Here is a 72089-nt window from a genome sequence, read left to right on the forward strand (position 1 = left end):
TCAGCGGTAGTGTTATTTTTCATAGTAGCATAATTACAAATTAGATGTAAATACTCAGAGCTATGGTTGTTTACAAAAGGATTTTCGACAAAATTTTCATCAATTTTATGGCAAAGGAAGCCTCCGGAAATAAATAAGAGATCGAAAAGCTTGCTGTTTTAAACCTTTTAGAAGAATGATATGCACTATTGAAGTGGTACATGGGCACTTGTGTCCATGTACCACTTCAATATTGCATATTTTACTATGTAATATCTAGACTATAATATAAATACTATTTCATATTTTGCAGTTCTGTCGATTTCGCAGACCTCGTTTTTCTAACATACAGACATTGTCTCTATCGACCTTTGTTCTTGATGTAGTAGGCAATTTTAAAAACTAGCCTGAGATGTTCTAGGGTGCTGCTACTGTGTTTTGCAGGTTGCCAAATGCTGCGATTTGGGGCACGATGGGGTTGGTAGCTACCTGTTATGTTACGGATTGGAAAGTCGTAATGGACAAGGTACCATTCTACAATGCCAGGTTCAAAGAAGAAGAACAGAGCAGCGATTAATGACATCTATTCTTTCAACAACTTATTTTCTGTTCTAGCACACCGTAAGTTTGGTCTTCATACCTTATGCAATTGCGTTAGTAGGTACAATCACTTCTAGTTACTGGGTACAAGCACTTCTAGTTAGTGGGTACAAGCACTTCTAGTTAGTGGGTACAAGCACTTCTAGTTACTGGGTACAAGCACTTCTAGTTAGTGGGTACAAGCACTTCTAGTTAGTGGGTACAAGCACTTCTAGTTAGTGGGTACAAGCACTTCTAGTTACTGGGTACAATCACTTCTAGTTAGTGGGTACAAGCACTTCTAGTTAGTGGGTACAAGCACTTCTAGTTAGTGGGTACAAGCACTTCTAGTTAGTGGGTACAAGCGCTTCTAGGTAGTGGGTACAAGCACTTCTAGTTAGTGGGTACAAGCACTTATAGTTACTAGGTACAAGCACATCTAGTTAGTGGGTACAAGCACTTCTAGTTAGTGGGTACAAGCACTTCTAGTTAGTGGGTACAAGCACTTCTAGTTAGTGGGTACAAGCACTTCTAGTTACTGGGTACAATCACTTCTAGTTAGTGGGTACAAGCACTTCTAGTTAGTGGGTACAAGCACTTCTAGTTAGTGGGTACAAGCACTTCTAGTTAGTGGGTACAAGCGCTTCTAGGTAGTGGGTACAAGCACTTCTAGTTAGTGGGTACAAGCACTTATAGTTACTAGGTACAAGCACATCTAGTTAGTGGGTACAAGCACTTCTAGTTAGTGGGTACAAGCACTTCTAGTTAGTGGGTACAAGCACTTCTAGTTAGTGGGTACAAGCACTTCTAGTTACTGGGTACAATCACTTCTAGTTAGTGGGTACAAGCACTTCTAGTTAGTGGGTACAAGCACTTCTAGTTAGTGGGTACAAGCACTTCTAGTTAGTGGGTACAAGCGCTTCTAGGTAGTGGGTACAAGCACTTCTAGTTAGTGGGTACAAGCACTTATAGTTACTAGGTACAAGCACATCTAGTTAGTGGGTACAAGCACTTCTAGTTACTGGGCACAAGCACTTCCAGTTACTGGGTACAATCACTTCTAGTTAGTGGGTACAAGCGCTTCTAGTTAGTGGGTACAAGCACTTATAGTTACCAGGTACAAGCACATCTAGTTAGTGGGTACGAGCACTTCTAGTTAGTGGGTACGAGCACTTCTAGTTACTGGGCACAAGCACTTCTAGTTAATGGGGACCAGCACTTCTAGTTACTGGGTACAAGCACTTCTAGTTAGTGGGTACAAGCACTTAAAGTTACTAGGTACAAGCACATCTAGTTAGTGGGTACAAACACTTCTAGTTACTGGACACAAGCACTGCCAGTTACTGGGTACAAACACTTCTAGTTACTGGGTACAAGCACTTCTAGTTAGTGGGTACAAGCACTTCTAGTTAGTGGGTACAAGCACTTCTAGTTAGTGGGTACAAGCACTTATAGTTACCAGGTACAAGCACATCTAGTTAGTGGGTACAAGCACTTCTAGTAACTGGGCACAAGCACTTCTAGTTAATGGGGACAAGCACTTCTAGTTACTGGGTACAAGCACTTCTAGTTAGTGGGTACAAGCACTTCTAGTTAGTGGGTACAAGCACTTCTAGTTAGTGGATACAAGCACTTATAGTTACTAGGTACAAGCACATCTAGTTAGTAGGTACAAGCACTTCTAGTTACTGGGTACAAACACTTCTAGTTAGTGGGTACAAGCATTTCTAGCTACTGGGTACAAGCACTTCTAGTTACTGGGTACAAGCGCTTCTAGTTAGTGGGTACAAGCACTTATAGTTACTAGGTACAAGCCCATCTAGTTAGTGGGTACAAGCACTTCTAGTTAGTGGGTACAAGCACTTCTAGTTAGTCGGTACAAGCACATCTAGTTAGTGGGTACAAGCCCTTCTAGTTAGTGGGTACAAGCACTTCTAGTTTTTTACAAATGAGGCCTTATGTTATGTCTTCCTTTCCATGCTATACCCACTCCTTTTCCCAGCACCAGTATTTTTCTCATCACCCGTCTCTTCCTTGTGCGTCTTTCTCTTTCTCATAACCTTTTTCTGTCATCACCATTTAATGATCCTTGTCCTCAATCTCATATCTCACCCTCTGTCCCTCGTCCTTCTCTTTTCTCTATCCTTTTTATATCCTCTTGGGCCTGTGATCCCCCCAAGGATCCATATTTTTTATATACTTTGTTACATTCACATAAATTTGTTGTAAATATTTCCATATTTTTTCCATATTTTCTGCTAGTTTGTCTGATGAGTCACAGTCATATATACATTGTTCTTGCAGGTTTTCTGTTTTGTTCTGGAGACACAAACTAGCCACTGCTAAGAATATAAAATATCCAAGACTGAGATCCAAGACTGTATCAATTAAAAGGTTTCAGCACTGAACGTGTGATGTTGTACAGTGCTAGATAAAATATATTCTCATAGTCTTTTGTGTAAGATAATTAGTAAATTTTGTGAAAATACAGCGCATATGCTTGGCATACATATATATTTATTTTTTGTGCAAGACATGTAGGTGCGTGTTATGTTTTTGTAGTGTGACCACATAATCAAGCGTTAGTAGTGGTTAGTTAGTAGAACCAGTTAGTAGTGGCTCCTTGTTTAAAGGCTTTGGTCTTATTAACTAGAGAGTTCCTTGTTATTATTACTATCAACTATAGACTCCTTGTTATTATTACTATCAACTATAGAGTCCTTGTTATTATTACTATTAACTATAGAGTCCGTGTTATTATTACTATTAACTATAGACTCCTTGTTATTATTACTATCAACTATAGAGTCCATGTTATTATCACTATCAACTATAGACTCATTATTATTACTATTAACTATAGACTCCTTGTTATTATTACTATCAACTATGTAGTCCTTGTTATTATTACTATCAACTATAGAGTCCTTGTTATTATTACTATCAACTATAGAATCCTTGTTATTATTACTATCAACTATAGAGTCCTTGTTATTATTACTATTAACTATAGACTCCTCGTTATCATTACTATCAACTATAGAGTCCTTGTTATTATTACTATTAACTATAGAGTCCTTGTTATTATTACTATCAACTATAGACTCCTTGTTATTATTACTATCAACTATAGAGTCCTTGTTATTATTACTATCAACTATAGAGTCCTTGTTATTATTACTATTAACTATAGAGTCCGTGTTATTATTACTATTAACTATAGACTCCTTGTTATTATTACTATCAACTATAGAGTCCATGTTATTATTACTATCAACTATAGACTCATTATTATTACTATTAACTATAGACTCCTTGTTATTATTACTATCAACTATGTAGTCCTTGTTATTATTACTATCAACTATAGAGTCCTTGTTATTATTACTATCAACTATAGAATCCTTGTTATTATTACTATCAACTATAGAGTCCTTGTTATTATTACTATTAACTATAGACTCCTCGTTATTATTACTATCAACTATAGAGTCCTTGTTATTATTACTATTAACTATAGAGTCCTTGTTATTATTACTATCAACTATAGACTCCTTGTTATTATTACTATCAACTATAGAGTCCTTGTTATTATTACTATCAACTATAGAGTCCTTGTTTTTATTACTATTAACTATAGACTCCTTGTTATTATTACTATCAACTATTGACTCCTTGTTATTATTACTATCAACTATAGAGTCCTTGTTATTATTACTATCAACTATAGACTCCTTGTTATTATTACTATTAACTATAGACTCCTTGTTATTATTACTATCAACTATAGACTCCTTGTTATTATTACTATCAACTATAGAGTCCTTGTTATTATTACTATCAACTATAGACTCATTATTATTATTACTATCAACTATTGACTCCTTGTTATTATTACTATCAACTATTGACTCCTTGTTATTATTACTATCAACTATAGAGTCCTTGTTATTATTACTATCAACTATAGACTCCTTGTTATTATTACTATCAACTATTGACTCCTTGTTATTATTACTATCAACTATAGACTCCTTGTTATTATTACTATCAACTATTGACTCCTTGTTGTTATTATTACTAATAACTATAGACTCCTTGTTATTATTACTATCAACTATAGAGTCCTTGTTATTATTACTATGATCTATAGAATCCTTGTTATTATTACTATCAACTATAGAGTCCTTGTTATTATTACTATTAACTATAGAGTCCGTGTTATTATTACTATTAACTATAGACTCCTTGTTATTATTACTATCAACTATAGAGTCCATGTTATTATTACTATCAACTATAGACTCATTATTATTACTATTAACTATAGACTCCTTATTATTATTACTATCAACTATGTAGTCCTTGTTATTATTACTATCAACTATAGAGTCCTTGTTATTATTACTATCAACTATAGAATCCTTGTTATTATTACTATCAACTATAGAGTCCTTGTTATTATTACTATTAACTATAGACTCCTCGTTATTATTACTATCAACTATAGACTCCTTGTTATTATTACTATGATCTATAGAATCCTTGTTATTATTACTATCAACTATAGAGTCCTTGTTATTATTACTATCAACTATAGACTCCTTGTTATTATTACTATTAACTATAGACTCCTTGTTATTATTACTATCAACTATAGACTCCTTGTTATTATTACTATCAACTATTGACTCCTTGTTATTATTACTATCAACTATTGACTCCTTGTTATTATTACTATCAACTATAGAGTCCTTGTTATTATTACTATCAACTATAGACTCCTTGTTATTATTACTATTAACTATAGACTCCTTGTTATTATTACTATCAACTATAGAGTCCTTGTTATTATTACTATCAACTATAGAGTCCTTGTTATGATTACTATCAACTATAGACTCCTTGTTGTTATTATTACTAATAACTATAGGCTCCTTGTTATTATTACTATTAACTATATAGTCCTTGTTATTATTACTATCAACTAAACTGTCCTTCTTATTATCTTGAGAGAGAGAAGAAGTAGCCTGAGGCTGTCAAAGCAGGTAATCTCTCACATGTCAAAGATTAATCTGAGCTGACACGAAAGGTGAAAAGGTCATCAAGTAATAGATTGCAACACGCTAAATTTTGTAAGCTACTCTAAAGCAGGGCTTTTCGATTCAGTTATTCTCTGTAATGCCAAGTCTAGAAAGAAGAAAAGAGCTTTCACCCCAAAATCCCCACCATACTACAAATAGTTTTATTTGTCTACAAAATTTTTGCAAGTCAACGTATATTGACGCTAAAGAGAAAAACGAAATATGGTCCAATTTACAACATAGATCAACTTTATTAAATGTGACAAAAATGAGTTATTGGGAATCTAAAATTGCATCGGAATTATCTCGCTGCATGTCTCCTCATGTATGTTAAATATTTTAATGGCTGCATTTGCTGGTCAGCTTTTTGCACTTCACATTCTCTCTCATTGCTCGGTATGCACGTTCAGTGCAAACAAAACCGCTACAGTACATACTGAATACTCCTTGTAAACACTCCAGCAATGAGGGCATCACTGGCCTCTTAATGTAGTTGAGACGCAGTTTATTATAGGATTAAAATCCATGTTCGCTGAACTCAAATGCACCCCACTGACAGAGACTCATGCCTCTTGGGGGAGGGGGTCGCGAGTGTCCCACTTCTGTCAAGGCACTTCCCTAAAAGAAAGCATCCATTATACTACATTCTTCTTGGATAATGTTCTTCATTGGATTACAGAAACTGTTCTCCACTTGCACAAAGCTCATAACATACATGCATTATTGGATGGCATCAGCTTTGCTTTGAGCATTCTTTTGATAATTCTCAATTTGTCCATTCAATCAAAGGCAAATCTTGTTATTGACTACCCGTTGTTTTCCACATAATTTCACAAATAACTCCTTCAACTAATTGTTTTCTGAAGGAAGGCAAATGTTTGTTTCAGCTATGCCTGTGGCAGTAACTCAAACAGACTTTAATACCATTGTCTTACAAGCTTGTTCTTCTGACCAAAAAAGAATCTATTGAAATATTTTATATATGATATTATATGTGGTATTATATATGCCCATATATAATATATGACTTTTATATATAGTATTCCAAAAACCAACCAGACCTTTCAAAACTATGGCTTGCTCTCTTTACAGCAAAACTACACATTACAAAACTGCATGGTTGTTTTACAGGGTACTCTTTGCGCTGCAATTTATAATCCACTAGCTTGTATAAAGCTGCCCATATTAATACAACTGGAACGAGCCCTGTCTATGCAATAAATACAGAAAACTTACTGATATCGAAGATGCCAACATTACAGGTCGCTTTCGGTTAGTCGTCGATGACTAAACCGGCTCCCCAATCTGCCTTTACCTTTGATTCAGAGGGTGGCTAGCAACCCTACAGAACTAACAACAAAACCTGACAAAGGACGGAGGAGCTTCACTGCGAGTTGATGGCTATAGCTAGCTAAAATTAGTGTCTCCATAAAAACACCCAACAGAAGCAACAGCCAGCCTCTGATAAAACCTGCCAAGAACAGTCATGGTTATAGAAAGTGAGAAGGTCCATGATTTCCTAGGTCCTGACAGGCCAATGTACTTGGAGAGAGACATCAATAGTTGCATGCATATACTTCTGGAGGCAAGACAAATGAGCCTAAGTGAAAGTAGGCTTGATTCACATGCAAAGTAACAATCATTAATACGATGGAATACAAAGGAGCTATGCCCTCAACTGATAACCCTTTCGTTATGTTGTAGACACTGTTTACATTTAACGAAAGCGCAGCATAGCTACCCAATAAAGTTCAAGGCAAATTCTATTGACACGATACCTGAGCCCGTGCAATATGAGAGGGCTTGTAACGGGTGAGTGATTAGGAGATTTATTAAATTCAACCATCTTAATGCAACCGCACTTGCCACTCAATATGCTTGTAACAGCCTCGGAGCTTACACAAGTTGTTTGCCGACCCAGATCCATTCTTAGGTAAGTCAGAGACTCTCAACTAGTTTCCTGGTTGAATGGTTAATCTTGGATTCAGCTTTCACTTCACTGCACAGATGCAGTTTTGAGTAGAGGTATGTAATGTACGGGTGACACATATGATAATATATGCATATTCTGCATCTTTGTATGGTAATGGTTCATGCTATAAATGACCTAGAAAGCTGCGGCACATTTGTAGTGTTTGTCTTTTTTAGCATGTTTTATTGCCTTAGCATTTTCCGTCTTTGCATTTTTTTTCGGCATGCAGCGAGAAATGCCATTTCACATACAAATATTTTACTCATTTCTCTGTAATGACTTTATCATTGTAAGGAAATGCATGCTCATTTTGCTAACAGATGATTGAATTATTTTTAAATCATATTTAAGTTTTACCAAAATAACAGTTTTCAGTGTACTTTTATTCCATCTTTCAACTGTTTAAAAAAGTTTGGTCGGTTTCAAACTTTGTTCTGAAAGTTAGTCAAATATTTACTACTAGCAGGTAGTACAAAGTTTTTCTAGAGGCTTCCATTTTATCCTCATAAGAGTGGTCTAATGTCATGACTTGGGCACTCTATATACGCTACAAGTTAGATTATAGCAGAGAAGATAGAAAAAACAAGTTTGTATTTCTCTTTTTGAATTTTTGAAAGCATGAATGAGCTGATTTCCAATTATGCATGGGCTACAATTAATATATATATATATATATATATATATTTATATAGATATATATATATTTATTATATATAAAATATATATCAATAAGTGAATGTTTTTTCCTCAATATGACTGTTTAACAAATGTTGAATAAGGTGACACTGGATTACGCAATGAAAATATAAGATTTCTGTTTGCATTCTAGAGGGTATACCAGAGGTGATGATAGACCGGGATTTAGGATTTCGGACTTTGTAAATAAACAATTCTAAGAATATAACCCTGAGGCAATGACATATCGAGATTAAACATGTATGCAGTTTTAAAGTTCCAATCTTGAAGACATAACCCAATGGTCATAATAGACTGAGATTTAACATTTACGCAGTTTTGCCATGAAGGTAGATGTCAACATTAAGGTCCGCAACGCTAGTAGCAGACAGAGCTTATGAAACTAGCAATACACACTTTAAATACAAACTGAAACCATAACAGTTCAATGTGAAAGCCAGGCATATTACATAAGGCTGTTTGAATCACATGATCTCTATTTTGCAGTATCCAATTTCCTACAGCTAACGCATCAAACTCATAAACACTAGGTGACAAGCAGAAGCTACTGCATATGCTACACGTAGTCAGTGCTAAATTGAAGTGATTGCTTACAGCCAAATGAACCAAAACACATCAAACTATGCATGCCTGATTGATTGTTGACATCCAGTGAATGAATTTGCATGTAAAACGTTCCAAATATCTTTTTAGAACAAAAAGCAGACCTATCAAACACTAAGTATTTCAAATCATGAATTTTACTGACATTTTTAAACGATAACAAATTAAAGCACACTTTTCAAGTAGAAAGAATGCAGATTTTACAATGATCCACTCTGGGTACAAAAATTGCCAAGTTCTACTTACAAGAATCAGTTTTCAAATCTAGTTACACTATCTACGAGTTTTAGTAAAGTCGTATGCACGCGCTCATTTGGTTTCTGAAAATAAAAAAACCATCATAATTACTTAATGAACTTGATAACTTGAAGTCAAGTGATAATTTGCATGTAATCTATATCGCATTGAACGAATGTCTCGCATATCGTGGCATTCTATACAAGCTTTGACCATCAACCGCGTATTCTTTATACATGTAAACAGGTTGAATGTCCAGTATTGCATGGGTAATAAAATAATTGCCTAGCAAATATAAGTAGCTTAACTTAAATTAAATTAAGTTAATTAATTAATTAAGATTAACTTAACTTAAATAGAAGTTAAACAATACAAGCGTTTTGTACCATCCTAACAGTCGTTATGCGTAATGGTAAACAGTGCTAGTTATTAACCCCAACCAAGTGCTTTGAGTGTGAGTACCTTAACCAATGTAATGACTATTTGCCCAATGAATCCATTCCGTGTAGCTAAATGTAGGGTTCGCCGCTATTTGATCTGGAGGTCCCAGGATCAAATCCCTGGTTTTAGTAGCTATAACTGGACACAGGGTTCAACAACAGTATAAAAAAATTGAGATTTATATAGTATATAGATGTAGTGTTTGCTGAATTTACAAAATGGTTCACTGTCCGCTCTTAACTTTTAAAATAAACAAACTGTATAGCTGTTAGGACTAGTTTCCTGAGCAAAAAACTTGTCAGTTTTATGTTCATTGTAATGGTAAAAGTAACAGAGATAATGTTTTGTCTCCTTATGGTCCTATATACATCCATTTTTTATCTTGAAGCATTATATTAAAATTCTAGAGCGAAAGTATTCCCCTTTCTCGACTACGGATGAAGAAATATTTGAAAAAATATGAATAACTCTTAGAACTATAGAAAATCTAAAAAGTTTATCTTTAGCTAAAAACAGAAAAGGCTGGATACAGCCTATTATGAGCACTTTGCATCTCATATAGAACACCACTACTAGCAAAGAACAGAACCACAATATTTCTGCTTAGGTGAATCACTGACCTTGGCAAGCATAAGGATTGGCTTTAATAGATCTGATAAATGGCTATTGCAAACTATATCATTTATAAGCTAACGGCTATACTAGGGTCAAGATATGCTGATCAGACCAACATATATTTGTAATTCACAAGTTTTGCATCACCTCATAAACTGGTGGGATGTCAAGTAGCTGTATCTTTCTCATAAATGTTAGGTACAAAGAACTGTGTAGTATTTTCAAGTATTCTTATTGAAGCTGAGATGACATAATGTCTAAACTTGTATATTGAATGATATCTATTTCATTATCACACTTTCTATTATTGTTATTACTGTTGATAATGGTATCATCATCTGCATCGCTATAGTTAGTATTACTGTCATCATACGCAGAACTAATATTATCGTTATTAGTAGCTTAGCATGACTGCCCTGTGAACCTCATGTTGTGGTTAATTTTTAAACAAGTCACCTGTAGTGACAGGAAGGGCATTTGACTTGAAGTTATGTTTTGCCTTACAGACAAGTGAGACGTATGACGTGGGATGAATAGTAAAATGGGAAATGTCCATCTTCTGACATACAGTTGAGTCTAGGAACAATGTTTGACTTAATACATCAGTATCGCCTCACTGCTTGCCAAAGGTAAGACATTAATTAAAGAGTAGAGATAAGAGGGTTCAAAACTGGTGGGTTAACAGAAGAAGCCAAGGGAGTGGGTAGATGAAAGAGAGAAAGGCTGGTGGGTTGGCTCAACGAGCAAAATGAGGTGGGAGGTAAACAGGCAGGAGATTGGTTGGTTAGGAAAAAGATAATATGATGTCTGCAAGGTTTGATAGTAAATAAGGTAGCAATATGACAACGGGCTTAGAGAAATGCTATTAGTTTTAAGTCATCACCTTTTTCATATATTCTACGAAGATTTTAATAATTTAATTTTTCTACTTTACTAGTGATACTTAACATTAAGCCTTAGGAGGACGCTACAAGACATAATGTCATTTTTCAATAACCAATACTCATCTGCAGGTTTGAAAAAATGCAGTGATTGAATAAAGAGCGATTAACCCATGCTGTATCGATTGACTGTCAACCTCAGAATCTGTTCATATTTCCATGCATATGCTTGACTCATCAGCTTCAACCATCCCAATTCTGCTCACTCACTCTGCAGGTTTTGCTATGGAGTGGGACATGTTCTCAATGACCTGTGCGCCATCCTATGGTGCACTTACCTTCTTATCTATTACACAGAGGTGCTTGGTCTAAGCTGTGTTATGGCTGGGTGGTTGTTTCTTCTTGGACAGGTAAAAATTGTTTATTTTTTCCTTATATAAAAACTATGGAGCGGTTCATAGAGTATGTAAATATCAAACAATAGATGGTACAGCATATCACACAAACTATACTTCAGGTTGAAGCGCATTTTATATTGTAGATCAAACACATGGCATTTTGTCAACACCGTATTACATTGTCCAATGTATCTGTCCTTTAATATGCCATAAAAGGCACATGAAGTATATTTCACATCATGTCTGGTGTCATAACCCTCAGCTTGCAAATGTTTTTAATTTCCCTGCAGACTGTTGTGGCCATTGCTACGCCCATTATAAGCCTTGAAGCATTTCGAATGGCCTCCTGGTGTGGCTATCAAAAAAGGAAAGTCTCTCATATATGTGGTAAGGAAATGTTCAATTTAATACCCTTCATCTTATACAAATTTGGGTTTATTACTGAATATTTTGTAGTTCTATGTTACTATTTATCGCATTGATTTAAGATTATTAGTAATACATGTTAGTTGCATTCTGAAGTTACTAAATCTATTATCATTATCATCGTTCTGTGACCCATTTCGTTCTACGCCACTAAATTGGATTTAATCATACTATACTCTCATTTGATGCTCATTCTTTTAGTCCTGGGGTAAGAAATAATCTAAAAAAAACTTCTGCCGATGTAGCCAATTGGCTGTGGCCAATGACAGAACATTTATTGACATTCATTTTCCATAAATGACTGTCTAGTAAAACTGGTGCAGACTTTTATAATTGCAACATACCTGTTAGTAAATTAGTTTTAGAAGCCCCATAAGACATTGGGGCGCTATTCCAAAAGTTTTCAGACAAGGAAGCCTTAATGACTTATTTTTATAAAAGTTTTGCTTAATTAGGCTGCCATTAAATTTAAGGTGTTCTCTTTTGAAACTCATGCTCAAATGAGTTTGATAAAGTTTAAGAAAAGAGTTTTTTAATGTAACATCAAATTTTTGGGCTGAAATAGTTTTTTCATCCATTTTGCAAAGCAAGAAAAGCAAAACTAAGAATCGCATCTCGAGTATCTGGTTGATGATTTTTCAATGGTAGTAAATGTAATCAAATGTTATAAACTGTCAATCTCATTGACTTTGTTTTTTTCATGATTATTATTATTATTATTATAAGTAGATAAATATTTTAGGTCGTTTAAAATTTGTTACATTTATTTTGTATCTCAAAATTGGTCAGAACAATGCAATTGTTTTCAAACTGTTTCTAAAAGATTATTAATGTATTTTAAATGTATTCTAAAGTGATTATAAATGGTAAGAAGCGTATTTATGTTAAAACCATCTATTTTGCTAACTGGCTATTTTAAAATACATTTTTTGACCTTATTATTATCATTATTGTTATTATTTGATTTTCAGGGTCATAAATCAGACTACTGTTATGTATATGTTAGGATGTCATCAAATAAATTTAAAGCTTTGTAAGTCAATGTTTCATAGGTTATTCACTTAATCCAAATGATGCCACTGGTATTGAGATTATCAATGTTTCAAAATGTGTAAACTACCCTCCAGCAGCATTGCGGTTAAAAGAGGCCTCTTCTGGCAAAAAGGTTAAAGGAAGTAAAAGGATGATTGTTATTTTTAGCAATCAGAAGAATGATCAACTTTCAAAAACTAAATTTGGATTTGCCTCCCTTGGTTTAATAACTGCCTATATATTTGGTCGCGTAAGCTTAATAAGTGAAAATCTAGTAAATTTCAATAAATTTCTAGCCTTGCTAAACCAGCAAATTTTTCAATGTTTAGTTGACACTGAATATAATGAAAAGCCACCTGCTAGATGCTGAGCTAATTTGAAGTGCTGCTGTAGTGACTTTAACATTGCCACTGTTAGGAGGAGAGGTACTATGAACTAAAGTAATTTTAGCATTGGATGACAAAGGAATTTAGACTTGGTAGAAATGGTGGTACCCGCACTTCAATCATTCTATGCCTTCGCTTATATTTAATAGTCATTGACCATGATGTATAAAGACCCTGTTAGTGGTCAGACACAATAGCTGCTACAAATATTTCACACATGTATGTGGAAAGTTTGTGATAAACTCTAATTGATGAAAATTATTTTTAGATGTATTTCCAGAAAAAATTGCCTTAAAATTAAAGCATTAACAAATTTATAACTCTTAAATGAAAGTAATTTTTCTCTCTGTCTTAGCTACACTGAATGCATAGATTCCAACAGCTGTCAGATTTGATTTTAAATTATGTCATCTTATAAACCTATGTTAATGGTCATGTGACCAATTATATGTCTTACTTTGTCTGAGTGAATTAGGATAATGCTTTTCTGGTATTATGCTAGCGGGTTCCCATTGCTATACAGTTATAACCTGTTACAACCTGTTACTACCTGTCCGTGCTTTCATTTCTTCATTGAAAGTTTTATATTTCTCTTAGGCGTCTGCTGTGTGGTCATTGGATTTGCTTTGCTCTTTAACCCTGAGATGTTTCTGCCTCCTGGATATTATTCTCTCAGCGATGACTATAAACTTTCCCTTGCCATATACTATGCTCCTTCAATCGTTATATACCAGCTGGGTTGGGCACTCTGTCAGGTTTCCTACGTCGCTTTTATTCCTTCTCTAACTGACGACATGGGTGAGAAGGAGCAGCTCAATTTCATCAGGTATGCTGCTGAGATTTCAGTGGCTCGTTCAATTATATTGAGTGTTGCTGAGATTTCATTGACTCATTCATTCACATGCATCGAGTATGCAGCTAAGATTTCATGCACTCATTCAGTTTCATTATGTATTCTGAGATTTGATTGGTTCAATCGTTTTCATTGAGGATGTATGCTGAGATTTGATTGGCTCATTCAATTTCATGAAGTATGTTGCATAGCTTTTATTTGTCAATTCACTTAGCTGCTGAAAGGTGGTTGCATTTAAGAATACATAACAGTGAACATCTGCTGCATTGGTACATTGTAGCATTTTGATAAATTTGACCAAAAAGAAACTATTGCAAGCAATCTCAATAGATTCATGCAACATATTAAATTAATTTTATGATTGAACACAAGGTCGCCTGTGATTGGCTCACTATTCATGCTGACCAAAGCCTATCATACACAATACAGAGATTATATACAGTCTGATTGTGTCCGCGACAGTTATCCTGAGGCAATGGGCAGAGGGTGCTCCAATAACGTATACATATATCCACACACTCCGTAAGCCAACTTGGCTTGTGAAGTCTGTAAATATAATACAAACACTCATAGAAATGCTGTGTCAGTCTGTGCATGGAAGCCTCTATTGTTTATGTTAAAGGCGGTATGTGCAGCTAAATTGCATGAAAGAAGCAAGTGTTTGTTTCTTTACTTGCCTGAAAGAGAATATCCCCAATCTACATACATAAATTTCAAAGTTTGTGCGCGATTCGGTTCGTCCAGTTATAGCTATTAAAATCTTGGGATGAAGAATGTGTATTGCAGAAGATTTGATCTCGGAACCTCTCGTTTCCTGGACAATAGGCTAAACCATTGAGCTATGCAAGATTGAGGAATTCGTTGGTTGATGCATGTCATTATGTAGGTGAAAATCTGCATACTACTCTCCGTTAAAATGATGTTACAGCGCAACAACATTTTATGTTTGCTCTCACAGTTTTTATTAATAAGTTTAGGAATACTAGCTTACCCTAATTATTCATTGGCAATGTGCCAGAGTAATGGCAAGTAGCAGGCTGCCACATTACTTGTCACTGTTTATAAGCTGATTTTTAATACCTGTGTAACGCCGGGAATTTTGCTAGTGATCTAACATAATTCGCATTTTGTGTTGTTCATAAAGGTGAGAATGAATGTGCTAAGATAACCATATCACTTTTTGGTTCATAGCACTGTATCAAAACCCAGCTTTAAAAATAATTCAATGAGATTTTTCCAAAAAATTACCAAAACCATTGTTGAAATATACAAACCCTTTTCTAACTTATGGTTAGCAACTAATACTTATTGGGTTTAGAGCTGTGTCCATCTGTCTGTCGGTAGCCATGATTGAAAAATGGAGAAAAAAAATTGTGCCATATAAATTTGAACCCACAACTTTCGGCATGGTAAACCAACACTTCAACAACTGTGCACCAATCCATCATTGAAATAAAGATTCAAAGAAAAGTTTTTGACATTTTGAGATAATTGTGCACATACTTACAATTGATGGTTTATCAGCAAAATGGATGAACCCTCATGGCACACTAGACTGTGAGATTAGTAGCAATTATGAATAGTCAAAATTGTAATAATAATTGAACATGTCTCACTCCTTCACTATTGAACTGCATTGATTAGGAAACACAGCTGCGTGTTTCATCATGTTTTACAGGACTTTTGTAATGTGCTACATGCTTCACTGATGACCATAATTATACCTTGATTGAATATATTGCAATAAGTGCAGTATGTATAAATAAATATAATATAATAAACATATATATAAATAAATATAAAATATAAATAAGTTTATTTTTATAATAGTTTATTTTTTCTTTTATTTATTTATAGTAAATTTAGTTGATTTTCATAAATAAATTTTTATTTTATTTGCAAATATATTTATATAAATATATAATTATATAAATATATATTTATTTAAATATATATATATTTGCAGTTATATTGGTGGTATATTTTTATATTTATATTTAAGTATATAACTATATTTATATTTATATAAACATAGATATATACAATATTATAAATATATCACAATAAATTGTGCATGAACATGTTTTTAATCACTTACAACACACAAAATGAATATTTTCCTTTCTTTGATAGACTAAAAGAGAGTGTTTTTGTCAATATTTTTCTACTCTTGTGTTAACGCAGGGTCTGGTGTGAAAATGTAATTGCGGTAAGTGTAACTTCTAATACTGGGGTCGTTTCTTATGCTATATCAGTTCAGGCACCGTACTTTTTTCTAAATTGCTCATTTGTAACCAGCAGCTATCAGTCTATAAATACAACCAATGAACTAATGCACCATACTTTACTGCACTACACTTTGAGTTCTACTTCAATGAACTTGGAGCTAAAATTTCACTAAAGAAGTTTTTTTGTAACAGTAAAAACTTTCAGTAAACTGCTCAGAACTTATTCTCATCTGTCAGCTTTTTCTTTTTCTGACTGATTTCTTTCTGGCACATTTTTTCTTTAGTTATTCTAACTGACAATTATTTTATGGTTATTGACGATATTGCATTAATTATAACTTTGCACTTTGCACTTTCTCTTTTACCTCGGAAAACTGTTTAATCTAAGCTCATCTAAATAAAAATTGGTTTATGTCCTACACATTTGGAAATACCCATAATGCATTTGTTGGTGAAATGTGCTGCTGCTATGTTCTGTTGCCATTTTCTGTTGTAACATACTGTTACCATGTACTGTTACCATGTACTGTTGTATCTTTAAAGGTTCTCATCAGCCTACTTATGTATGCTCTTTTTCCTTTAAATCCTTCAAATATAAATTCAACAATTCAAATTTAAATAAAATTTCAATTTAGTTCTAATAACACGCTACACTTTTTTCTCACTTTTTATTCTTTTCATTGCTGTGCTAAAAAACCATGTCTCCTATCTTCGTATGGTCTACTGTGCCTGAGGCTGTTGTATTGTAGCCTATGCTAGTCTGCTGTATCTCCAACTGTTTTACCGCATCCTAAGCTGTAGTTATCTGTATTTGAGGCCAGTATGCTTTATGTAAGGCTAGTATACTGTGCCAGAGGCAAGCATCATAAATCTGTAGTTTGTGTGATGTACCTACAAGAAGTGTTGCAAATCTAAAATCAGCGTGCAGTATCTGATACAAATGTGTTTTATTTGAATGTATTTATTAGATGTGAAGTTAGTAGGTAACACGCTATCTTAAAGTTCTAGCTGTATGCGGTATCATGCTTGTCGTCTGTGTGTCTGAACAGATTACCCCACCTAGGGTATACTATGCTTTGTAAATAGCCCAGGAAGACTACAACTTTCTGCAGATCTATGCAGACTCTATCTCTTCTTGCTAATTTACCAACATGTATGTGACAGGTCGTATCATTTTCAATACAAATGCACCATTTTATATACATGTAGTGCACAATGGCCTACCAAAGTGAAACTTGTCAATGTGGCTTAGACTTTTGTGAAGCCAAGTCATTTTCAAAATTTATGAAAGTTTAATGTTTGTAGCCTGTGGTTGCTATGACTTTCCTAAACTTCAACAAGTAATATTGTTTAAAATCCAATCTATCATTTTTGAAGACAAACTTTTCAGTTTGATGTGTTGGCCATATTTACCAACACCACCTTCAATAAAAGCTGTATCTCAGGTTAAATTTCTTTGATTTCAATTTCAACAACAATTTTGTAAAACTGGAAAATTTTCCTATAACAAAAGGCTAAAAGAATTTTGTGACCCGCTTGAAAATTATACGACCTGTCACAAACACGTTTGTTTGGGACATTTACAGACATTCGTTTATGGTTGGAGCGCATATGGTTGTCTATGCCATCCTCTGGCTTCTTCTAGCAGTGAGGTCCACCGGAACTCTTCAATTTCCATTTGAAGATTATAGGGTATTCCAAGTAGGTGTCACTAATTATCACAGAAATATATGTCATATCCAATGAGTTGTTGGCAATTTGCCTTACTATCATGCAATTCTCATAGAGTGGTGTAGTTCATTGAACGGTAAGGTTTGTAGATTGATACTTCTTATAAAGCTGTACCGCTTATAGGGTAATTTGGCCCATAGTGTGATGTGACTCTAATCTAGTAGTACCGTCAATAGAGTTGTACTGTTCTTAGAGCGGTACTAGTCATCAAGTAATACTGCTCATAAAGAGCGACTACTTGTACAGTGGCACTTCCCCTTTATAACTACTACTTGCCCCACGTTACTACTCCGAGAGTGCCACTGCTTGTATAGTACTACTAGGTGAATGCCCGGCATTGCACAGGTAACAAAAACATTTTTTGTACAAAAATTCAATCTTTTAATCAACATATACATTTACTATTCTAACTTCTGAGTGAAGTGTTTGTTTATTTCTGTGTGTGCCATAAGTTTGATTAGGTTTATTCTATATATTTTTGGTAATTCTGGGCAGGTATTTTGCTTCTAGCGCAATAGCAGTCCAGTGGGTCATTAAAGATTAACAGACATAATAAGCATGTACATAATTATTCCACAGTATGGTAAGGTAGCTGCATGGCATAGTAGTTAATGTGCCTGTTGGAAAAACTGGTGTTTCTGAATTCAGTTGTGGTGAGAAGCAGTTTTTCCATTCTTATAACTTTATCACTATGACTGGACATATGGCAAACCAACCAACACTTAGATTTATATATATATATATATATATATATATATAGTATATATATGCTATACTATGTATAGTATATATATACTATATATATACATATAGTATACATATAGCATATAGTATATATATACTATATGCTATATATATACTATATGTATATATATAGTATATATATACTATACATAGTATAGCATATATATACTATACTATATATATATATATATATATATATATATATATATATATATAGAACTATATTTCCCAACTAGGAGGCTTCTATCAATATATAATCCATGTTAGGAGGCTCTGAAAAATTAGGAGGCGTCCAGGGAGCCTCCTAATTCTAGCAGTGTTTATAGTGCTTAACAACCTTATAGAAGTCTTTTAAACATGATTCCCATAATTGCCTTATATATCTATATTCATATATATGGAAAAGAGGAGACAACTCCAACAAAAATGTGTAATTTTCTATCAATAAATTATAAACTCTAGGAGGCTCTTATATATGGAACTAGGAGGCATATATCAATTTTAAAATATTTTTACTTTTAATTGTTTTGGTATCGTTTCAGTTAATAGCACAATCTATTTAAACACATATTGCAACAAGCTTATGACTAAGCATCAGCCAATACAAGGAATTAGCAGCTATGTTGGATACAGTCAGTTTTGCTAATATTCATGATAGCTTTATTAGATTTGAGAAACAAAGTTGTATATTAACAAACTACAATACATTACAATTTATTTGCTGACCCTCCTTATGGTTTTCCAGACTGCCATTTAAGCACTCCCTTTTTTGCAAGAATTCTCATTGATCTGCTCTTCTTTGTGAAAATTCACAATAATTGCACATTATGGTTTCAACTGATGTTTAAGCATGGCTGTAGTAAAAGTTTAAATAATTCTATAATCAGTACAATTCATATTTTCGCTGTAGTTGCATCCAGCCACAAAATAAACCTTTTTTTGAAACTTTGCATCCGAACGCAATACCTGAGAGATCATTTTTAGTAGAAGAATTGATTTTTCAAATTTATTGAAGTAAAGTGGCAAAAGTATAACTACAGCATATAACAGCTAGAGAGATGTGGCTGTTATAATGTTGCTGTGGCTGTTAGGACTATTGGTTCTTCACCCATGTAGTCAACTAGAGCTTAGTAGCAGCAGAATAACTACATGTAAGGGAGCACGTCACATTTGGTAAGTTGTTCATGTTATTTTAGTCAATTTACAGTTTATTTACTTGAAACATACAGTTGTAGAAAAGCAGTATAAATTGTATTTAATATTGAAATAGGACTGGTGTGAAAAAAGTATGTTTCAATTATAATAATTTTAAGGAATGTAGCATAGAACACGTTTGATATATTTTTTTTACACTCGTTTATGTCATCCAACTGCCGATATTGTTCTGCATGGAAAAGTCAAAAAAGGTCAGCATTATAATACCATAAAGGAGAATATCAAAACTTTATGTAAAATCCTAATTTTGGACTTTATTATTGTTACACGAATGTTCAGTTTTGTAACATCAACACAGACAAGCCAGCTGACAATTAATAGTTATTTTAGTGAATCAGTTTATTCTCCAACTTTAATCTATTTTGAGCTGTTATTATAATAATTTTTGATGGTTTTTTATAATGATAAGTAAAGTTATTAATGTGGTTCTACCAACAGTCAAAACTGTTATTAGAATATCATGATCATTATGTTATTGTATTATTGTTATCATGAATAGTGAGAGTTTGCATATTTCAGTTATGATTTTGTAAGTGATAGTAGTACATGCATAGGCATAAGCAAGTAAGTGGGGTATATGCAGCCTTTGAATTTTAAAACTTTTAGTATTTAGTTTGAATCTTGTGTAGTAATTATGTAGTAATTAAGAGCTTAGCTGTTTTATAGAGCTTCAGTAGTAGGAGGCAGACATTCAAGTTTGCCAAAAAAACCTAACCAGTGAACTAAGATGTGTATTTTGCATTCATTTTGGTCTGTATATCTGTTTATGCTATTTGAATTATCTTTTCATTTTTTGTAGAAATTTGGTAAGCATTATTACCAGTATATTCATCAGATGGCAGAGAGTAATAGAAAGTTGAATGTTCTTTTCTAGAAAAGGTATGTTGCTAATTACACGTTGGTTTGCATAACAAATATGTCAAAATATTCAAGGTTTCATCTACCGAATTTTATAATATTTTTGAACATATACATAATTATAGATCACAAACTATAAAACATTATATCAGTAAGGTTGTATTTTGAAATGTAGTAATGTTTTACGTTTTGGCAAAGTTACTATGATAAGCAAAACTTTAAATTCACCAACAGAAAATATACTGTACAAAGTTTTACTGTAACTAGCAAATGTATACCTGACGTAAGAATGTAACAGCATGCCCAAAAGTAGTTTTTCTTTGTATAGTTGCAAATAATCAATGACGCTTTAGTTATAGATAACTGCTGGATGAGAAGCATTGATGGCCCACACCAAAGACTGATTTGCAGACATCAAATTAAAGGTATGCGATATTGCAATAAGTTGCTGTAAAATAGCACATTATACATGCGAGCCAAAAATTAGTGTGATAATTTGATATAGCCATAGCTTCAGTAAGAAAAGTTGTCAATTTTTATAGGCAATGTATTATTTCAAACGCTTACATAAACCATTATGCCACTTTTGTGTTCTATTCATCTATTATTGGCAGATTACACAATATAAATAGCACAAACTAATCAAAGGAATGTAGCATAGCAAAGAGATTTAGTATTGCTCTTCTTAGTCTTTATGAGTCATGGTAGCAATTGCTTAGCAATTGCATAATTATATAAAATGAATAGTTGTCTATGGTTACCCATTACCACTTTTAGTTACTCAGCCAACACTGAGAGTAATTATCAGATTTGAGATACCATGTTTAGATGCATGAGATTGACACAAATTTTGTTTGTTTTACTCTTTCCCTACCGTATGCGAATTTATGCCAAATCTATGAGCGACTGCCGTATGCACATTTATGCGAATTTTCCAACAATTGCGTGGTCACCTAATTTTATTATTCGTTGAAAACATAACCAATGATTTTAAAACTCTTATGGTATTGTCAGTGTGTTTCGAAGATTTCTCTAAAAGAATAGCCTAAGATAACCAAGCAGTTTGAAAAAATTTTTTAGGAATTTCCAAAATAAAAATGGACATTTTGTGTAAGTTTTGTTAAGTATCGCGCAAGTCAGAAAACAGATAATTACTTATGTTGATGACATTTAACCAATTCAAATTCAGGTTTTTGTGATTACACAGATAATTAAAGTAGCAGCAGTGACTCTGATGATGGTGAAAGTAATAGTTTTGTAAGGGTATGGGACATTGTAGAGCATCTTTTTAGCTTCGTAGCGATCGTAGTTTCACATAGCTTTAGCAATGCACAAAGTGAAGGTACATTGATTTTTGCATAGCACTATATGTTAACATTTTAGCAAAATAAAATATATTACAAATAGGTTCTAGATAAACTTTGAAGTTGGAAAAAATTGTATACATGTCATGAAGCTAAATTGGCAATTTTCGGTGAAATGGCTGGCGGTAGGCCGGTAGCTTAATTTGTACATGGGTGGCAGTAAAAGGGTAAAGCTGTAGAAGAATTAGAGATACAAATGTATGTATTTCCTTTTGGATGATTTAGTGAACTTTGATGATTCAAGACAATGAGTTTGGCGAATTATATATATAAGATGCTGCTGAAGTTGCACAATGACTTGCATTTAATAGTTTGTTAGAAATTCAACTCATGGCTTTTCATTATTACCTCAAAATGTTAAAAACACGCGATATGAAGGGTCAGAACACAACTAAAACTCATAGTTGCTCAAACCTGAAAAACAGTAGGTATATATACAAATTGCAATACAAAAACAAAACTGCAAAACTATTGGTAAAAATATAAATAGCAATATATATTATTATTTTTGGCCTTCGGTATCGGGCAGCATGTCTGCAGTTTGTTTGCTGATGTTAACAAAAGTTTTACTAATAAGCTACATAATTTGCTCAGTTATTGGTGTCAACTTTAAAATTTAGAACAAATGTAGTGTTAGCACTTTTAGAATATACTACAAACAACGCAGAGGAATTTTTTGTGGCATATGACTTGAATTGAAAAGTTCTCTGAAAATGCAATTTGTATTTGCCCATTTTGATACTTTAAAATGTCAAAGGTAGCTCATAATGAAGTCTACATTAATATAATTTCAAGATGCTCAAAGCGCTACGGATGTTATGTTGACAAACATTAAAAGGTCACTCTGTACTATGGCTAGTAAGCATTTACATGTATTTAGATTTTGCATTGATGCTTTCAATTAGGTAGTATAGGAAATCTATTTACATTAGCTAAATTACCAGCATGTGCAACACCCAGCTTTGTTTCCTATCCATCACAAACATTTTGCCAATGCTTATAATAACTCATTGCTCTTTTCAAATCCGATTTCTGAACCAAAGGTAGTTTTAGCAGTATAAGAACACATAATTCTTTTCCTATGGGTCTACTCACTGTTTTGTAGCAGCAAAGGCCATTGTTTTTAAAAGGTCTGTAAAAATTGTATTACTTATTTTGACTTCCATTACTGCTTGTAACAAGTATAATTTCAGTAAAACTTGCATCAATAAAGTTATTATTACTTGTTTCGTAAAGTATTTGGAGCAAAATAATATTTTATGTGCACAACAAACATTTTTGCTGCAAGCTTACTAAAACAAAATAAAACGTTTATTTTTATGTTACATTTTAATTAAACATAATGTTCTATTCATTTATTGCTGTCAGTACTATGCAGTTATTGCTGTCAATGTTCTTTGTGCATTATTGGCACACTTTTATGTTAAACTTCCAATGCATTAAACACTTTTGAAATAAAGTGTCCAAATAAGGATGCATAACATGAAATCTTTCACTGGCTAGTTTTGGCCTATCTCTAGCACTCTTTAGCCAAAGGTGTTTAGCTTTACTAAAAAATTTGGTTGTGAAATTGTACATAAATTCATTGCCTGCATACATGTCAATAATGATGCCTATGCTCTTATTATGTGTGTTCTACTATTGCCTGCTTAGCTAATTCACTTTCTACTTCTCAATAGCCTCAGCCTCCCAATGAAATCTAATGTTGTTATTCCTACATGTATTCTTTGTAACTTTATAATGAAGGAGGTTGTGGTTGGGCAGCTCATTTGCTTTTCACTCTATTAGAAGTATTGCAGCACAAGTATAACTGCAGTAATAAAATCTGCACAGAATTGCATAATATGGTCTCATTCTCTAAGGTCTTCTCACTAGCAGAAATGACCTATGTACTTATGCAATTATGGTTTGTGCTTAAAGTGACTCATTCTCCTAATGTGGCATGGCTTGCTATCTTCTTGCATGCTAGTCAATTGATTGAATAGATTGTAAGAAACAAGTCAACCTCTCATTCTTACACAACCTAAAGACTCATCACATAAGTTCAACCTTCTAGCGAGATTGCAGCCGCTAAACTTTTTTTCTTTTTTTACGCGTTTAGCCATTTAGGGTTTTGCAGCAGCAGAAGAACAGACTAAGCATGTCACAATTGGTATATTTGTTTGTCACAATTGTTTTATATTGCTTTTGCCAATTTTTCATTGAATTAATTGCACCATATTATGGTGAAAAGGCATCATGAAAAGTATTTTACTTCGCCTCAATACCAATGCAAAAGGTTAGACCGGTAGTGGCCATTTTTGATCATTAGGCCGAGCCACTTTAAATACTATTTCTAAGCCACTTACTCATGTCATCAAATTGCGACGGCAAAGAACAATGCATAGGTTTTCGCAGCTATTTTTGATTTGGATTTTACTGCCTTAATTGCAGGATCGTAATATGGTCAAGTTAAAAAGGTCAAGAAACACCAACTTTATAATGCTAGAAGAATGAAATTATTACTAATTTTCATAAAATGATAACTTTGTAATTATACACAAGGGTAGCTTTGTGAGATTAACCGACACACATTAAAATAATTATGGTAACATATAGCATGGTAGCCAGCAATTGATGAATATCTGTGACTCTGTCGATGCTCCTAACTTTTGTAACTTTTTAAAAAGCATTAAAATAATTTTGGATGCATTTTATTCTGATTAGTAGTGTTAGCTGATTGATAGCACCAAACAGGCAGAATTATTAGTACACTATATGCCCTGAGCAAGCAAAACGCCGTATCTTGATATTTGTAAATTGTTCAGCACAAGCACAAACGCGTTTTGGTCGAGCCTGGCATCAGTATTAGCAGTATTTTAGTTGTTTATTTATTTATTATGGTGAGATATCCAACAATCTTTAGCGAACAAGTTTTTTCGTGGAACTCTAAAATCAAAGGAGTTATTTCACTTAGGGCATTTTGTTTGCTTAAATTGACAATTTACTAAGCTGGCACTAGGCAATCAAAATGCCCTATCACAGCAGATAGGGCCTTTTGATTGCTTAATTGGACTGGTTTCTCATTGTTAGTTTGCCACAAGATCATTTGCCATGACTGGATTATCAAAGGATTACAAGTTTAAATTCTGATGTTAATCCGCAATTAGTCAACAAAATGATATATGTTGCAATTCCTATTACTCATCCAGTCAACACATGGATTAAAGCCCTGTAATAGCCATATTCAGCTCAAAAGTTAAGAGATGATCAAAGATCTAGGTATCCTTCAAACCAGATGTCATGAAATGAAAGGAGTAAGTAAAATAGTAGTTTTAATAAGATCAAACGCTTTTAATGAACATAAATTAAAACAAACAACTGAGTGCAATAATGTCAGTATTTTAAAAAAGCAAAACCTTCTCATGGATATGTATTTAGAACAAATTTTTCATCAAATCTCTGAGTCGGATTTTTAAATCGAGACTTTTGTCACTTAGATATCGTCCTGTCATAATAAATGTATTATGATAAAAAATATAGCAATAAGATTGAGCACTTAGAAGTGCACTAGCTTGTATAAGCTGCCTTAAAACAACCAAATATATGCTTCAGTTTTGCTTCACTTTGTTTATACACTCTTTGATTACATAATGCTGCTCATAATGTTCAACTTTGTGTTTGTTCAGGCCAATCAAAATGCTCTATCTGCAGATAGGGCGTTTTTATTGCCACTTTATGTGTGGTAAATGTGGATAGGGCGTTTTGCACATAGTGAAAAGTGATATTTCTTGTGGTCTCAGATATACGAAATTTCGAGACATGTTATCTCTCAATCTAACTTACATATAAGCACAAGAAAGTGAATTTTGAAAAACTTGTCAGATGGGGCGTTTTTGCTTGCTTAGGGCAGTATAAAGTTATGATAATGTATTATTTTCATTGTAATTAACAAGTTGATGCATTTTAGTTGTAATTTGATACGGATTTAAACTGGAAGTGGAGTCATAAGTAGGTGACTGGAATAATATAAACCCTTTAAATTGTTGAAGCTTTAAAATCTATGTTTCAATTTTGTAAAAGAATATCACATAAGATAAAATTTCACTGTTTCATAGAATTTTAGTAATGTGAGGTAAGGACACGGATTTGCTGAAAAACCTAAAAACATCAGGCATCTTTTGCATCAATTTTTAATCTGCATAACATCTGTTTGGGCTATTAAAATTGTTTTGCTTATTTTGGTAGAAACCTGGTCACCGCATCCAAGCACTATATCCACCAGATGGAAAATGGTACGAAGCACAGCTGGACGCTTTCTTGAAGGGGGGTATGTTGCTGATTAACGGTTAATTTACACAACAGCGCGCCACATTAATAAAAGTTTTATTTCACAAAGTTTATAAGAAATAAGATTACTATAAAACTTTTGTTTGAATGCCATGGCACTGCATTTTTTAACCCTTCCAATTATAGTGGCAAAAATTGTCGATTGTGCTTCGGAATTTATGTTCAATTTTTATTAGCTTCAAACTATCTAAAACACTTTTGTTATAGATTTTATTTTTCCAACACGTTTAAAAATAGTACTATGCAAAAAACTTAATGCATTCCTACTTTGTACATTGCTAAAGCTATGTGAAGCTACAATCATTTCGAAGCTTGAAAAATGATGCTCTACCATGTTCCTTACTCTTACGAAACTATTACTTTGACCACCATTGGAGTCACTGTTGGAGCTGCTACCTTATTTATATGTGTAATCACTAAAATCTGAATCCGTCATCAATAATCATCAATAATGTCATCAACATAAGTAATTCTCTGTTTTTCAATTCTGGATGTACTTGCGAAAGCTATAATAGCACTAAATATTTTGAACATCAAAATGAAAAAATGTTTCTTTTTAGGTTTAAAAGTCCTAAGCAAAAATTTAAAATTGCTTCGTGAGTTTAAGGTAATTTTACAGAGAAATCTTTGGACAACACTGTCAATACTATAAAAAGTCTTAAAAATTGTTAGTTATGTTGTCAACGAATAATAAAATTAAGTTACTATGCAATTGCCATGAAATTCGCAACATGTACATATGGCGGTCATCCATTGATTTTGCCTAAATGCGCATGCAGCAGTGAAAGGGTTAATAAAATATTATGGAATCTTTAATTGAACTCCTATTCATTTAAACGCCCATCTATTAGACCTGCACTATAATAGCAAACGGTTAAAAATAGAACGCCACCGTTCAAGTGAACATTACTTCTTTTGAAAAACACATAAAAAAACTGTATAACACACAAACTAAGCTGTGAGTCAGTGATAACATATACACTGGGCGTTGAGCTTGCAAAATGCTACTGTTAACTGCTTATTCTAATGCTGTAGCATGTACAAGAAATTTTAGCCTCAAATAGTAGTACAGATTTCATCGTATTTGCTAAACCGTTCTTTCATATATGCCGAACTATCAAGACCGCTTAACAATAAAATTATTATCAGCCTGTTACAGTTATTAACTATTTCCATGGTGCTGCTTTCAAAGCTTTAACAAAAACGCTGTAAATCTTAGAAGTTAGAAAACTCCCTTCGATATGCATTGACAAAAGTATTAATTGCTATTGTTGTAACTGAGTCATTATTGGTAACAATTTGTCAACATTTTTCTTTCCATCATGTCCAAAATTGAATCCAAAGATCAAAGAATGTTGAAGTGGCAGTCAACTGGAAGTGGTTGTCAATTAAAGGGTGACACTCTAGTTTTCAACACTTCCAGAGTAGCACTCAAATGAACATGACCTTCAAATTAGGATTCTACCTTATGTCAATTCAGCTATATTTCAGAATGTTATAATATTGGAGTTTTGGGTCAAGGTTAAAATAGCAAGCATAACTTTGCAAATATTGACACAACAAGATTTTAGCTTTAAATGAGGCTCTGCTTTCATTATATTTGCAAATTACTAATGCATGAATTTAAAAAAGAACCCAAGGGTATATTTCTCTTTGTGTAGTAGCATCTAATCAAAAATGCATTGATTTTAGATAAGTGCAGAGTGACATACATGGATTATCAACACCAAAGAGTGATTTTTAGACATCAGGTTAAAGGCGGGTAATATTATGATATGATGAGGCTATAACATTATGATAAGGCTTTAAACTAACACAATGTACATGGGAACTACCCGTGATTATTTTGCTGTAGCTCTAATGCAGTGGAAAAAATAAAGGTGTCTAGCTTTTCAAGTATTTCAGTCAAATTCGTTGCCTACATAAACGCTGACAATAGTATTTGTGTTGTGCTGCTGTCAGGTTACAAATCATACGTAGCTCTCCTAGTCAGAGGCATTTAGGTATCTAGAGCAATCTAGGCATTAAGGTGCGTTTACACCAGGCCGATTTGTCGGAGTTGTTTCAACTCCGACGAAATCTGAGTTGGAACCGCTTCTAGTCTGTCTACGATTTGAAATACGTTTTTGCAGAGGCTTTTACACCGGACCAACTCCAACTCCGATTATACAAAATGGGTCACTATTTTAACCAATTAAATACAACATCGATACCTAATCCATTTTGAGCGCTTATCACCATAAACGGAAACGATAACCTTGCCATTGATTCATAGCACGCCCACACAGCTTCAACTTACCATAATTCTTATAGTAACAATAGTAATAATTTAGTTCGTCAAAAGTAATTTTTTTCAAGGATGGAACAAGACAACGACGATTTACTACTATGTTGTGCTGCAGCTGCAGCCGTTATAATTTTAGATGAAGTCGAAGAAAAACAGGTACGTGCGCATATTTTAATTTGGATATACATTGTATAGTCAATTATTTAAGCTATTCATATTGTTAACATTTAATTTAACAATATTGTTTACGGTTTTTCATCAATGTTTCAATTAACATAATTTTATTAATTGTCACTGTACCCGGTTAGACAAACCGTTAGAAAAAATATTGCTAATATTTATCGAAATATCACTATATCTTAGTAAATCCACCATTGCATTTCCCTCTGACAGTTTCTATATTCGACAGTACCCTAACAAGGCAATCTACTTTTAAACTACTTGGCTTTGTCATCAACCAGACCACATCTCATTCATGTCAAATAACATCATCTAACCTACGTTTATTTTATAACATTCGTCATCTTATGAACTTTGATATTGCCAAACTATATTACTATAATTTTATCCATTCTTATCTTATATATGGCCTACATGTGTTCTACCCTACAACACCTGTAAAATCTTTTAAAACCAAACTCAAACTACACCTACTATTCTCTGACCAATAATACCATTAACCATCTAGTCTTACCTATTTTAACATTATACGTTGGTTGTTTTCATAACTAGAAATTTGTTGTCATAGATATGCATAACTATTTTCACGGAGTTTTTTGTTTGTCCAATTTTTGTTTAAACAATACTTTTTGTTGTACATTGCTTTTTAGTTAGTTTACTAGCTGTGGTACCTTGTGGAAAACATATTGTAAAATATGACTATTGATTATCACAATAAAGGTTGCTCATATATATATATATATATTGCCTATTAATTTTCGGGAAAATCTTTCCTCGGTTTGTGACCCAAACCGACTTTTCACATGATTGTACTACTGCATGTTCTGTATATTTGTAGGAAGATTTGAGAAAGGGTAAACCATGGGTCGGTCCAATTACTGGATCACGTACCATACATGGTGCTTTTTATTCAACTGTGCCCAAGCTAATCGATGCTACTGGCGATGACAAGCTACCGTCCAACCGGGTTGGCACGTTCCAAAATTATTTCCGATTGTCTAAAGAAGAGTTTTGCTTAGTTTTATCGAAAGTGGAGCTAGAAATAAAGAAGCTAGATACCCACTATAGAGAAGCTATTACTGCCGAAGAAAGATTGATGGTAACACTGAGATATTTAGCTACCGGCTCTAGTTTAACTCAACTGCATTATGAATGGTATATCTCAGTTGCAAGCTTATCACAAATAATTTCCGAGACTTCAAGAGCAATATACAATTGTTTAAAAGATGACTTTATTAAAACTCCGTCTAGTGTGCAAGAATGGCTCAACATCTCGACTGATTTGGAAGAGAAATGGAATTTCCCAAATGCCATTGGTGCCCTTGACGGCAAACATGTGATGATGAACAAGCCTTGGCGTGCTGGGTCTGAGTACCATAACTACAAGGGACAGGAATCAATTATCTTGCTGGCTATGTGTGACGCCAATTACTCTTTTACGTATGTTGATGTTGGGGCACAAGGTCGAGCTTCAGATGGAGGTGTTTTTGAAGTCAGTACGCTGCAGGCATCATTGACCAGCAATAATATTAACGTACCGCCTGCCCGCTTGCTGCCAGGGTGTAAAGAACCTTTACCTTATGTAATACTAGCCGATGAGGCCTTTCCTTTAAAATCTCACTTGATGCGACCATACCCGAAAAGGGTTTTGACAGATGAGAGAAGAATTTTTAATTACCGGTTGTCACGGGTTAGAAGACTAATTGAAAACTCATTTGGAATTCTCTCTTCGACATGGCGAATTTTACTTCGTCGCATTGACCTTCAGCCAGATAAAACTAGAACCATTGTATTGGCTTGCTGCGCTCTGCACAATCTGATTCGTAGTTCTTGCCATCCTCCTGAAGGAACAGTGCCACCATTACCTCGAGAACCGTCTAATCTAGCAGACACTATACCTAGTGTTGAAGCTCGACCCGTTAGACCAACTGAAGCTGCTAAGATGGTTCGGGAACAGTATTGTGATTATCTCAACAAAGATGGAGCAGTCTGGTGGCAGAGAGGGTACGCATTGTTACAATGATACAGGTGAGCTTGATTTTAAAGCATTTTATAACTAGGCTGCTTGAAATTCATCTCTTGTGTTCTGACATTTCTCATCAGCAATTTGTGTGCAGGGATACAAATAATTGCAATAATTTCAAAATTTTTCACACGGTTCACCTGTAGTTTGGTGAGCATATTTAAGACTGTCTCTTGCAGTAGTGAATGAGAATTACCTATGTTTTAGATCTGTCAAGCAATGGTAACGCAGTCATGGATTGATGAGTTATTATATTCGATGTACATCAACCAACACTACAAGAGCTCATTTTTTATGGAAGCAATTACGGTGTTTGCCATCTACCGTACAGCAGTTAACATTTTGCTCAATGGTACAGACAGTTTGTAAAGTGCATGTTTATTGAATATTTGAGTCCTATTGATCTGTGTAAAAATATTATCACACACTTATGACATATACAGTGGTGTGCAAAATAAACTGGACCACGTTTCTAAAAAACTAAAAATCTCATTTACAAACTTTGTCATCCACTGTAAATATAGTCTGTAAACTATGGCGCCTTACAGTGCCTCGCCTTGCGCGTTCACAACTCGAGTTGATCAACTTGAGTTGCACAACTCGAGTTGTGAACGCGCAACACGACTTTTCAAAAGTAAGGTGCAATATACTGGTATTACGGTAGCATAACCGTAGATCTAGTTATATTAACAATGGTACATCAATAGGCACCCGTTAGCTAATAGAAATTAAACTGTATGTACTGTAAAACTAGAGCTAATAGCGAATTATTAGAATTATACTGTGCCGAGTTTGCAACTCGAGTTGTACAACTCGAGTTTGTAAATATAACTCGAGTTGTACAACTCGAGTTGCACAACTCGAGTTGCAAACTCGGCACAGTATAATTCTAATAATTCGCTATTAGCTCTAGTTTTACAGTACATACAGTTTAATTTCTATTAGCTAACGGGTGCCTATTGATGTACCATTGTTAATATAACTAGATCTACGGTTATGCTACCGTAATACCGATATATTGCACCTTACTTTTGAAAAGTCGCGTTGCGTGTTCACAACTCGAGTTGTGCAACTCGAGTTGTACAACTCGAGTTGTGAACGCGCAAGGCGAGGCACTGTAAGGCGCCATAGTAAACTTAGTCCATGGCCATAAATTATATGTTGAATTACTCCTATTTTTGTCCTTGTTTCACATATATAAACAAAGCAGCTGTTAGATTATATTTTTTAATAATTATGTAGGCTGAATTCTGATCATTTCAATTTTTTGAAATGTTGCAAATTAAAAAAATGAAATGTTCAGATTTTAGCCTACATAGTTATTTAAATACATAATTTTATAAACTGTTTGATTTACATATTTAAAATAAGGACAAAAAGGGATACATTCAATATATAATATATGGTTATGGACCAAATGAACAGTAGGTAACCATGTTGTACATGAGAAGTTTAGTATTCCCATAAAAAAGGTATATATATGCAGAAAATATAAGTTTATGATTATATGAAAACTTGTTAGTACTATAATATTAAATAGCTCGGATCAGTGTCCGCTTCGGTTGATTGGCCATATATAGGTGCCGGTGGTTGCTCTTGAAACCGAGCTTCATGAAGAATTTGTTGAATCTTCAACAATGTGGTCGAGGCTACTTGTTTATTTGAGATTTGGCGGAGCTGCTCAGCAATCATCTTGCCAGCATAGTCATACTCATCCAATTTTGGGTTCCTACTCTCCTGCACTGTCATCATAGTGTCTGTTATCGCTTTTAAGGTTTTAGCTCTGGTTTCTTCAGACTCCGCCCTCTTGCGCTTGAGCGACCGGGATGGCTGAACTGCAGTTTCAGGCGCACTATCACCATTCATTTCCTCGAGACTGGGAGACGAGGCAATTGGTACAGCTAACACTGCTGAATCGGATTTATTCATGTCAGCTTGACTGGCTGAGTCTGTGGGTGCTGAAAAAGATGACGAATATGAGTTAGTTGTCGATTTGTCATACAGTAGCGTGGGTATTGTTACATGTACCATGTACAAATAATAAAACTCTCTATATGAACTACGTACCTTCACTAGGCATCTCAATACTCGACTCAGTCTGATTGACATGCACCGTCGCTGCTAGAAACATTAGGCTGGTGTAGTATGGCCAAGAAGGTTGATAAGTATCTCCAGCCCCTGCACCTGACCTCTGGGAACTGATGACTTTTTTGTATTCTTTAAGCCAGTACGTGCGTAGCCCTTGATACTTGGCTTTGACAATTTGAACTAAAATGAGACAAAAAACTAAATAAATAATTAACACATTGAATTCTTGTGTAGGTAAACCAACGAGAGTGATCTCTAATAAAACCATCAGCATTGATGAAAATAGGTTGCAGTTTGACGAGGGTTCAAATAAAAGCGATCATTATTAAATTTGTTGTAATAAACAAACTATTAACATAAACATTAATAATTTTTAATTACTACATGTTTACTACCTTTGCTAGATCAGCTGTTTACACAATAGATAACACTACACTGCGCACTATTGCTAGACCTACTAACCTGTACTGTTCAGCGACTTGGCTAAATCCACATACTGTCCTTGAGCCCGTGAAAAATGCTCCGGATGCGTATGGTTCCATATGTAGAACCGTGGCTGTAACTCTGTGATTAACTGCTCAGAGCTCAGTGTTTTCAATGCTAATTTTAACTGATCTTTAGGAACAACGGAATAAACAGCCATGTTTTATGATTGCTACGATTGCTAATGATATTACCCGCGCAATTGCGAAGTTTTGCAATTTTACGAGATATGATTGGTCAATTTATTGTTTCACTCCGACAAGGACGGCCGTCAAAATCGGACCAACATAGTATGTAGCATTTCACCGATTTTGTGTCTTTGACGGAGACGATGCAGTTTTTACAACCGATTTGCCTTTTACACCAGGCCGATTTTGTCGGAGTTGAAACAACTCCGACAAATCGGCCTGGTGTAAACGCACCTTTAGTGGTTTCAATGAACACCAGCACAATGGTGTTTAACCACAGTGCTTGACCCCATAGGTCAAGTATTAATTAATGACTCAATAAATAGCTACCCAGTCAGGTCACACTGAGCTTAGCAGCAATCGTTCCGAACATTGGCCATTGAGGCTGCTTAATGATTGTTAATCCTGATCATTTCTCTAAGTTTTAAGCAAATAGAAATCCAAACTGCTCTATCGCATGCACACAAGTGGCACACTATTTAGTTTCATAATTAGCTGCTGAAGTAGTATATAGAGGTGGTCATCAAAATACCTTCTACAGTATATGTGTTTTTTGAATAACAATACATCGGTTAAGTATTATATTACTAAATGAGAAATGACACAAGCTAGCATTTATGTCCTTATTGTTCACTTGTATCTGAGAAACCGTCAATTCTGTTTTGACTTGCCGCACATAAACCAGCTTATTTAACTTTTGAATGGAGCTGAGCAATGATATGTGATTTACCAAAATCCATAGCTTATCGGATTTTTTATAAATGATAATTCACATTATTTACTATTTCAGTCAGCAGAAAACGGTAAAGTGCAGAGGAAATAGCAGAATTTGACAAGCACTGGACTGAAAAATCAGGCAAACTGCCAACAAGATCTATACGATATGCTATACACTCAATGCTGCCTAACAAAAGTGTTATGGTGATTCATCTCAGCCAACAACTTGCTAAAGAAAGCTGCAAGAAAAAATGCCTGCTGATTTTTTTATGTTGTTGAACCTTCTTACTATCATTGCGTTTTTTGTCAATAAATGTGCTCTTTTTGGAGCCTAAAAGAGGCCAACTCCGCAGTAATGCACTGGTATAGTTATTTTGTATCAAGCAGTCTTAGCTATTATTTTATGTACAGAAAATGTGCATAAAACAATGACTATGATTTATAATACAATACCGACAATAGATATTATCTGTTGTACTGCACTGTACACTATTATGTATTATTCAAGAAACAAGCTGTAATATGAATTTAATAATTTTTTTAAAGAAAATCAAATATAAGAAAATGTGCCGCAGTAGCCAGTCTACTGACAACTTACTATCAAACCGACAAGCCCAAAAAAATTACCTAGAACGCTGTGCATGACTAAAAATTCAGAAATTCACTACACAATGAGAAATATTTCTTTTTTGGGTCATTTTCCAAATTAAAGTGAATGTGTCTGAGTAAAACGTTTCATCAATTGCTTGACAGTTCAGGGCATTATTATTACTGGTAAAATGTGAATAATAGCACTTAGTATTACTATTGATCAATAAAACTACCCAAAGTCGAGAGATCTAAAGTTAGGAAAAATTTGGTGCCGTGCTGGGTTCAGCCCGACTGATCGTTGCTAACAATAAATTGCAGTCAAAAAAAAGTTTTTTGAAAAACGAAAATGCCTTCAGGATGGAATGTTATTGTAATTTTATTGGCTCTACATGTGTAATTAATAGTTTCCTTTGGTTCTACATAGACACAATGGGCTTGTTTGGAATCTAACCACTTTATGGTGTTGTGGTATCGTGACAGTCTTGCAACCTGACACTCCAGGTTCCATTCCCGAGCGGGGAAAATGTTTTTACTTAACTTTCTAAGAGTGGCTTAAAATGAATAGAAAGACATTGCTGTTATTGTATGTTAGATTGAGTAACTAAGTATGTTGTGCAAGTAACTCATATTATTACTGTAGGTAATATGCATAGCAAGGAAAAAAATGTGTGTGTTTCATTTTAACAATCACAGTAATGGAGATGTGTCCATGCATTGTTTCCAACTAACTTGTTTAAATTTTTGTATGCAGTGCAGCAGCGATATGTAACTGAATCAGAAACTATAACATAAAACATATTGATAAATAACGAATTACATTATCCGTTTAGTTTAGTGAGCAGAAAGTTATGCAGCCTAAAAAATTTTGAGAGTTCAAAAAGCAATGATTGGAAGATTTAGGCAAACTACCAACAATGTCAGAGTTGAATATTATTAAAAAAGTTTGGTGTTTGAAAATTATAGTAATGACTTACGCTCGAGCCCACAACTTACTCAATAAAGCTGCAAAATTAAACTGGCAGCAGGGTCTTCATGTTGCTGACACTTATGTAATATTGCATTAAACTTGATGTCTGAATAAATTTACTTCGTTTGGCGACTAAGCAACAACCATTCTATGGTACTTGACTAATTGAGTTTTTGGTATCAAGCATGGTGGCTGTTGCTGTTTATGTACATATTTACTGCATCCTACCTTAAATTTTACCATACTGTACAATAAGCAAGTTTTAACAACGATTAAATTATTTTGGAAAAAAACAAGTATACCAGGAAATGTGCAACAGAGGCCAGTTTGCCCACAACTCATGATTGCGCCAATAGTCACAAAATTTAGAAGATTCTATAGTAAAATGTTGTAAGTGTTTTTAGATAATTTTGTTACTTTTCTGACATGTCATAAGTCAGAGAAGTCATTATGCGTATAAGTTGCTAAAAGATAAGAAGGTTTAATGGCCTCTTAGCTAATGTGTGCAAGTTATGTTACCTTCTTAACATAGTACATAATCGATCATAGCCTTCTGAAGTATGTACACTGTATATGTCATAGGTACCTCTAGAACCTATATTTAAGTTAAATAGCTTTTTACATATGTACAAGGTATATCGCTATAAGATACAAGTTGTATAGTTTCATGCAACCTTCTGACTAGTATATAAATTATGTTTGTTAAGTAATAATACCAGATAAACAAGTTATAGCAACCTACTAAATGATATATAAATGGCAGCAACCTCTTAAATAATATACAATTCATAGCAGCCTCCTAACTGATATATAAATAGTAGCTACCAACTAAATGAAATTCAAATTATAGCAAACTCTTACGTGATCTACAAGTCATAGCAACATCCTAAATTCTATGTAGCCCATAGCAACCTCTGCAATGATATGTAAGTTATAGCAACCTCCTAAATGATATATAAATATCAGCAGCCTCCTAATTAATATATAATTCATAGCAGCCTCCTAACTGATATGTAAATAGTACTGTAACTACTAACTATATGAAATTCAAATTATAGCAAACTCTTAGGTGATCTATAAGTGATAGCAGCATCCTAAATTATATGTAACTCATAGCAACCTCTGCAATGATATGTAAGTTATAGCAACCTCCTAAGCGATATATAAATATCAGCAGCCTCCTAATTAATATATAATTCATAGCAGCCTCCTAACTGATATATAAATAATAGCTATCAACTACGGAAAATTCAAATTATAGCAAGGTCTTAGGTGATCTATGAGTGATAGCATCATCCTAAATTATATGTAACTTATAGCAGCCTCTGCAATGATATGTAAGTTATAGCAACCTCCTAAATGATATATAAATATCAGCAGCCTCTTAATTAATATATAATCCATTGCAGCCTCCTAACTGATATATAAATAGTACTGTAGCTACCAACTATATGAAATTTAAATTATAGCAAACTCTTAGGTGATCTATAAGTGATAGCAGCATCCTAAATTATATGTAACCCATATCAGCCTCTGCAATGATATGTAAGTTATAGCAACCTCCTGAATGATATATAAATAGCAGCAGCCTCCTAATTAATACATACTTCATAGCAGCCTCCTAACTGATATATAAATAGTACTGTAGCTACCATCTATATGAAATTCAAATTATAGCAGACTCTTAGTTGATCTATAAGTGATAGCAACATCCCAAATTATATGTAACCCATGGCACCTCTGTAATGATATATAAGTTATAGCAACCTCCTAAATGATGTAAAAATAGCAGCAGCCTCCTAATTAATATATAATTCATAGTGGCCTACTAACTGATATATAAATAATAGCTATCAACTATGGAAAACTCAAATTATAGCAAGGTCTTAGGTGATCTATAAGTGATAGCAACATCCTAAATTATATGTAACTCATAGCACCCTCTGCAATGATATGTAAGTTATAGCAACCTCCTAAGCAATATATAAATATCAGCAGCCTCCTAATTAACATATAATCCATAGCAGCCTCCTAACTGATATATAAATAATAGCTATCAACTATGGAAAATTCAAATTATAGCAAGGTGTTAGGTGATCTATAAGTGATAGCATCATCCTAAATTATATGTAACTCATAGCAGCCTCTGCATTGATATGTAAGTTATAGCAACCTCTTAAATGATATATAAGTATCAGCAGCCTCCTAATTAATATATAATCCATAGCAGCCTCCTAACTGATATATAAATAATAGCTATCAACTATGGAAAATTCAAATTATAGCAAGGTCTTAGGTGATCTATAAGATATAGCAACATCCTAAATTATATGTAACTCATAGCAGCCTCTGCAATGATATGTAAGTTATAGCAACCTCCTAAATGATATATAAATATCAGCAGCCTCTTAATTAATATATAATCCATAGCAGCCTCCTAACTGATATATAAATAATAGCTATCAACTATGGAAAATTCAAATTATAGCAAGGTCTTAGGTGATCTATAAGATATAGCAACATCCTAAATTATATGTAACTCATAGCAGCCTCTGCAATGATATGTAAGTTATAGCAACCTCCTAAATGATATATAAATATCAGCAGCCTCCTAATTAATATATAATCCATAGCAGCCTCCTAACTGATATATAAATAATAGCTATCAACTATGGAAAATTCAAATTATAGCAAGGTCTTACGTGATCTACATATAAGTGATAGCAGCATCCTAAATTATATGTAACTCATAGCAGCCTCTGCAATGATATGTAAGTTATAGCAACCTCCAAAACAATTTATAAATAGCAGCAGCCTCCTAAATAATATATAACTTATAGCAGCCTCCTCACGGATATATAGATAATTGCTACCAACTATGTGAAATTTAAATCATAGCAATTTCTCAAGTGATTTATAAGTTATAGCAACATACTTTATTATATGTAAATCAGAGCAGTCTCTCAAAGAAACAAGTTATAGCAAACTCCTAAATGATATAATTTACGACATCTTACTAAAGGGTATGTAAGCTATGCCATGCTATGTAATGTTTCCATTGTAACTATTACATAAGTTACAATGGTAACATTCTAATTTATGTGTAATTTGTAGCAATCTCCTAGCTGGCAGTCATTATTTTTGCTTACTCATTGAGGTATGAATTAATTTACCTTCAAATTGATATGTAATTTACAACAACCATCTAGACATTCTCCAAGTTTTGACAGTTTTTCTAGTATGCATATATACAAAGTATGATAAGGCAATAAATATATATTGTATGATACCATATTCTCCTTAAATTTTCATAAAAATATATAATAATTAGGAGGCGAATAAATATATATATATCTACAATGTAGATAAATTAGACCATATAGGAGGCTTACCCATATATATTTGCGTTAACTCCTAATCCCTTATATTCCGAAACCTCCTAACTGGTATATATTTATTCAACTCCTAACTCTGAAATATGGGTATATATATATATATATATATATATATACATAGTATAGTATATATATATATAGTATAGTATATATATATATAGTATAGTATATATATGCTATACTATGTATAGTATATATATACTATATATATACATATAGTATATATATAGCATATAGTATATATATATACTATATGTATATATATAGTATTATGACTATATAATATAGATATAATATATTTATTATATATAAAATATCAATAATATATATTATATAAATTTCTCAAAGTATGTCGTTTATATGTCGGTTTTCCAGCTATAGATCTTAAAATCTTGAGAGATATATTCCGTACTGAAGTGGATTCGATCTCGGTCCAAACCGTTCACAAGTCTTACGCCTAGTCCACTGGACTGTAAAAATAATATTGCTAGCCTTTCAATATAAGGCATTATATCAGAGCAATACCTAACTGCTTTACGTATGACCCGGGTCATAGCATAACGTCACGAGAAGCTGTTCGCTCACATTATTAAACTGCCTAATAGCAAAACTCTCACTACTTCTCATTGTTTATAAGACAAAAAACTTTTCTCATGATATGTAGTTTGACAGTTAGAATGGCAAATGTTGTTATATGTTAAATACAAATCAATTTTCTGTCCAAATACTCTTCTATTACACGGGCAACGCCGAGTGGCACAGCTAGTATATATATATAAATATATTGTACTTGAAGTGGTACTACCAGTGTAGGAGTACCCCTCTCAAGGTAATATCCCTTTACAACAGCATTTCTCTTAGAGTGGCATTGCTTGTAGTGTAGTCGAATGAACTTATGTGGTAGTTCACTTAAACACCGTTGACAGAAATGTGACGCATTTGTTTTTTTCATCTTGTTTTATATCATGCAGATTTTAGTGTGGACAGTTCTTGGAATTGGTGCCAGTTTCACTCTGATATTTCATATGGGGACCAAGGAGGTTCTGCGAGACCATGATGAGCTCAACTGGATTGCTTTACGGTCGTCAAGGCTGATCCGAAATATTGTTGGCTGGCTCAAATCTCCCCAGTTCTATTGTGTGGGTAACCTTTTCTTAAAGATGAATTCCCATAACATTTTAGTGGATTTTATCAGAAATTAGAGGTATTTTTTTAACATTGGCAATCGTTTTTGTTGTTTAAGTGATCTGACTGCCAGGACATTTCAAAAATCAAATCGACAAAATTTAATGGCAATTGAAATGCTCAGAGGAATAATACATGAAAAATGATGTTCCTAGTTATTATCATCACGCTAGTTTATATCAGTTATTGTGTTCAAGCTGCAGTGTTACGGATCATTATTCTTTTGGTCTCTTTGCAATAATTGGCATCTAATCGCACATTCGCTTGATCTGAGCGTTTTAACCGCATTCAAGTTTGATCTATTTTAATTTTGAAACGTACTGGCAGTCAGATTCCCTCAAACATTCAAAAGCAAATGATAAAAGTAGAATCAATTAATATTCTGTGTATGATCATGTTTAAGGCAAGCGGTTTTGGGAACTTTATTCCTGTTGTCCATCTTTTTAAAATTCTTTTTTAAGTACATACTATGCAAAACTGGACTGAAGCCTGTAGCATGTGTCAAAGCCTGTTTGATAATGAACATTATTACCAATAATATTTGGTCACCTTACTTCTGCATCTTGTCGTGTGGAAGAAGACGTAACACCAACAAAGTCTTGAGGTTTTGTTAAACCAATTACAATGTAGTTGATTTTATCTTAACTTCTAGGAGTTATTTCCTGAAATTTCTCAAATATTTTGATATGCTTGTGCATGAACAGTGACACAGGTAAAGGTCAAACAAAGTGTTTTTGTCATCGCTTTTTAATTTGCTGCCAACTTATCTAGTTAAAATGTGGCTAATCCCAACACTGGGAACCTACCACTACATGTGTGTATGTATATGTGTAACTTTTTAAATTCTACATGTACTATAACTATTGCTAAGTAACATACACATACTATACATATATTATAACTATAAGTAAGTCATGAACAAAATTGTTTCAGTACATGTCAAAAACAAATATAAGAAGACAAAAAATGGAAATTATTAAGTAAGTTGAACAAAAGTGTTTGAAAGATTAATAATCTATTGGTATTGTGACAGGTTGTAATGACAAAAAGTTACCTCTTGATTGTTCTTTTCGGTATTCTCTCTAAATTAGTCTGGTTTTAGCAAAAACTGCTTTTATATTGACTGCAGTTGTTAGGGACTCCTAACCAGCATCAACTCTGTTAATTTTTTTGCGCAATAATTTAATTCGATTGTTTATAAATATGATGAGAATTATATTGTTAATATTTGTCAAATTGTTGTTTTGTTTTATCAAACATATTTAAAGTATACAAAACTGTAACAACAAGCAACTTATTTGTTGTTCTTTAAGTATGTAAAACTTTTTTATATTTTTGCTATATATGCTTACACTAACCAAATGGCCGGCGTTGCACAGGTATTAAAACAGATTATAAGCAGCTAAAAAAGTCAAAAGTCCTTACAATATGTAGCTTTGACTATATGAAGCTACTAAAGTTTTTGTAACACATCCTGTTTAATTCCATTATGTATGAAACCGTTGTAGACTTAGTTTTTATATTATTTAGGTGGGGACGCTGTATATAGCCACCAGACTTATGATCAATATTCTACAAGTCTACATTGCCTTTTATATTACTAAAACCCTGAGACTACCCACTGTGAGTATTTACTAGTAACTTCCATAAAATGGAGCTGCTTATTGAATAATGATATAACTAATAAAGATTTGAGTTAGTTTCTAATAGCTTTGCTGATTGGCTAAGACTAGTTACATCTGGCCTATACCCTCACCCGTAATAAACTCGCATGCTAGACCCGTCTTGCTGTCTGATACTTATCACAGTTGTAGACTAGCTCTGACTAGACATGGTAACACCCTTGAGAGCTTTAAACAAATCTTGACACCTTGAGGATGTAAAAAGCTTATGGTTTTTTATTGGGTTAGATCTAGTCATGCACCCAATAAAAGCTCTAATTTAAAATGGTCTTTGCTGATAAGTTATATGTTTGCATGCCTGTAAATAAATAAATGTTTTCCTACCTACTGGTAAGCTATGAAATTATTTGCCACAGGTTACCAAAGTTTTATATGCATTCAAATAAATTATCTGTTTTTACGCCAGCAGGCTGATCACAAGTTTATCTTTTAGCAGGTAGACTGTAAGTTTTTTTCCTTGGGTTAATCACATACTTTTGTTTGCTTGTAGTTTTTTCTGTATATAAATTGATTGTATCTCTGCTATAGCCACAGTTACACAATAGACTTCTATAGCTATAATATAACGTAGACTTCTATTGCTATAGTTATGATATAAACTTCTATTGCTATGATTATGCTATAGATTTCTGTGTGTGACTATCTTATAAATTGTTGTCAGCTAGTAGGCTCTTGGGTTTTATATTCACAGCCTATATATGAATTTTTTTGCCTGTAAGTAGAATACATCGTGTAAATTTTCAATAACATTGTTGAAAGCCAAGGCATCCCACATGCAAGTCTAACATGCAGTCAAAAAAACTTAAAAACTGACCAGTGACAATACATGTACATTATTTGAAGCTGTTAGTAGGTGATAACACAAGTGCCTGTTTTTGTTATGTAGACTGTCAACTCTTTATGTTACATGAAAATGATTGCCGTAATCTTTCGAGTGAAAAGGATGAAATTAGGAGGAACCATACCCTAGGATATCAATAGACTAATTTGCATTTCATATTGCAGGTCTATATAGCCATAGTTCCTCTAGTCATGTGCGTTACTGGTTTTATCACTACCTACCCTGGCAGATTTCTCAGTCTCCATCTTGGAAAAAAGGTGGGTTATTATTCAGTAAAACCTGCTGGTAAAGAGAATTAAGCTCCTTTTATTTAGTATTTTGTGTCATCTCTAAAGCCTGGTTTTCAAATACGCCGCAAGCACCGGCAACAGCACCACGAGGATATTAGTGGTGAAATGTGAACCTAGGCACCGAGTACCGTAAAAGGAATGCAAGAGTTCAGCGCTGTTCAACATTTGCGAACAACCGCTGGCAAAACTTCTCCAGAATGCATTGTCCAAGTGAAAGTCAGCCCTACTGAGACGTCATGGCTAGCGGCCATTTTTATGCGATCACCAGCGACGCAGCTTTATGCGAACATTAGGCGCCGAACCTAGTGCCGCAAGAGTTTTGCTGTGCGAGATTACCGCCAGGGTTTCGCATTCAATATGGAAACCAGGCTTTAGGCTTCATCTGTCTATTTACTTATTTATGGCTTAGAACATATATTATAGTAACTACTACACTTGCCAGTCGCGTCCACTGACAAAGATAGTGATGAATAATCAGAATAATATAGAATTGTTTTATGAAGCTGAGTGGTGTAATAGTAGTGAGTTTACTTGTTAATCTGATGCCCCAAGCTCAACTCTTGTGTGAGATGATCTTTTTTCCTAACGTTCTTACCGTGGCTTTGGACAGTTGGATGAAAGGGCACTACTCTTATTATAACAAGAATTAAGTCCACTGTATAAGATGTTAATCATTTATTGAAGGAACTACCTTTTAGCAGATAAATTTAACTTATTAAATTATTCCTGAATTGAATTATATTAAGAGTCCTGTTGGTTTCCACACATGATTCTAAGTCTTTTCATCAAATAAAATAGGCTCATCCCAACATCGCATAGGTGCCTATGCTATCTGAAGGTTATTCAAGCAAACATTATGTTAAAGCTAGCGAGTTCTATAAGCTCAACATGATTATAATATTAGTGGTTCAATGCAGAAGTGTTGAATACTTAAAAGAATACAGCTATATAAGTTTAGACTGCTGTTCTGCCATCTCATGGAAATATAAGTATTTTGATTAAATTGTTCATAACGATTCACGAATGGTTGCAAGGAAACTAAAGTGCATATCATTAAATTTATAATTTGAACACTTACCTGGCAGAAAAAGGGAGAAACTTGCTGATATTTCATTTATGTTTTTGCAGCAGTTGATAATACTGAAGTGATAGTAACTTTGACAGCATTAAACTAGCATCACTCTAGAAATTCCTCTCAGCTGATGGTCTTTAAACAATAACTCGATTGCTTATATATATATGATATATATCATATTTATATATATCTATATATATATAAATATCATATATATCATATATATATATATATAAGTATCATATATATCATATATATATATAAATATCATATATATCATATATATATAAGTATCATATATATCATATATATATAAGTATCATATATATCATAAATATATATAAATATCATATATATATATATATATATATAAGTATCATATATATCATATATATATCATATATATATATGTATATATATATAAATATCATATATATCAAATATATATAAATATCATATTTATCATATATATATATAAATATCATATATATCATATAAATATATAGGTATCATATATATCATATATATATATACATATCATATATATCATATATATATATATATATATAAGTATCATATATATCATATATATATATAAATATCATATATATCATATATATAAGTATCATATATATCATATATATATATATATATATACAAATATCATATATATCATATATAAGTATCATATATATATATAAATATATATATATATAAATATATATCATATATATAAGTATCATATATATCATATATATAAATATCATATATATCATATATATATAAATATCATATATATCATATATATCATTTATATACATATGATATATATATCATATCATATATATACATTCGATATATATATATATATATATACATATAGATATAAATATATATATAAATATATTTATATATATATATATGATATATATCATTTAATATATATGATATGATATATATGATATATATCATATATATACATATGATATTGATATCATATATACATTTGTATATATCATATATATATATATATATACATATCATATATATATATACATATCATACCATATATATATATATATATATATATATATATATATATATATATATATATATATATATATATATATATATATATATATATGTATATATATATATAGATATATATATATATATATATATATATATATATATATATATACAGTGAAACTCGGATAACTCAAACTTCAAGGGACCGAGCAAAAGTGTTCGAATTATCAGAGCGTTCAAGTTATCAGAGCACTGTCACAAGTCCATGTATTTACTTATTTATTAGTAGATACATGTACATATACAAACTATAATATAAATCAAAAGCACAAATGGCTTGTTTCAAATTAAATGCTTCTAATGTAAAGTTTAAAACGTTTTTATCAAAAAAGTATAGAGATTTTTCTATCACTTGAGATTGGTTTGTTGTTTGAGGTGATGTTATTGCCAGGACGTTTTTTAGATTGACATTGGCAAAACTTGATCGTTGCTGAAATGCTCAAAAGAAAAGACATCTTTTTCTTTTGAGCGTTTTACCCACGATCAATTTTGCGGATTTTTCTTGAAGTTTATGCAAAGATTACCTTACTTTACCTGGGATTCGTTAAGAGCAACACTCCGAGGCAGTTCAATTAAAAGTTTTACGAGGTTTCACGGTACATTGTATATCACTCACGCTTTTTGAATGTATACTAATTGAATGTACACACGTATTTTGTGTTTAGGTCAAACGATGAATAGTTTTTTTTAGCTAAGACAACGTATACGTTTAATCACAACAATTTTTAAGACGTTTTAAACATTCAACATTCCGACGTTGATTCAACACGGAATCAACGTCGGAAAACTATTCATCACGGGCTAGCCGGGTCACGCACTTAAGGATTTTCGCCACGCAAATACAAAACAAAAACAACATGCTGTTTTTGTTTTGTATGTGCGTGGCGAAAATCCTTGCGCGCGTTACCTGGCTAGCCCGTGCTGTTCATCGTATAGCAGTGTAAATCAAATTTCACCAAACCTTTAGAAAAGTCGTTGACAAAAATATTTTGCCGATGGAGGTAATAACGACGCTTATGAATTACGAAAAGTTGAGGTTTACCTCTATGGCTTGGAATAAAGTGATTTTCTAAAGCGATAGCAACCGTTTCGGTAGCCGTTGGGCAAAAAACAGTTCGAATTAACAGTGTTGAATTCGAGTTATATAGAGCCATTTATCATTGCGTGGGAACGGACCAAGCAAATCCATTCGAGTTAACCATGTGTTCGCTATATCCGAGGGCAAGTTATCCATGTTTCACTGTATATATATATATATATATATATATATATATAAAATACATATCATGTACATATATATACATATCATCTACATCCATACATGTATATGAGCGATTGAACCCCTTTTGAGGCTACTAAGATTTTCATGTAGTAATATATAAATATATTTTAATCTTGTTGCTGAAACAGAACTGAAATTGTGTCATTAAGAATCTTTTTAGATTATTTGAGGTACATTTATGGAATCCGAAATGCCCTAATTTGTTGAATAAACTGCCCTTTGTCAGATAGCACTTACAGTACTTATAAAATCAATGATCTGCAGTTTGCAAACTGAAATCGCTGAATTTTTGTACTTAGGTTGTATACATTATCGGTCTTCTTTCCATGGCTGGATCCTGTGTTTGGTTGCATCTTCTTGATGAAGGAACCGCAAGTCTTATTTTCCAACTGCTTGGTGCAACTGCCCTGGTTGGAATAGCGGAGTCAACACTCCTCATGCTCTCTCTGACTCTTACTGCTGACCTAATTCAGCTAGACAAGGTATATCATAGTTCTCAGGTTTATAATCAGCCACTCTTTAACCTGCAACCAACATATTCTGTCTTCCAAGTTTTCTTCGCTTTAATCAATCCCTGTTTCCAAACTACCTTCCCTTATATTATAGAGTTTCCTCCCATTCCATTTTTTGCCTTCTGTTCAACTTCCTCTATCCATTCTTATTACCAGTGTCTGTCACTATAGTGGATGGCATTTGGTTAAAATACAGCGTTGCCTGTCTCTAAAACTCAGTGATTATAGTACAGTGTTGTATGTCTCTAGAACTCAGTGATTATAGTGCAGTGTTGTATGTTTCTAGAACTCAGTGATTATAGTACAGGGTTGTATGTCTCTAGAACTCAGTGATTATAGTACAGTGTTGTATGTCTCTAAAACTCAGTGATTATAGTACAGTGTTGTATGTCTCTAGAACTCAGTGATTATAGTACAGTGTTGTATGTCTCTATTACTCAGTGATTATAGTACAGTGTTGTATGTCTCTAGAACTCAGTGATTATAGTACAGTGTTGTATGTCTCTAGAACTCAGTGATTATAGTACAGTGTTGTATGTCTCTAGAACTCAGTGATTATAGTACAGTGTTGTATATCTCTAGAACTCAGTGATTATAGTACAGTGTTGTATATCTCTACAACTCAATGCTTAGATAACAGTATTGTGCGTATAGCTGACAGCACCACAACTCAATAATTTTAGGAGAGTGCTGCATTTGTCTATGGCTCGATGGATGTTGCTGACAAGATATTATCCGGCATATCTGTTTTCATAATCCAGATTATTTATCCACACGCCCCTTCGTAAGTAGATAAGCCAAATAGAATTTTCTTTAATGAATGTGCTCATGCGACGTGTCATAACTAGACATGCTCATAATCGGTATCATGTATTATATCGGCGTACTCACTCTCTGCATCTTAAATAAATGTACTCATCTCAGGTATCATAAGTAGATATATTCATCTTCTGTATTATAAGTAGATATACTTACCTCTATTACCTTAAATATATGTAGCCATCTCTTGTATCACCAACAGATAAACTCACTTTCTGCATCTTAAATAACTATACTCATCTCTGTATCATCGATAGATGTACTCACATTTGTATCATCAAAAGATGTACTCTTTACTATATCAAACACACAAGCTTGTGAGGCTACCAGCGCGTGAAGATTTGTTCCCTTTTAACATTGATGACTAACTGAACTCTTTGTATTTTACTCTCTTAGAAGCCTCAGCCTGTCATTGTACTAAATTTTCTTACATATACACACTGTCTTTTTCTGCACTCTCTTTCCTCATGAAATTTTAGTTAGGTTACTTTTAGACATGTTTGAACAATTATACACTTGAACCGTGTCTACCAACACATACTGTACCATCAGCAGCCATATGTTGCTTCCATAATATCACGGAGCCCTGACTTCTGTGCTACATGCTATGCATGAAAGTGTATGTAACACATATGCTATATGTATTGTTGATTGCTATATTTAGCACCAAAGCTACACTATATGCAATGATGATAGCTATAAGTAACGTTGATGCTATATGTATTGTTGATAGGTAAATGTAGCACATATGCTATATGTATTGTTGATTGTTAAATGCAGCACAAATGCTATATGCAATGTTGATAGCTTTATGTATATGTTCAGTTGCTAGCTATATGTAGCACTGTTTTTATATATATATGTTTTACTAATGTTATATGTAGCACTGTTGCTCTATGTTTTGTTGTTAGCTATATGTAGGACAGTTATATGTTTTGTTGTTAGCTATATGTTGCGCTGATGCTATATGTATTGTTGATAGTTATCTGTAAAGCTGATGCTATATTCATTGTTGGTAGCTACATGTAGCATTGATGCTATATGCTTTGTTGATAGCTATATGTAGCACTGTTGCTACACGTATATGCGTTTTTAACATTTGTATATTTATGCATATATCACATGTGCTGTGTTTTGTTGATGACCATATGTCGTACACATGGCATATGCATTGCTGGTAGTTATATGTAGCACACATATTATATGTATTGCTGATAGCTATATATAGCACAGTCGCGATATCTTTTGTTTATAGATATTTATGTCACTAGCATTTATTGGTATCAGATGAAAGTCAACTAACAGCGAAGAATTCTTTGCAGCAGTGGGGGTGTTCATAAGCCTATAGACTGCATTAATCTCAGTTCTCCAAACCTGTATATACTGGGTAGCTTTATAACACATTTGCCTTTGCTCTAAATGGCATGGGTAGTTTTGTACAGTATCCTTGCTCTCAATAACATAAAGTTTATAGATTATTTCAAACCCTTAGCTTCTGCTCTCTACTGCAGGCGTGAGTTCTACAGATATATAGTGGCTGTCATACCTCTTGTCCTGTCATTCATCTCGCTCCTAGCTTTACCATTCGTCAAAAGCAAGAAATTAGCGGAAGCAGAGAAGCAAAGTGTATATGACACATTGCATAGGAGCAGCAAGTGGACGACTTATGGTACAATGAAAGAAGAAATGTTTGACCATTTCTCAACCACACTTACAGAGACAGTGGACGGTTCATATGGCATGAGCTCGAGCCTGCATCTGAGCAGAGACTTGGGCTCATCAAATATTCTGACGGGTCAATCAGACTCTCTTGATGATTATTAGCAAGACCCGTTGTAGCCAAAGAAAATTTAAAGTACATCAACAGGCTCTTGTCACATTGATGACAAGTTGACAAAATTTTTATGTTTTTTGATATTTATGGAAAATGAAAAATGTACGGGAGTATATTGTGAGAAAACTGCCAATTTGGCTAGACAAGCATTTCTTAATTGCTTTTTATAATTTCTTACATAAGTATAAACTATAAATGTAACAATTTTACTGGAAATTTTCAATAGCAAGCCTTCCTTCAGTAACTTTCTAATGTAGTTCTGCTTGCCTTAATGAAATGGGGAGCGTGAAAGGAAAACTAATTAATATAACCAAAAGATTAAAGATGGTAAATATCAACTCATCTGGTGACAAACATAACATTGCAGTAGATTTTTGCTGTATAGAGCATATTTTTTAAAACGAAGCATTGAAGTGCATGTTTTGCTTGTGTCTGTTTTTATTACTAGATTTGTATTTCGTCTACTTACATGCACTTGTCACATAAATGTTGGAGTTGCAACACCATTGCGACAGGTGTAGATAATTAAGTTCAGCTGAGTGTGTACACACTTGTGGGGCCATACCACCATCGTAGCCTATCTACCTCATACATTAAAAAGGTTATGAGTCATTCAATAGCTTTCAGCGATCAAGACTCACCAATCAAAGGGCAAGCCATCTTAGACCATTGCACATCGTTTGAATACCAGACTCCAACCACAACGTAACAAAATTGATGTGATCGGTTCAAAATGCTAAAGGGAAACACTTAATCTTCGCTATAATAAAGTTGATGTATGTGGCTATTCTTAAAAGAAAAAAGCTTCTTTCCCATGCGAATAAAACTTGAATATTCAGCTAAGCCGACAGACACACTACCATCTGCACCACTCCACCACCATATGCACTATAAAATAATAATTGTGCATATAGTTATTCTCCTGACGATCTCTCACAAGGCATTCCTGTTTATAGAAAATTAAGTAGAGAGATACAGGAGTTTCATTTGCTAGCTAGTTACCTAGTCTGCCTAACTAGCTAATCCTCTACAAAAAGTGGTGTCTGCTACCGTAAGATATCTATTTAACTGTCCCTGTCAAGCCAATGACAGTTCTGCACATTGTTAATACAGACAGTCGTTGCGGGGCTTCCTTGACTGATGCGCGTGATAAAATTTGCAAAAGTTGCTGAAACCTTCTTTACATAGTATTCACGTTATAGGTTATTATGTCATTAAGCAAGTGTTGAACTTAACTCAGAACTTAACTCTGTTGAGAGAGGTTCTCAACTAATGATTGGCTCAGAATAATGCTTTACAATCAATAGAAAAACAACTAACACAGGAAAATTACATCACATTAAAAACAATGTATCTTTTATCAGAGAATAAAAGATGAATGATTTTTATTGTGTATAAAACTGGTAAGAACCTAGAAAAATATATGGAGATAAAAGGGAAGTTTAGATTGATCAACCAAGGAGAGTATATAAAAGGAAGTACAAAGTAAATCCACACATAGTCAACAGACTGCAATCTAAGACTGGAAATCTAGCCTGATGGGAAATTACTCAGGAAAGGAGAAAGTGTTTATGGTAAAAATTCTGGGCTATTGTGCATAAAGGGTACTCTGACCTGCGTTCCCGTCAGTCAATTATGCGGGTACTACATATGACAGCTGAAAACACTGGACCTAATGTGTAGTAGACATATTAGTTCGTATATAATCATAGATGTAAAACAAAAAGCAGCTATTTATCTCAAACAACACAGTTACTGTATACGGCCGCTGTTTATATACATTCATGTATGTAATGAAGTTGGCTGTAAAAAATGAGCTGCAGTATATAAATTTGTTTAAACATCTCGGATAACAAACCTCATTATATTTCTGATGTATTTAGAAAACTGGTGATAAAATACGTCAAGGTTCTTTGTAAATGTTTCTATTAATGATTTAGTATAAATAACTGCTGAAGATGCTCAGAAGGGTTACAAAATATTGACTACTGAGAACACCAAACCTACCAATTCCTATGATGAGTTGTGTTGACCAATACAAAGCCTGCTATTGAGAATCTATGAATAATATCGAGTAAATACAGTTAATTTGGAAATGTTCCCGTTAATAAGGAATATAAAACACAAAATTTTGTTTAAATGTTTCTACTTTAGGATAGGCAAAAAGACTTGCCAAAAGACACGAAGGAGAGTGAAAACCTTAGTGACCACTAAGAACAACAAACTCGCAGACCCAGTGACAAATAAGACAATAGCTAAGGAGAAAGATGTTGAAATCACAACCACCATCTCATGAGCAATATTATTGTAACAATCAAACATTCACTGAGTTGCTATGAAGGGATGTTTAGTTAGAGATTTGGCTCATCGTGTATAAATAAGAGTCTGTATTATTTTAGTTCTTCCTCCTAAAGAGTGAAGCTAGTTGGGTTGATAGATTAAATCGGGACAAACTTTGCCATCATAAGTGTTGCTTTGATAATGCACACAAAAATTTGTGAATGGGAATTCATGAGCTGGTCAATTTTCCATTGCTTTATAAAAGCTTAGTGAATTTTTATCCATGCAAGTCAGCCTGAAATTATGAACAAACTTACATATATCGGTTTCTCACAAAGACATTCGCTGACCGAATAATGGTATTGCTTGTGACCACAGGCTATACCTGTTTTGCTTTATTCCTTATACCGCCCACTCGTCATCTTTATTATTAAAGTTGAAATAAACACTCTTGAAAAATCCCTGTTTCACATATATGTAAGATTGATGAGGTCAATATAAAATCATGGACGGTGAAAATTACAGGCTTACAAAATTATTAATATTACCAAAGGCAAGCACAATTTCTGCTCTCTAATAAATAGCCGATGGTGAAGATGGTTGATGTTGAGGTACTCTAAAAGCATTTCAATTACACTTTTCAAAAAAATGTTAATATTTAAAAAAATTAGAGTCTGTCCAATCACATATTTCTGTGATCAAATAATTAATTTGCGCGAGCAGAAAATCCCGACCAATAATAAAGTCTACAATACAGAGGTTGATATTAATATTTATTTTGATATATACATGCATATATATATATATATATATATATATATATATATGTATATATACCGTAAGTCCTTGTGCTCAAGCCGCTTGGCTTGTGCTCAAAAACACATGACCCACGAAAGAAAAAATAATCCTCCGACAAGCCGCCTGCGGTATTTAGCCGCCCTTACCAACAAGCCGCATATGCCCACGGACCGCGCCTAACGACTGATGTTTTTTGGTCCTTGACCCCCTTCAGGAGCGAGAGTGTTAAGACGGGTTTTGCTATACTCCTATTCTCTTGAATAAGAAAACAGACCACATCGGTGCATGTGAAAACAATTTTCTTTTACTTCCAAGTTCGAATTAAAATTCCTGAAAACTTGCATCGACAACTTACTTGTCATGTCTCAGCTAGCTTTTTATTTTCTTCGATGTCAGCAGGTATTAACATGCTCTCAACTGCTTGTCTCTCACTCGTGTGTCACGAATTCATAGAGCATTAGAGCGATAAATTATTTTTAGTCTAAAGTATTCCATAAACATGACCTTGAAAATAAACGAGTAGGTCACCAAAACCCCGCACATAAAAGTGTATCATGACTGCAATTCTATGGTAATAGCGCGTAACTGAGCAGAGACCGCATTTATCGAGAAGCTGCCCTAAGCCCCACGTAAATTTTAAAAACTCGGCTTTAGCCGTGGTCTATGACCTTGAACCAGAAGCCGCGCCCAATGACAAGGCGCGCGGCTTGAGCATAAGAATTTACGGTATATATATATACATATATATATATACATATATATATATATATATATATGTATATACCTACCGTATATATATATACCTACCGTATATATATATACGGTAGCAATGTATATATATATATACATATATACATACATATATGTATATATATAAATATATACTAACATATCTAGTGGAAACCTTCTGACTAAAAAAGGGCTCAATGCCGTAAAGGCAGTGCATATAGAATAATAATGTGTATATATATATTTAATATAAACATGTATATCTAAAGATATATATCTAGAGACATATACACACACACACATATATATATATATATATATATATATATATATATATATATATATATGTAGTAGTCATTGGGTCCCAGTAGTCATTGGGGCACTGGGCGCAATAACACCGACGCATAAAAGGTGGCTTGCCCAAATACCAACAGCAATCAACTCAGGTGAGTTGCAGAAAAGTGCACTATTGGGAACAGCTAAGATCTTGAGGCGAGTGCTCAAACTCCCAGGTCTCTGGTAGGAGACCCAAGTTGGAGCAGAATTTACCACCCATACGGGATATCCGGGGTGAGGAAACAATTTATATATATATATATATATATATATATATATATATATACATGTATATGTTCCCAGCCTTTTTATAAAATTTTCTTACTCTCACCATAAAGGCTTGTACTTAAACAGGTTTTAGGTTTTAATTTTACGTCAAAGTAGATAATCAGATCTGGCTGCACTAATTTTATTAAAATTAGTGGTTTTGTTGGCAAGTGAAATTGTGACATGAAACGTCTTTATTTCAAGCAATATGGATTCTATGCAGTTTTTTTCATCAAATAATTATTTTGTCAAGTTTTTCCACCATTTTATCATTGCACTGTGTATCGCTAATCAAAAAGCAATAATTTAGATGCCCTTCTCTGAAATAGTAATGTAAATACTTTGTTTCACATTTTTAACAAACAGCTGCTGAAAAGCTTTTTTAGAGCTTGCACTTATTTTCATTACAACAAGAGCCGTGTTTGCCTGTCAAACACTCTGAAGCCTCAGTGGGATGACAAACAGTCTGAAATGAGATGTTAGGTTTGAAACCATCAGTATGCTACTCAAACACGCTACCTACTTCATCACTTATTCAGCTTCCACGTTTTCAAAATATTGTGCCCAAATACTAGACTAGTTCTCTATGTTTTATTGTCACATTTGATAACATCTCAGAAAAAGCTTGGCTGCGTGGTACAACTTACTTATCACTAGAAATTTCCCTGTCATACAGCCCATGACCAAACTATTAAAAAGTAGTTCTCAGCAGGAATTGACAGAGTATAGTGTAAATGAGACTTGTTTGAGATGATATAAAATAAATTTGAAGGAGTACGACTCTAAAAAGTGCAACTGACAATTTATTTTGGAGGTAAAGTTGGGTTGAAACCAGGTATACGAGTAATTGATTAATTGTTGCTATTGCAATATCTATTATAAGTATACAGCATCTGTTAAAGGTCGCGCAGTCTAGAAATATCAGAAATCGCTCGTGTTTGGTCGTGGGATAGGTGCATTTTACTTCTAGACCAAAGTGATAATGGAAAAAAAAGGTACTGTTGGTTGAGAAATGCAATATTAGCAGTCAAATGGCACTGCAGTGCAATAGGATAACTGTAATGGTACCTGTAATGTATATACTGGGTGTGGGTGTTATTATATACAACAAATAGCAATAACGAAAGGAAAATATTATATGTTTATATCTCTCCCCTGCAATAGGAAAAATGCAATATTGGCCAATATTAGAAGTAAAATGCACTGATATTATTAGAATAACCAACATTATTAATATAGTAGTAATATAAAACCAATGCACAATTTTGTTTACATTTAAAAACGTCATAGCTAGCAATATCAAGAAGTGATATTTATATAGATTTTTAGAAAATCTGAACTACGTAGTCATTGTTCTGTAGTCATACAAACTTATAATTAAATATTGTAATAACCTCATGAGGATCGTTAAAAAAATCATTGTCATTTCCTTTACCTACACTGCGTTGGACATCAGTTAGAATACCAAGTACTCAGATTTCAGTACTCCGACGTTAATTACAGAAACCTTCGGCAATTTGGCAATGCTATAGACCGGTAAAATGTGCATGTTATTTTTCCGTGAATTGCGCACGACTTAATCGTTCTATTCTTTGTCACGCGTCGTTTCAATTTCTGGTCTTAACTTTCATTAAACCAAGCTTGTCAAGCGTTTTGTAAAGCATTTCAGCCAAATTAATTTGTCTATTTGTGTATAATCCGTTCAAATGGGCAAGTTTTAAGAGAATATCGACAATTTACAAAGACTTGGTAACATATTTAGATAGGCTTATTTGTGTTTTGTATCGTTATTATACTTTAACGACTCTACAAAACGATGTTTAAACTTATTGATGAGATTTCGAGACAAGGGTTCGTCTCATTGTTGATGAATAATTTTCGTAAGTTGTGTGCATATGCATTTATCATAAAAACTCTCAAACTTTGCTCCGCTTGTTTGGTCGTGAGATAAAAGTTCCCTTTCTATTTTTGAATAATAAGTGAGGTATTAGAAAAGAATTTCTGTTGTGTCACTTTATGGTGAGTTTGCATTAAAATTCACTGTTTACACTATCAAAAACCTATTCACAGTTTCATCAGCGAATGTTCATTGGCATTGAAGTCTTATTATGTAGTGCAGTTGCCAGAATGTTGAAGTAATAGTTTCCTGTTGCAACTGTCATAAAAGAACAACTAGGTAATCTGCTAGGTAATCTGCTAGGTAATCTGCTAGGTAATCTGCTAGGTAATCTGCTATAACTGATCCTCATTGCCAAAGTGGTGCGCATTACAAAGGTTGATGTAGTTGCTGGTCCAACAATTGGAAAGACTCTGACTGCTGCAATAATTGTTGCTTCAGCAATGCTATCAGTTCTCGATGCACATAGTCAATGAATAAATTGCGATAAAAACAACGGCGAAATACAGCGATAAAGTTTGAACTAGGCTTTGTATTAACAATGAGTATGAGGAATGGGAAAGCTCAGTGTGTTTGAATATGTATGTATGCTTTAAATAGCAGAGGTCTGTATAAATGGACTCCACTTATGTAAGAGTCATTGTGAGGTCATTTCTAGTTAAGAGCTCATTAAGAGCTCACATTGTGTTTCTCTTTTGAGAATAAATATTTAATTAGTCTTGCCTTGTATGAACAACAAAAGAGTTTGGTACACATTAGGGTTGTCTTGAGATTCTTTACTAATGTTCCGTATTCGCTGTTGGGGAAGTTTCTGCCCGGGAAAGTTTAGTTAGGAAAAAGCCTCATGTGGAACAATCAATATATTGATTACATAGTATTCATTATTTATAAAGATAGGTAATGTGACTAGAAATAAGCTACGCAAAGCGCGTTGAACACTGATCTTGATTGTAATTTGTGCCACAAACTGATCAATAGATATGATGCAATAACAGCAAAAAGTTCCCACCTTTAAAATGTTTATTAAACCTCGAAGGCTGGAGCTAGCTGTAGTAACTATAGTAGAAAAGCATGAGATCTTTCAATTTCAATATTACCAAATAATGAACAGTTATTTCTATTTGTGTTGTAAATATAAACATGTCCATAAATGTACTTTCATTGGGCAGTCCAGAATCGTATGTATAGAGATATTAGATATAATCTACATGGGAGATAAACATATCTGTACCATACACACGTATATATAATCTGCATAAATTTTTTTAATTGTTGGTCTTTTGGTTTTCGTTTACATGTTTTCGCTTACATATATACATACCTATATATAAATATATATACATATATTCAAAGCATATATATATATATACATATATGTATTCTAAGCATAAATAGATATACGTACAGATGCATATATATATATATACCTATATATATATATCTATATATATTGAAATGTATCCTACTTGGAACTAAAATCAGAGTGCTCATCATAGGGCGGAGCAGTATAAATTGGAAAATTAATTAGTTTAATTATCTTTCAGCTACTGTCAGTTTCCTGTTAGCGCATTCTTCAGGCTGTAAACCTCAACAATTAATATTGATCTAATATTTATTGATTATTTAATTATTTATTTATTTAATTATTTATTATTTATTTAATTAATATTTATATTTATTAACATATATATATATATAGATATTAATTTTTCAATTTATATCTATATATATGTATATATAAATATATATATGTACAGATATATATATATATATACATATATATATATATATATATATATATACATATCTATGAACATATATATATAATTATATATATATAAAATTGGTCTCTCGCCGCAGTTAACCAATAAGGGTGGAAAATTTTGCTCTAGCGCGGGTTTCCCACCAGATACCTGGGAGTTTGAGCAACCACCTCAAGATCTTAGCTGTTCCCAATAACTCACTTTTCTGCAACTCACTTGAATTGATTACTGTCGGTATCTGGGCGAGCCACATTTCATGGGCAAGAGTTATTGCGCCCAGTGCCTCAATGACTATTGGAATTACAGCTGTTCTTACATTTTTCCATCTCTTCTCCAAGAATGAGATATATACTCACTTATGCAGTATTGGCCAATATTAGAAGCAAAATGCACTGATATTATTAGAATAACCAATATTATTAATACAGTAATAATATAAAACCAATGCACAGTTTTGTTTACATTTCAAAACGTCAAAGCTAACAATATCAAGAAGTTGTGATATCTATATAGATTTTTAGAAAATCTATTTAACAAAACTATTTTGAAAAAATGAATAACAGTAACATATTTCCCATCATCGATGTTGTTAGTGTGACTATAGAACTTCAATAGTCATCCAAACTTAATTAAGTATTGTAATAATCTCATAAGAATCGTTAGCAAAAAATATCATCGTGATTTCCTTTACTTTCACTGCGTTGGACATCAGTTAGAATACCAAAGTACTCAAAAGTTTCCAAAATGTCAGTTACTTTGAAATCGGCATAAAAGAAACGATTTCTGTACTTCCACATCAATTACAGAAACCTTCGAAATTTTGACAATGCTATAGACTGGTGAAATGTGCACGTTATTTTCTCGTGAAATGCGCACGACTTAATGATTCTATTCTCTGTAACTCGGCGTTTCTTTTGCAGGTCTTAATTTTGATAAAAGTAAGGCTTGGCCAGTTTTAATAAAGATTTTCGGCCAAATTAATCTGTCTATTTGTGTATAATCCAATCAGATAGGTAAGGTTTAGAAATATGTCGACAATTTTCAAAGACTTGGTAACAAATTCAAATAGGCTTATATGTGTTTTGTATCATTATTATACTTTAACGACTCTACAAACAAATGGTAAACTTGTTGATGATATTTTGATGCAAGGGTTTGCGAAGTTGTTGATGAATTATTTTCGTAAGTTGTGTGCACATGCATTTATCATAAAACTCTCAAACTTCGCTTCGCTCGTTTGGTCGTGGAATAAATATATATATGTATATATATATATATATATATATATACTTATACTTCCAATACTTATATATATATATAAGTATATATATATGTATATATACATGTGTATATGATTTTATATGCTGTGTATATAACAAATCACGGCTTGTTTTACAGTCATCGTTAAAACTATTTTCATCCACGAAAACAAATCAACAGCTTTCTTTCATGTCACTCCCTCCCTTGAAAATCTATAGAGAATCAAATAGCCTAATGTTTTAGGTGTGACTTTTTATTTTTGTTCATATTGCCTATACTGAGGGAATTTCTATCAGCAAAACTTTGCCTAGGGAAAGGCCTCCCATTAACCAATCAAATTACTATTTTTGGTACAAGGTATTGCTAGTCTATAGCAATGGCTAATGGGATCAAAAGTAAGCCAATCATATGCTAGTTTGTTTAGAGTTTTCAACAGATATCCTGTTCAATCGTATTGGCCAAACAGATCAGATCACCTAAATTCGTATACTATAAAACAGCTTGCATTCAGTAGAGCCCAGTTATTCTTGAAGGTAATAAGGTAGTTGGTTTCAAGCTACTTGTGAAGTGTTGTCTTATATCAGCATTTGGCATTCTAAAAGAAAATGGCAGCGGAAGAACCTGGTGGGTACTTTCAATATATTCGTAATGAGTGCACTAACACCGCGTTTAGGAAATTATTCGCGAGTTAAAGTACCAATTATTCTCTCTAATGATAATTGAAGGAACAGTTTCACCAGTTATTTCAAAAGACACCATTATAACCTCTGCAAGTTTGATGTAAAACATAGACTTGACCTGTTTGTCAATAGACTTGACCTGTTTGTCAATATTTTAGTTAAAAAGCCACTTATTACATTCTTTTACTTTGCCTAATATTCCATCTCTGACTATATTAAAAACTGAGAATAGGTATTATATTATAGAATAGGATAGGTATTATATTATAGAATAGGATAGGTATTATATTATAGAATAGGATAGGTATTATATTATAGAATAGGATAGGTATTATATTATAGAATAGGATAGGTATTATATTATAGAATAGGATAGGTATTATATTTCTAGACCTCTTCAGCTGTGAATATGTAAAATATTTGTGAGGTTAAACTGTGTTTTTCTTTGTAAGATTAAAAAATGAATATGAACTTTCACTGGTTCTTAAAACGTTTAATGAATGCCTAACTTTAGTTTTAAATCTGGTAAAAAAGACAAAATAGGCCTAACTTTTTGATTAAATTAAGTAACTATACAGAAGTATGGTTAGATGTGTCATCTCTATAAATTGGTTTACAAAATCGTCTCATCTAATTTAGTCTTAAACTAAGTCTTATTTGATTGGGTGAGGTGAACGCCGGGCCATGACTTTCTTATTATTATTATAAATACTCCTGTATATATCTTGCATGTTGCGTTTGCTTTTTTATTATATCGTATCGTCACTAATTTGTATCGCTATTGTATTTTGCTTTTATTTATATTGTATTGCTATTGTGTTTTGCCTTCGTTTATATATTTTATGCTAGTAATTTGTTAGTGCATTATAGCGATGCCAAAGCTTTAACGACTCTATTTATATTTATTGTTATACTGTTGTTATTTGGTTCCATTATCCGGACGGGTGATATGAAAGTATATAAAAGAGCGCGCTCACTCAGTTGAGCAAAAAAATAGCTGTAAGTTCCTCAAATAATACGTTTCCCTTCCTTAATAAAACGAACAGTAAAACATACTCAATTTTTCTTTTTTATGTAAGTCTTGATCGTACCAAAGCAAAGGGCCGGCTAATTCCTTTACATTCTTCATAAACTCCTACAACATTTCACTTGTGCAACCTTAGAAGAAAATTGTTATGCAAAGGTTATTGATTTTGAATAAAGCTAACATTTAGCTAAAACAGAGCTTTGTAGTTATATATTGGTTTTAACAAACACATGGACTGGGCCACTGACTGCCATGAACAAATTAATATAATGTAATGTCTTTTGTTTTGGTAATACACGTGAGCTCTTGACTTAATAGCATAGTAACATAATCTAACCTTTGTAGTTGTGGCACCAAACACGAGTTTATCCATTACCGGCCAACAACAATGGCCATTCGCGCGATATGTCAACATCATGATTGTTTTCTCTAAACACCCAGAGGGTTCCTCAGCAACAATGTTATTACAATTGATCATTATAGAATGATATGCTGAACAATGTCTCGATTTATTCGATGTTTACTTTATATGTTAAAAATTATTCTTCAAGTAATAATTCTATTGTTCACAAGGCATGAATCAACTCTACCTTAGATATTTGCTCTTTTTTGATAATTTTTTGCACTACGAAATTTAAAAAACTTCAGAAAATCTGTAACATAAAAAGTTTAATTGGTAGTCTGAAAAAGTTATCTATAAGAGTGTAACATTTAACACATATAAATGTTTTATCATACTAATTTTTATTTATTTTGAAATTCTCACCTCTTTTTGTTTGGCTACTTTGAAAACTAAAAGAAAACAAGAGATATGCATTACTTTTTAAGCAAAGAACAAGTTCAGTCCCTTACTTGTTGACTACTAATAACAAGCAATAAAACACTTTAATATTTAGAACTAAGGATTGTTCAAGCTGTTATGTCTGCTAGTTCTAATAATATTTCAGACTACAGTATATTAAATTTCAAGTTTTCAATTCATAGCACTTAGTGGTGCATACTGATGCTATCTACAGCTCCCTATAATAGTAACTACTTTTTTGTCATGACAGCCGGAAGATCAGTACATCACCACATTTGTGTGACTTGATTACTTAGATTATGGTTTTCATGATATTTGAGTAGGGCCTACTCAGTTGTGAAGATGGAAACATAATGTAACTTTTACCTAGATTGAGCAAATGTCAACCAATGTGTGTGACTAGAAAGATAGACAAATTTAGTTCAGCCAGCAAAAATACTTAAATTTTAACAAAGCTAACTCTATTAGCCTTGTCGGTGTCACAACTGCTATGCTTTTGTTATTTGTATGCGTGGTTATTCAAGTATTTACGATGCAAGTAATTGCTAGATTTTGAAGGCCTTAGCTATACTGTCCATTTCAACTTATTGTCATGAGAGCTCTACACCTTGTCAACCAGTTTTAAAAATGCTTTCAAACTTTGTTGCCTGCAATTGAAAAATTAATTTTATACAGGAGAATAACTACAATTATACAATTTTTATGCATCACCTATTTTTCTAAAACTACAATGTTACAATTTAAAAAGATTCTATAATCTAGATTTCTAGTGCAATGGTCTGCGTATCATGTACAACTCAGTTGACAATTTCTTTCAGAGTAATGCAATACTGTGGACAAATACAAAATTGCTATTTTGGCCGTGCTAATTAAGAACAACACACATTTTACATTACCATTATTGAACAAAGTTTCAAATAATTAAAATTATGCTAGTGCACTTACTTTCATAAGTTGAAGGATTTGGAGAAAATGTTTTCTCACAGTATGAACCGCCAAATCCCTTAGTAGAGGATTTTTTCCACCAACACATGTACGTGGTCTTTAACCCTTTTATTGACATTGATATACAAATTTAGCTGTTAGCCTACTGCCAGCCATTTTTGCCATGATATTGTAAAGGTTCTGTGCCACACATATTTTCCTCAACTAGTACAATATTTGGTGAATGAGTTTATACCTATATTTGCTGCTTTGTTCAAAAGAGTACAAGAATAGTCAAGCACATGCAATGAACAGGCCCAGAACAGCTCTGATCTCTAACTCAAATCTTAGACCCGCTCAGAATGTTACTTGGGTAGACCCGCCTCTGTTCTACTTGGCTGGGCCCAGCTCGGCTCGGCCTGACTCAGCCCGGCTTTGGCTTGGCTCAGCTTTGGCTTGGCTAGGTTTGGCTTTTGTGCAGGTAGACACCATCCACCAAACAATTCCTCCTATTGGCGACTAGAGTCTCTAATTCACATCTTGGAGAGCGCCTGTTGTGCCTGGCCCTTATGTAGGTGGGCTCGGTAGTGGAGACGCTCTACCTCGTCCAAGCAATTGACGCTCTAGGCCCTCCAGGTTTCCTTGCTTTAGGATGGTCTGCATTGGTTCTGCAGCCCTTGTCCAATGTTGTGCGTCCTGGGCCAACAGTCGGATTCGGCTACACTGGGTCTGCAGTAGAGCCTGACTAGCTGGGGTCTGTCCCACTATCCAAGTCAGCGTGCGGTGTCTGAAATGGTCCCAGACCGTCTGGCTTCTCATGGTTAAAGCTAGGCAAATCCGGGGCGGAAAACGGGGCTGCGCCCTGGTCTGCGCCCTGGTCTGCGCCCTGGTCTGTGTGCGCCCTAGTCTGCGCCCTGGTCTGCGCCCTGGTCTGCTGGACTCCTCTTCATGAGCTGGGGCTTCTCCTTCCTCGAGTAATGAGAGTACAGGCAGCCATAGTCAGGGAGCCATGCATGTTCTTCTGGCAGAACTGCTCTCAGGTATCCTGCTCGACCAGATACACCACCGGCTATACTCCTCCCTGCTGGTGTGTAGCGTGGTGTATCAGCTTCTGGTCCCGTGACACGTGTTGCCAATCGCAAGGGCATCAAATACTGCGTAATGTTGCAGCCCACAAAAACGGATCCGCCGGGTGGTGGTCGTGAACTCGCAAATCCGACAGCTCTCATCTCTCACCTGCGTTTCCACCAGCATTACAGTCTGGGCAGACAGACATTTAATTGTCTTCACCACTGTTTTCTTTTGCGGGCTACTCTCCTCTGGCTCCGGTTCCCTAACGGGTGTACTCTCCTTAATTGCAAAGGTTAGTGGAGAAGATGACAACTTTGGTGAGGGTGGGTGGATCTGCCTCCTTTTGCTCAGTTCGTATGGCAGCCACAGGGTTTCGTTCAGCAGTGCTTTTGGTCGCTCCTCTGTAATTTCAAATACGGCAGAGTCCGGTCTTCATGCCATGTTGAGCTCTGCGTTATTTCCCCTGTAGGCCAACACATTTGCCGATGTTGGCATATCCATGACTTCTCCAGTTTCTTTCAAGCTAATTGTGACCAAATTCAGTCAATCTTGTAGTGAAGTGTTTTCTTTGCTGTCCATCTTCTCAAGTGCTCAAACGTCGTCCAAAAAACGAGTGCTTCAAAAGCAAAGGAATGCTTTTGGTTGCACCAATGAAAGCCATTTTGCTGTATTTTTTAGCATACCCCATCTTTGTACCGTTCCTGTTTCTTAGTGGTCCGGGCCAGCCTCGAATTTTGTCAGATTGGAGCTAATAGGACTTCTTGAGTTGTGGTTCTTTTCGGCTTCCTTCGGGTTTGATTCCGGTTCTCCCGGAACTTCTTTTAGTGGGACCGGATTGACTTTTACCAAACTTGGTTTTTGGTGCTCCCCCTCCTTCGGTCAGGCCAGGTTTTGTATGGAAGGATTCTCCTGTCTTTGCTTTTCTGCGGCCTCCATTAATAATTTTTCTTAGTTGGGAGGCGGCATTATTCCATACTCCACATCTACTGACATCCGTGTCCAAGATGTACTGCCTCCGGGGGTCCGCGTGGCCCAAAATTTGGAAGGTGCTGATACTGTCCTTCAGTTTGCGAAAGGCGATATGCTCCCCTTTCGTCCAGTTCCAGAACTCTCCCTTTGCACTCAGTCGTGCAAGGAATGCACTATAGTGGCGAACTCCGGGATATATTGTCGGTAGTAGCCGACAGTCTTGAGGAACCCTTGTAGTTCCTTCAATCTGTGGGGTTTGGCCGTTCCGTGACTGCCTTCACCTTGTCGGGGTTTGTAGAGGCTCTGTCTTGGCTCACTATGCGACCCAAGTAGCAGATCTGGGGTTGCAACAGTCCACATTTGGACGGTCTTAATTTTAATCCGGTTTTGTGGAGTCTTTAGAAGACTTCCTCTAGACAGTGCGAGCGTGTGTTGAAATTCAGTGCAATGACTATGATGTCATTGAGGTATAGCGACAGCGTTCTTTAGTGGAGGTCATGTAAGATGCGTTCCATGAGCCTTTGGAAGGTAGCTGGAGCGGAAATCAATTTGAAGGGTAGCACCTTCCACTTCTACAATCCGGATTGTGTTGAGAAGGCTGACTTCTCCTGCGCCTCCACATCAAGAGGCAATTGCCAATACCTGCTCACCAGGTTCAACGTGCTAAAGTAACGACTTCCAGACAGCGCGTTCAGGCTGTCGTCAATTCTAGGTATGGGGTAGGCATCCTGCTTGATGACAGCGTTAAACTGCCAATAATCGATGCAAAAACGCATTTTCTGCCCTTCTTGTGGACCGGCGCCATAGGCGAGTTTCAGGCTCCTCCAGCTGCTTTGATGAGCCCCCTTTTGAGTAGGTCCTAAACCTGCCCTTTGGCCTCTGCCTCTTTTTCTGGCACCGAGCCTGTCTGGAAAAGGGGCAGTCAAATCGAACGAGTGCCCTCTTTGAGTGAGATGGAGTGTTCCACCTTGGAGGTCTTTCCCACGTCGTCGTCGTCGCTCGTACTGCACACGGTGGCATACTGACTCAGCAGGGAAGCCAACCTCGCCGTCTGACTCGCCCCTTTCGCAGTGCGGTTGGGCCGACTGAAGCACCTCCTTAAGGTGAACCGGCACTTCATAGGCTGAAATTGGACCGGTTTCCTTCAGTAGGGGTTGTCCTCCTCACCTGCTGGGTATCCGTCCCGGTGTATGTGCCAATGTTGGCTCCAGACCGGAAGGTCAATGACTGCTCTGTCGTGTTTCTACAGCAGGTGATGACCTGTCCCTTGGGTCCCGACTGACATAGGCTACTTGCCACTGAGGTCCATTGGGAAATTTTTCATTCAGCTCCATGGGGCAGTAATTCCGCGTGGTGATGCAACAATATATTGCCATCTCTGTCTGGGCTTGAACCACCACTCCCCTGACCACCTGCACTTGGCTGTGCAGCAGTCGTTTATGCTGGTTCGGGCAGACTAGCTGTCTGCCATCCATTCGGACCACTAGTTATTCAAACTCAACAGAGCACTGATGGGCCACAAAGAATGGCTTACCCAGTATGGCATCCTCACTTAAATGACTGACTTCAAAAACGTCCTCTGCCCTCATGACCTTCAGACGACTTGTAAACCAGATTATCCGTAAAAGGGGAGCCGTGTCCCGACAGCCAGCAAACCGTGGCAATAACTCTCCTTGAGCCGGTTTTGTACGGCTCCCAGTAGCCAGCTAAAGACCTGCTTATTTATCAGGTTTGTAGTGCATCCTGTCTTTAAGAGAAACTGGATGGGCCGTCCCTCCAATCTTCCTGGAAGGAAATTGCTGGTGGAGTTAGGTTGGCTGAGGACTTGCGCCGTAGTGGTTTCTTCCAAAACATCTTTTGTGGGGCTTGAAGAACTTTCTTTCCGCGACAGGGCGGAATCAGTCCTTTGGACTGTTCCACGTTTGTGGTAGACCTGTGATTCCTGAGATTGCCACTCTCAAGGTGGGGAAGGTGCCGGTCCTGCTGCTTTTAAGACTGGCTTTTGACTGTCTTGTCCGTTGGGGGTGGTTCTCGATGTCTGGGGTGTAGGGGATTTGAGAGTTGCCCTCCTTTGTTTTGGGTTATGTTCTTGCTGCTCACACAAAGGGGAGTAGGTGGTATCCAAAATCAGAAAAGCGTCAGGGCTGGCCGCACTCAAGGACTGATAGTAAATTTGCATTCCCACACGCCCTTCCTGCGCACAGATTTCCCTCGGTCGAGTCCTTGCTGGTGGAAACCATCCGTCGGCTTTGATTGATTCCTGTGCGACTTTAGTACGTCTTCGGGGTTGTTTGGCCTTGGCACAGTCAGTTGCAGGAGCTGTTGCTGTGGCCTTTCCTCGTTTCTCAAAGCCGGTTTTGAGTAGCAGGGCAATTCTTCAGTAGGAGCTTAGTCGGCCACAACCCCAGCAAAAAAAGCTGGCTGGTTCCTCCTTTCAGTTAAAACGTATACCCACTCTTAGAGCCATTCTACCTAAGCCATGAGTAGTTGGACTAGCCAGGCTAGCCGTCCAATAGCGTCTTTTTCGTCCGAGTTTACTTGGCTTGAGGATCTTCCTTTCATGGTTTGCACCAAAAATCCGATGGGTTTGCGCTCCCCTCTTTAAATCTGGAGGTAGTAATTTCCGGCACGTACAGTATCAGCTAGTGTGGGAGTGTGTATGGCCAACATATTTCGCTGCAGGGCAGGGTTCCTTAGCAAACTACAGAACGTCTCCATGGCCATGCTATTCCAATGACAGTTTGGCAGGTCTCTGTATGCAATGTGTACCAGCCTTTCGACCTCTATAACATGTTCCTGAAGTGATGTTCCTTCCTCTCGTCTAAGGGCATTAAGCTGACTTAGTGCCTGCCTGGCGAATAGCCCGAATCTTGCCTGGAGGGCATTAAGGATGGTCCCCTAGTCCCCGGCATGTCCACAGTCCTCAGCCTGTTTGCCCTGTGCTTCTCGGAGGTGCAACAGTATTGTTCCTTCCATCCACTGGTTGGCGTCGGCTACCTCCAGAAAGCTGGCAATAAAATCTTCTACATCCCAATTTACTGTGTACTAGGGTGTCCTGAAGCATGGTGTCGGTTCCTGAGCTCTTGGCATCAATAGCACCCATTCTAGTGCTTCAACTACTTGGTCGGGTCCCGGATTTGTCTTTCGTGGCCTTCTATTGGCTATGTTTGGGGCTTTCAGTAGATTCTGTTCCTTTCCTAGAGCAGTACATCTACTGAGTAGGCCGGTCGTCGGCTCTTTTCTGGGTTTCTTCTTGTTGCCAGGAAGTTCTTCTGGCAGGAGCAGTGCTGCTTTCTCAGGCAAGTCCTGTCGGAGCCTTCAGTAGGTTTCTGCTCCTAGAGCAGTGCATCGACTGGGTTCGTTGCTGCATGGTTTTACACAGCTCTCTCTGAATTTCTTTCTGTTGCCAGGAAGTTCCTCCAGTAGGAGCAGTGCTGCTGTTTTTTTCAGACAAGTTCTGGCAGCTTTCAGTATGTTTCTGCTCCTTCCCAAGAGCAGTTCATCTACTGAGTCCGCTGCTGCAGGTAGGGTGTTACGCAGTTCTTTCTGGGTTTCTTCCTGTTGCCAGAAAGTTCTTCCAGTAGGAGCGGCGCTGCCTTATTTTAGGCAGGCCCTATTCTGTGTTGTCTGAGTTTGTTCCTACTGCCACTTTTAAAGCAGCAGAAAGTTCATCCAGAAATCCAGTCATCCAATGCGAGTCTCGTGGTGGGATTTTTGGGATTGTCAGAGATCCCACTGCTGCCACCAATGTAAAGGTTTTGTGCCACTCTTACTTTCCTTCACTATTACAAGACTAGGTGCATGAGTTTATACATATATTTTTTGCTTTGTTCATAAGTTGTACAAAAATGATCAAGTAACATGCAATGAACAGGCCCAGAACAGCTCTGCTCTTTAACTAGAATGTTCATGCTTATATAGCGGAAAAGCCCCGCCTCTGTTCTACTTGGCTGGGCCCGACTCGGCCTGGCCTAGCCCGGCTCAGCCCGGCTCAGCTTGAATCGACTTTGGCTTGACTCAGTTCGGCTTGGCTTTGCTGCAGGTGAACACCATCCACCACAATATGTATAAAACTTTTTTTCTATCTATCTAGAACATTTTGGTAATATATTATATTTTGCCAATATGTTAATAAATAGTGCTATGTAAAAAAATTAATGGGTCTATACTTTCCGCATTGATAAAGCTATGTGAACCTACAATCACTATGAAACAAAATGGTCCTCTACAATATTCCTTACTCTTACAAAACTATTAATTTCACCACCGTCGTAGTCAGTGTTGCTACTTTAATTATATGGGTAATCACAAAAGTCTGAATTGGCTATAATTATGTCATCAACATAAATAATACTCTGTTGTCTAACTCAGCAGGTACTTACAAAAGCCCTATTAACACTAAATAGTTTGAACATCAGAAAAAAAAAAGTTTGCTATCAAGTATGAAATTCCCAAACAAATATTTAAAAATGCTTTATGACTTTCACCTAAATTTATAAAGAAATCTTTGAACAACACTGTCAAAGCTACAAAAGACTTAAATATTGTTGATTATCGCACCAAAAAATAACAAAATCAAGTTATGAGCCACTGCTAGAGAAGTCACAAAATTGTGCCTACGACAGTTGACCATAGATTACTCATAATTGCGCGTACAACAGTGAAAGGGTTAATTAAGCAAGTTTCTTTATTAAATTCACTTCACTGCATTTGGCTTTTTCTTCTCCACTGTCGAAACATAAAGTTTGCTAGAAAAGCTTAGCTTTTTAGCTTTAAATTGAGTATTTCAAAACTCCAGACTACATGTACTTGTTATGATTATTTTATGGATGCATGGAAAACAAGAAGGAATAATTTGACTGCTTGTCAGCAGTTATACAGTCAAAGATTCCATATGCTTTCAGACTCAGGTTCTAATGCCCGCTAAATGACTGCTTAAATGACTTTTCTGCAATAGTTATGTTTTAGTACAATATCCACTAGTTAAATCACTAGAGAGGAAACATAACCTTCAAACTAAAGTGAAGTGAATGAGAATTTGTTCAACTCAATGATTTCTTGTTAAAGCTTTTTTTATCTTCAGACATATTTCTGGTCAATATCAGATATTAGAATCAACTTTTCACCTAATCATACAGTGTCAAGTTGAACCGTAGTTGTGTCTTCCTGTATTAAAATATGGCATTGATGCAGACTGGACCTACTAGTAGATTGCGAGCCAAAATCCTTTTAATGTATTTGAAAAACTTTTTGGTTAGATGCAGGCTTCTCATGATATTGAGTTGAAATGAACTACATAGCTAATTAACCAATAGTTTAGCATTTACTCACTTTGTAAGTGTTTAGATATAACTATACACAAATTAAGATCTCATAATAGCTATGATGCCGACAAGGGTAAGAGAGCTATGCAATTTGAATATCTTTGATAGCTGAGTAAAAATTGTTTATCTTTCTGTTCACCAATTGGTTAATATGAACACACAATTTGTGGGGTCATGGGACAGTATTGCCGAGATATCTGGGTGAGGTTTAATTCCAGCTAAAATGAGAGTTTAGGGTCCAATTCATTTATTGTGAAGCTATTATCTTTGATCTCAAAATTCTACAAGTAATTCTTGGCAGACTAAATAGAATTACATCCTTCAAATTTGTCTACTTTGACTTCATTGGTTGATTCACTAAATGTTAACCAGTTGATGAGTAATAATGTCTTAATACCTTTCCAGACATCACACAGTATATAACTGCTATTCATATTTTTTTGTTTGCAATTTTTAATTTTTTTAGCGAACACGCTAAATGTATATAGTATAAAATCTCTATTAAAAATAATTTTGTTCAAAATATAACAAACAGCCCATTTGTAAAAGTTCAGAAACTGTTTAAGATGCAAATTTTCATAGACTTTTAAGAGACAACCTACAACTACTCAAACTGGTCTTGCAATGCTGTTCTCACAAAACATATTTCCTTGGACGTTTAGCTGACAATAGCAAGTATACGCATACTCGCTTTGCCGTGTGACTCCAAGCTTTTGTATTGCTTTTTGATTCCTAACATATATCCTTATCTCGATGTATCCTCAAGTCACACAATTTTGTCCAGGCACTTATTATTGTTGATTGAAGCTGTTTTATTACCTTTAACATAGCGAGGCTTTTATACCAAAGCTTTCCGGAACATTCTAAAAATTATTAGTAAGAAAATTTGTAAGTTTACTTCACCTCAACAAAATCGTAGAAATGATTATTAACAAAAATTTTAAAGATTTACTGCTCTTTTGGAGACATAACAGTTTTTAATATTTATGACCGAACGTGATAACTTTTTCCACAGCGATTTTGTCAAGATAATTGAAAAAAATACTTAAAATTTTAAAAACGAAAAGCTTTTTGCATTTTTGCTTCAACAACTAGTATATCTGATGACGAGATAGTACAATGGGAAGCAGCACACTGATATAGCCAAAATGATAAAACTATTTTAAATGTGTGATTAAAGCCACCATTAAATATACAATCAGGTTATTATCTATCACAGTTAAACTCCAGAGTCTATGTCATGATACTGAACCACTGTCACAAAGCAGTTTCCCCTCAACTAGCTAGAGCTAGCTATTAAGGTAGCAGCAAACAGAAATAATGTCAGATTAGTAGTACATAATGTGAGGGATTCGTTCTTTTTTTTACAGCGAAAATGATTTATCAATGATCTCAAATCCTCATGAAGTCACAGTTTTTATTTACCTTATCACTTTGGTCTCTACAGAATCTTCTCACCTTCTTTTCATTGGTTCACTCATATAAAAAAATAAAACAGACAGCTATCTAAAGCTTGCTTTTTATTGATCATGCTAGATTTTTATCCATTTGCAAGGTTATCAACCTTCAAACTCTCATAGTAGACTTACAATGTTGTTTTCACAAATCATATCTCCTCTGATGTTTAGCTGATGGGGGAACTGTATGCATACTTGTGTGACCGCAAACTGTTTCACTAAATTTTGATTTCCTTACACTCATTCTTATCTCAAAGTTCTTTTACATTATGGTGCTTTTGTCCAGACTTTTATTACTGTTGTCTGAAGCTGTTTTACTTAGCATG

General features: G+C 34.5%; 1 protein-coding gene across 1 annotated transcript; it reads left to right on the plus strand.

Moving 5' to 3' along the window:
- The first annotated feature begins 7451 nt into the window (after positions 1 to 7451).
- LOC137387268 (major facilitator superfamily domain-containing protein 12-like) lies at positions 7452 to 50685 on the plus strand. Its single transcript, XM_068073615.1, has 12 exons — positions 7452 to 7575; positions 10713 to 10835; positions 11365 to 11497; positions 11776 to 11872; positions 13927 to 14155; positions 17997 to 18111; positions 40542 to 40709; positions 42286 to 42378; positions 43443 to 43535; positions 47314 to 47496; positions 48210 to 48310; positions 49857 to 50685. The coding sequence occupies exons 2-12, from the start codon at positions 10792 to 10794 to the stop codon at positions 50167 to 50169; spliced, it is 1569 nt and encodes a 522-aa protein (XP_067929716.1). The 5' UTR covers positions 7452 to 7575; positions 10713 to 10791; the 3' UTR covers positions 50170 to 50685.
- Positions 50686 to 72089: the final 21404 nt, after the last annotated feature.

This window comes from Watersipora subatra, chromosome 2 (assembly GCF_963576615.1).
Source record: "Watersipora subatra chromosome 2, tzWatSuba1.1, whole genome shotgun sequence".
Taxonomy (NCBI): Eukaryota; Metazoa; Bryozoa; class Gymnolaemata; order Cheilostomatida; family Watersiporidae; genus Watersipora; species Watersipora subatra.

Coding starts and splice junctions, on each gene's coding strand:
- LOC137387268 (XM_068073615.1), top strand. CDS start 10,792: ATGTTTGACTTAATACATCAGTATCGCCTCACTGCTTGCCAAAG. Junction 11,498..11,775: donor GGTTGTTTCTTCTTGGACAG/GTAAAAATTGTT, acceptor ATTTCCCTGCAG/ACTGTTGTGGCCATTGCTAC. Junction 40,710..42,285: donor AATCTCCCCAGTTCTATTGT/GTGGGTAACCTT, acceptor TATATTATTTAG/GTGGGGACGCTGTATATAGC.